General features: G+C 38.4%; 2 protein-coding genes across 2 annotated transcripts; both read right to left on the minus strand.

Moving 5' to 3' along the window:
• Positions 1-1,109: 1,109 nt before the first annotated feature.
• On the minus strand, positions 1,110-12,116 carry LOC127526611 (embryonic protein UVS.2-like). Its single transcript, XM_051922505.1, has 5 exons — positions 12,089-12,116; positions 10,496-10,611; positions 10,159-10,384; positions 9,804-9,922; positions 1,110-1,379 (listed from the first exon to the last, which is right to left on the minus strand). Exons 1-5 carry the CDS (start codon positions 12,114-12,116, stop codon positions 1,149-1,151), a joined length of 720 nt encoding a protein of 239 aa, XP_051778465.1. The 3' UTR covers positions 1,110-1,148.
• Positions 12,117-12,170: 54 nt separating this feature from the next.
• Positions 12,171-25,866, minus strand: LOC114645323 (hatching enzyme 1.2-like). The gene is made up of 9 exons (XM_051922506.1): positions 25,801-25,866; positions 25,698-25,716; positions 25,364-25,432; positions 23,726-23,866; positions 17,246-17,363; positions 16,978-17,156; positions 15,741-15,822; positions 15,422-15,549; positions 12,171-12,202 (listed from the first exon to the last, which is right to left on the minus strand). The coding sequence occupies exons 1-9, from the start codon at positions 25,864-25,866 to the stop codon at positions 12,171-12,173; spliced, it is 834 nt and encodes a 277-aa protein (XP_051778466.1).
• Between the last annotated feature and the right edge of the window lie 46,223 nt (positions 25,867-72,089).

Genomic DNA, 72,089 nt, shown 5'->3' on the forward strand with positions numbered 1-72,089 from the left:
CCCTCTTGCGTGTACCCAGAACACTCTGAAGGTACATTAGATTCTCCCTGTCCCACCAATCAAGTATATTTACAGATGGTGAATCGGTTTTAGGTTTAGTCCACTGTATGAACCAAGCAAGATAAAACTTGCCTTTAAAAAGATTAAAAAGGAGTTGCAACAACCAAACTGGCAAACGATTATATCATGTCAACAGCAAAAGTGAGGAGATCAGCAACTCTACATCCCATGAGATGCTCTAAAGAGACCTCTGATAAATTGGCCCATACAGGCGCTCTGTTGGCTCAGTTGTTTAGGAAAATCTTTTCCTCTGATCACCCCAAGTAGTGAAATGGATAAAATGTATCCCATTTTTTTGTGGCGTCAGCTTATTAAAACTGATATGAAGTGGAGCTTCATGTCCCAAATAATTCCTGTAAAAATTGAAAGTACTGGCATTGGCATATTTATATTTTTTGTCCCCATGATACACCAGATGTCTCTCTGCTGAAGGGCTTCTGATAGATGACAGGCCTGGGTTCAGATATTTTCCAACTCTTATTATAGTGGCCATCTTCTGCCAGCGTGTGTTGTTAACTGTGCTGTTCCGATTTCATTTTAGTCAAGCCAGGCTCCGGTTATTGTAACAGTGGTAAGAAATGAAGCCCAGAGTAGCACTGCTTGGGTTGCAGGAGGCAGCATTTTTCATCTCTTTCTTATATGGACAGTATTTCTGTACCTCACGAACAGGACAGTACTTCTATTGCAGTTGTGCAGTGGGTATAATGACGATGATACTGCTGCGAACGTATGCCAGGCTACTCTACAGTGCAGGAAACTCCTGAATCTGTTCCTTATGATGGTTGGAGATATCAGACTTTTTGAATTTTCTCACACTCTGCATTTTGCTTCCTTGCTTTGTAAAATGGAGCCCTCTGTCGGTGAGGTACATAAAGTAGATGGAGTAGGTGGGTTACAAGGTGTAAGTGGATAGTCATTGAGCTGCTAAAAATTAGATTAGCAAACATTTATTTAATAAAAAACATTTAGTTTACAAACACATTAAAAATATTTGTTTACAAAAAGCAATCAAAGCAATATACAAGTAAAACTTTTTTTAACAATTTCCAAAGGCATAAGTGTTCCGAATAAAGGGGTCAGAGTGCCACTTAGATGGCTGTGTATGTGGCATTAAAGCCAGGGAAGACATCAGAGGCATCGCTGTAGAACTGCACCACCACCACATTTTGAGAGGAGGTCAATTTCAGGCTTGAGTAGATGCCACAGTACTTGTTATTCAAGATAGGCGAGTTGAGGGAAGGCCCATCAAATACCACCAAATAGTCGTAAATACAGCCGGGTGCAAACTCAACATTGAATGGCGATATCTGTAACTGTATCTGAAATATATTAAAAAAAACATAATTCAATGCAAGTATTGTGCAGAACAACCCCCTGCCAAACACACGTCCTAACAAAGAGATTTTCTCTACCATGGCTCTTCTGCAGTTGTGTAAAGATGGCACCCCATGGGAAAAATATATATATATATATATTTATCATTCATTGTCAGTTCTCCCGTAACACATATTTTTGTGAATAATGTATCTCAGAGTAAATATTTAGATCCAAGTAGCTAGATAGAGTAATATATTTTTGATAATAACATTAATCATAACGTTGGTTTACACTTTGGAATTCTGTTCATTGTTGGGTTTGAAAAAGCCTGAGTTCTGCTAACCCGACAGGAGTTGCCACCCTGTGACTGATGAGAAGCAACCCACCGCTTTCAAATAGGAAAGGCAATTTTGTCAAGTTTTTTCAACAATGAGTGGATGCCAAAACATAAAAAATAAAAAGGTGCAATTCCTTACAAAATCAGTTTAGTTTTATCCTCAAGTCTGATATGTAGAGTATGTCCCCACTAAAACTTGTCTTATAAAGACATATATGACTCCTTTAGTTGAGGCTTCTCCTGATGGTTTTACGTTTCACCATCCATTACACATTAGAGGTTGTGGAGGGAGGCTGGAAATGGTTTTCAATGATGTTTCAAGTATCACCTCGAGGTGTACGTAGTATTTACAGTGGGGGGGAAACAAGTATTTGATCCCCTGCTGAATTTGTACGTTTGCTCTCTTACAAAGAAATGAACAGTCTCTAATTTTTATGGTAGATTCATTTTAATGGAGGGAGACAGAATATCAGCCAAAAATCCAGAAAAAAACACATTAAATAAAAGTTCTGAATTGATTTCCATGTCATTGAGTGATATACGTATTTGATCCCCTACAACCCAGCCAGAATGCTGGCTCCCATAGATTGGCAGGGTGCCCATGTGGCACACAGATTACAATCAATCAATCACAGATTCTCCTGATCTCAACTTGTTGCGTGTATACAGCACACCTGACCACAGAATCATTTTCTTCCATTCCAACCTCTCCACCACCATGTGCAACACCAAAGAGCTGTCAAAGGACATCGGGGTAGACCTGCGCAAGGCTGGAATGGGCTACAAGACCATCAGCAAGAAGCTTGGTGAGAAGGTGACAAATGTTGGTGCGATTATTCAGAAGTGGAAGAAATATAAAATGGCCATCAATCGCCCTCAGTCTGGAGCTCCATGCAAGATCTTACCTCATGGGGTGAGAATGATCATGAGAAAGGTGAGGGATCAGCCCAGAACTACACAGGAGGAGCTTGTTAATGATCTGAAGACAGTTGGGACCACAGTCACCAAGAACACCATTGGTTACACACCATGGCGTAATGGATTGACATCTTGCTGCGCCTGTAAGGTCCCCCTGCTCAAGAAGGCACCTGAACAGACCCGTCTTAAGTTAGCCAGTGAACATCCGACATTAAAAGCTGGACATTAAACCTCAACCAAACTGAGTTGTCTGCCTTCTCGTGTGCTACCATTTTTTGATTTCTTTTTCAGGTATGATGAGGACTATCCTCAACTCCAAAGGAGTGAACATTTTAGGGCTCTCGAAACATTTACCCTGTTAAGCTTTGAGCCAGGGCCCATTACAGCAATCACCATTACAGACTTCTAGGGTTCAGCAGCAATGCAGAGCCATAAGAGAGACGTAGAGATCTCGTGTATTTTTAGGCAGCTAGAACTGCATTCATGAGGAGATTACTGGCCTGAGGGAGCAGGTGGATACTTTGAATAATTTGGCACAAAAGCCGTCTACTGACCAGCCTGTTGCCAGTGCATCTAATCCCACTGTCCCATTACAGCAGTTGATATTTTATCTACCAAAACTAAACATGGCTTATCCTGTACACCATTTGATGACATCCAGTTTTTCTTTTTGACCCAGTGCATTCTGGTCCTTGATTTACTGAAGTCTGTTTCTCTTCCCATAGACCACGGGTGTCAAACTCCAGTCCTGGAGGGCCGCAGTGGCTGCAGGTTTTCATTCTAACCATCTTCTTCATTAGTGACCAGTTTTTGCTGCTAATTAACTTCTTTTGCCTTAGTTTTAAGTAACTCGATTCAGGCCCCTTAGTTCTCTCTTTTTCCTTAATTAGCAGCCAAACAATCATGAGACACAAAACAAGCCGTCACATGACCAGCTCACCCGTGCCCATCACACAATATCTGAAAATAAAGAAAGGTGATGATTGATCTCTCAGCTCACCAAAACACGTGTTCTTAGTAAAAACAGAAAAATCAACAGTTTGGGAAATGTGTGCTGTGTCCTAATAATAATAATAATTCTTTACATTTATATAGCGCTTTTCTCACTACTCAAAGCGCTCTCCACACAGGGAGGACCCGGGATGCGAACCCACAATCTCCTTACTGCAAAGCAGCAGCACTACCACTGCGCCACCTGTGAGAATGAGAGCAGCAACAAGCCATGAAATTAAATAACGGGTTTAATTAACAGCAAGAATCAGCTTCTCATTAAGAGACTGGTTGGAGTTTGAAATCCCAGTTTAGCTGGTCATCTGTTGGCTCGTTTCACGCCTCATTTCTGTTTGGCTGCCATTTAATGAATAAAGGAATCAATTCAGAGGACTGAATCCTTAAAAACAGGGCTATTACAATGAAGGGAAAAGAAGTTAATTAGCAGTGAAAACTGGTCACTGATTAGGAAAAGAGTTAGAATGAAAACGTGCGGCCCTCCCGGCCCAGAGTGCGACACCCCTGCCATAGACAAAGCACACATTGCATCTATTGTGTCTTTGTTAAGAAGTAAACAGCTGAACTGGGAAGCTGTACGCATTCTCTTGTGGCCGTTTCTTTATGTGTTTCATGCTGTGTTTGATATCCCTTAGAGACAATTCATGGCAACCTCTGCGATCTTAAAACTCTACACAGTAGACTACATAGTGCTGTTTAAAACATTTGCAATAAGGCTGCTGTCATTTCTATTTTAATGCGGTCCTCGAGGATGAACTGGCTAGCCACAATGGAGGCATTACACGTGAGGAGGTTATTCAGCTGGTTCTAGATACTTGCATACTCACAAGACATTAGGCTGTGGAAAGTGCATCTGACCCACTCACTTGTCTCGTTCTCCTGACTGGAACCCCATGCAATTACGAAAGCAGGTAATTATTGAGCAAGTCTCTAAATGCATAGCCCATACAATTTCTTCTGTGCTAACCGTGCCTGTCTCATTAATGTTCTGACGCCACGAAAGTGACAGAGAAATTTTCACATAGGACCAGAAGAAGAGACTTGAGCCAGAAAAACAAGCAAACATTCATAACCAAGATAGTTATAAATATTCTAAAAGAATCCAGTAACTACAGAATTGAATGTTGCAACCTTTAAAATGTATATTTACATTAAAAGGAAAGCAAAAATAGGTCTCAAACATGCACAAAACATAGAAAACAATACCAATCATAACAATTCATTTTGGAGCCAAGGCCAATCTATACCTAAACCTACTGTATATCTTACTGAGTTGGGGCAAAAAAACCAAAGGAATCCTGTGAAGAAACTCATACATGCAGGAAAGAATTATGAATCCTAGACATAGGGAACTGCTGACTGTTAGACTGGCATTAGAAGAAAACTCTTTTGGTCAGATCGATCATAACGCACACAGCTGCTCTTCAAAAAACAAAGGGAAGAAAAGTAAGAAAAAGAAAACCACGCTTGACGGCAAACGCCATCTTAAATGAAAACTCTATATATTAGAAATTAGAATATAAATAGCGAGATACTATTGGCACTTCAGTCTGAAAGTCTGCTTCACGCCTTATAATAATAATACATTTTATTTATTTAGCGCCTTTCCCATGCTCAAGATAGCACTGTATCATTTCACTCTTCCCTTTTATCAGCTCCTAGCACACAGTAAAAGACAAAGGTCATAGAATAATTTAAGAATATTTGCTTTCCCTTGCCCTATGGGTACACTTTAGCCCCTTTCCATTGCATTTTAATATGCACGAGTGCCTCTTCACTGGCGCGCCCTCGGACCTGTGCGTTCCTGTGAGGCCTGCTTCTCAGACTCTCTCACTATTTTGAGACACCTCTGCTGCCTTCTGCCCAGTTTGATCATTTCTGATTTTGAAGTTGGCTCTCTCTGCGTACCTCCTATGTCTTTACTTCTCATGTGTCCGCACTGACCAATCAGATTGCTCTGAGGAACCGGACCCACAGACCTTAGTGTTTTATTATATTGTAAACTTAAACTGACAACTGAACAAGAGAGTTTGCACCTGATTTCTAATATAAAGCCAGCTATGTGACCTTTATACCCAATTCCAGTTAATTTGTTAAAAAAACTCACTTGATGAAGTTGCACAACTAATATCACACACAAATAGTAAATCATTAGTAAATAACATTAATGTAAAATTCCTTTAAAGTAGCCATTGTTAGACTTCAATACCAGAGGTCACATTCAGATATATTTATAAGTATAGACCAATATTGTCTACCAGACAACTTGAATCTTTTCTTAAAAAACATATAGACTTTACAAATATTTATGTCTGCCGTTTGTCCCAGTGAAAGCACAAAAACAAATATTTGTTATAGCATATAATCCATGCTTTGTCTTGTGTTTTTCACTTGTATTGTTTATCAGAGACAGACTGAGAACATGGTCTTTCATTCACTAACCAAACTGAAGAGAACCTCTCTGAAGTTCTCCATCCTAACCCAGGTCTGTCTCACTGGTCACACTGCAGCTTAACAAAATATTTAATAGCACCACTGACACACAGGCGTATGGACATGCTGGTCTTTAGCTAGTGTCTATGAGGATGTATATTTCATTTGCAGGTAAAAGTAAAACCTTTTTCCACACCAAAAAGAAAAACGATTGAAAGCATGATATTTCAATTTGGAAATCATCTTTACCTATTTTTTCCTTTTGCAGATGCTACTTGATTTTAATCCTCTTTAAACTGCCCAAAGGTGATTTAAGTGATATGATTATGTAATTTTTGGACAGCAAGGTGGCACAGTAGTTAGAAATATTGCCTCACATTTCCAGGAGCCCAACTTTGAATCCTGCTGTGGTGATTGTTACCCCATGATGACGTGCTTTTTTTTCTTTAAAATATTTCGATTGTGTCCTAATATCCTAAAGACAGTCAACAAAGGTTTACTGACATGTCAAATCTGTTGTTCTTTTGGTCTTCAATTTTTAACTATTCCAGTGCAATGCTTTTGTCATCCACACGGTGGAGTAAAGAGCTGTGATCTAAAGCCAGCTTCAAGGAGATGGCCCCAATGGAAGCTACAGCACACTAGCAAAGTGTCTCAGAATTACAAGAGAGGATATAGGCTACTATTACTTTTGTGACATGACATTTTTGTTTCCAAATTCCAGCAACACTTTTATTTCTATCAACTCTGACAGATTTCTTTTTTTATTTTTGTTATTGCTGCATCAATTTATAAGTACCATTACATAAATACACTTCACAAAAGCAAACAAAAAAGAAGAAAATTCAAGTCAAATATTGGTCATAAGTTGACAAGAAAATACAATTTTGTTTTTACCTATTCTGTGTTGTTATAAAACATTAATTTAATATTAAGTTCTATGTATTTCTGATAGATGAAATACTACATGAGCTTTATATACAAAATTGCAAGTTAGTCGACTCAAATGCTATGTCGTTAAACATTATTAACTCATACACTCATGTGCTACTCTACATGAAAGGTGATACAGCAAGGTGGGACAACTATTGAACAATCAGTCTAATCTGTCACACTGGTAATGTTCTCCTGGAAATCATAAGAAAGCACATGAAGACATGCGTAGAAGAAGAACAAATGTCAGAAGAACATGCAGGTTTCCAAGCAGGATGGAGTACAGTCAAACAAATCTTTTCCTTACGGTTAATCATAGAGAAATGAGATAAAGAGTGAGCGTGACTGATGGATGGGTAGATCACGCAGTCTATCACATATTCATTGACTTCATGAAAGCCTTTCACAGAGTTTCACACGAAGCCTTGGCGAGTAGGCTACTGGAGCATTAAGGTTTACAACCAAACTTTATTCAGTTAACCAGCAGCCTGTACAACAACATCAAAAATGCAGTACTAGTCAGAAATGAGAGGACTGTGTGGTTCAGAAATATAGTTGGTGTTTGGCAAGGGTGCCTATTGCTGCTGGCAAATTCAACATTTATATTGAACATGTCATGAGAAAAGTTTTAGACAACAACCACATGCATAGTATTGGTGCAAATGTAGCCCACAGAAGAATCAACAACCTACAATTTCCAAGGTCAAGTCAAGTCAAGTTGGGGAGCATGCACTGGTATTGTGAGTTGCCGTACCCACTACACGACGAAACAACTCAGGATCCCAGTTTGCAACCCCGCCAGGCTGACATGCGGTCCAGTCCTACCCTCTGGAAATGACCCTCTATCTGCCGCAGCCAGGCGTTACATGGGCGACCCCTTGGTCTGGTCCAGCCACTCAGGTCCCCAACAATGAGGATCTTACAAGCCGGATCACCCTCAGTGAAACGCGCCACATGGCCGTAGTGCCATAACTGATGCTCCCTCACAATGCAGGTAATGTGCCTCATTCAGGACTCCATGAGCAACCGCTCATTTGACACAAAGTCAAACCAATTGTACCCAAGGATTCTCCAATCAGACACAGTATCAAAGGAGTCCAGTCTTTGTCTCAGGTCACTGGATAGTGTCCATGTCTCGCAACCATATAGCAAGACAGGAAGCACCAGGACTCTAAAGACTTGGACCTTCGTTCTTTTGCATAGATATGGGGAGCGCCACACACCCCTTTCCAGCAACCTCATGACCCCCCGTGCTCTCCCAATCTGTCTAAGGAGTTCATAGGAAGAGTCACCAAAGGCATGAATGTCACTGCCAAGGTAAGTAAACCTCTCGACAAGGTCGACACTCTCTCTGCCAACAGACACACTGCTGATGGCTGTGCCCAAGAGGTCATTAAAGGCCTGGATCTTGGTTTTTATCCAGGACACTCGCAAGCCCAGACACTCAGACTCCTCACTCAGTCTCTCGAGCCTCCATTGTCTCCGTGAAGATCACAGCATCGTCAGAAAAGTCAAGATCCGTGAATCTTTCTTCACCAATAGATGCCCCACAGGCAAGAAACACAACTCCTGCTTGACGACAACAACACTTCCACATACAGTCTGTAGCACAAAACTACTAAAACAGAACAGTTAAAATCCTGCAAGATTAGCAACAAAGATGCACACAATGAACAAAATCTGCTATTGAGAGGCAAGCCATTTAGATAAGTAGACAGGCACAAGTAACTGGGAGCACATCCTGTATACTGTAATGAGTAATGGCTGCAGTGAATTCAACATAAACCTAAGAACAATATTACAAGTGGTGAATAGACTTGACAAGATCTGGTACAGTAAAAGAATAAACTTCAATACAAAAGTCCATCTGTACGACATGCTAATTATACTGATTATCCTGTACGGCCATGAAGCATGAACACCCTCAGAAAATGGAAGTAACAGGCTATTTGTGTTTGAAATGGCTGCACTCTGAATGATTCTTGGTGTACAACAGACAGACGAAGTGCACAATGAAGAGATCAGAAATCACTCGGGAGTGAAGAGAACATTAACAGACATTGTACACGGGAGATAAAATAAGATGGCTTGGACATGTATTGAGGATAAGCAACTAATGCATTGCAAAAACAAGGTAAGGTGGAGGGCAGTACACCACAAGGTGGTCCGAAACCTATGTGGATCAACACCATATTGAAAAGAGCTGGACTCAAAATGTGCACGGCAGTCGATTGCACACCAGACAGACACGTGTGGAAGAATATGACGCACAATGTTGGAGCCAACATTGCAAAGATACAGCAATAAAGAAGAAAAGAACTCATAAAAAAGGCTGAAGGTGAAAAAGTGGTATACTATATATGACTACCTTAACATTATAGAGGCTGGGTGTGGACATTTTGTCTTTATGTGTGATTTGAGTCTTTTTTTCGTTTTTTTTTTTTCTTCTCACATGATTTGGTGGGCCTGCATTGGCCCACTGTATTTACATTTACTCATTTGGCTTTATGAAAAGCAACTTACAACATCTGAGATACAATTGGTAACATTATATGTCCTTTGCTTTTCCAGTTGGAACACAGGCAGTTCAAGTGATTTGCTTATGGTCACACATTTTAAACCCAAGACGTCAGAGTCTGAAGTCGAAAGTCCAAAGCTTTAACCACTATGCCACTATGAAAATATGTGAATGTGAATGAGAGTGCACCATGTGTTGGAATAATAATGCTTTTCTGTGCTGTTTTCACAAAGGTACAAGCCACTGTAGGTCAGCCAGACAATATTAATGACTATTTACCTTTTTCATTGCAGGAACAGTGATGATCCAGTCACAAATCACGTTAACAGGATACACATTTGGATAATTTGGTGTTGCAAATGTTCCACTTGTATTGTTCATATTGCCACCACATTGCACTGTGAAAGGAAAGGGATAACTGAAAAGGTCTATTGATCTGCTATGAGCTGCCACACCTTAAAATGTTCAAGAAATGGGGACTGAATGTTAGCTAGCCAACAGGAATTGTCAAACAGAGTCAACTGCATGCTTCCTGTGCATCACACAATGTGGAATGCCTACTCTACATACTAAACCATTGCATGAATCCCTTCAGACTCAACTCAGTAACACCCTAGAAAGAACTTGCACTCACCACTGGCATATGAAGCAGTAAAACCAGTTCCTTTGCCTTTGGCACTTGTGACAAACTCCACCAGCATTGCGCTGGTACTGCTAATAATGGGAATAACAGGACCACTTCCACAGGTGTTGTTCATTATGACTGGGGAGCTTCTACTGGAACCGTCATATACTCTGACATAATCTGTAGTGCATCCTAGAGATTTCTGCACACTGAAACTGTTGAACTGCAGCAGGACCTATGCAACATGGATAAGTAAAAAATTCGTTATACAAAAAAGACAATATTAGTATCTTTTTGGTAACAATGCTCAAGCTGCACATTCCCCACTAACCCCCAATCTACATACCCTGTCTGCTGGAAGCTGAATTGTAAAGTAACATCTGGAGTTGGCAGGATACTGACTTGGGTATTTAGCAGAACTAAAATTTCCTGATTTTTCAATCATAGAAGTGCTACAGGGATCTGTGAGACAGAAAGACAGAAACATTAAGAAACACAAAAATGGCCTCAGCTTGGCATGACTGCAGCATAGATAGCCATTTAGATATACGCTTCTTAAAATTCTTTCAACTCAAAAAATACTGCAGTAAATAAGATATACACTTTATTCTAAGACTAGATAAGAGATCTTAGGAGAAAGCTTTTTCTAATACATGAAGGACAGCAGCTATGTGGTCACCAAAGTCATAAGCCCTCTTACAATAACACCCCAACCTGGGTCCTAAAGTGAGTCAGGAGTGCATTTGTGCATTTTCAGAACGCAGGTCAGCCCCATGGAAGTATCAGTATGATCACATTGCTCCAAAACACGTGTAGCAATCATCCTAAATACACATATCCTACTTTCAATACCTTAGAATATTTTATATTCCTACTTATTAATCTGATGGTGGCACTGTGGTTAGTATTTCTGCCTTACTGCTTCAGGCAAATAGGTCTGATACCCCAAACTGGTCATTATACCCAATGCTAATTTGAACAGTATAAAAGTTATACTGATGAGCATGACACTCAGCATATGTCGCTGCTTTCCTATTACAGATTTTTTTGTCATGATCATTGATCAATAAATACAATATTTACACTTGATTATGAATTCAGAAGATGTATATAGCACGCCCTGGGGAATTATCAATAGATGGGCTTGTGTAGAGAGGACTTTTATTACAATAAACTTTTTTCTGTCCTCCCTGGCCATCGGACCTTACTCTTATTCTATGTTAACTAATTTTGTCTTATTTTAATTTCTTACTTTGTCTTTTATTTTTCTTTTCTTCATTATGTAAAGCACTTTGAGCTACTTTTTTGTATGAAAAACCTTGATGACTCAGGCGCCGCCGAGAGTGGCAGCCTTTTCAGCAGCACCGTGTACGACTTTATTTTTCTACCTTTTATTTTTCTTTTTTTTCTTTTTTTTTATTGATCACTCCTATCACTTTCTTTTATGTGGATTCGTTCCCTGGACACTCTTACTTTTACAACGTGGGCATGGATTTTTACACACCAAGACTCATCTATTCAAGTACTCAACTTTGAGTGCTGAGAACAAATGCCAGTGTTGGTGTGGTTCCCTATTTACCCAATTTGTGAATTTCCCCTTGGGATTAATAAAGTATCTATCTATCTATCTATCTATCTATCTATCTATCTATCTATCTATCTATCTATCTATCTATCTATCTATCTATCTATCTATCTATCTAAATAAATGTTGTTGTTGTTGTTGTTTTGCCTATTTTTTTCCAAACCCTACCAATTGAATGGACACACACCCAGACACTTGTCCTTTTATTAAGGTGGTTACTCCCTGTCAAACATATGCAGAGTTAACATTGCCAGTGCATCATCTATTGGACTGTATTTTGGTAGTGCATACTGTAATAAAATTCATTGCATTTTTCATTCCAACAGATCAGCGCATCACAATCACAAACATTACCATACCAAATAGCATATAACAGAGACATTGCAACCAGGCTGACACACAGATACTCAGACACACACAGACACCTGTCCTCTTGTTAAGGTGCATTGATCTCAGCATCAAGATTGTCTGAAATAACATGAAACATCATTAATGTTATTGGCCAGAATCTGGGTATCAGTCACACTAGCATTTTCTTCATTAATGGCTTGATTTCAAGGCACTCTTATTGAAGATACGTGTTTCCTGGTGTTTTTTACTATTTCTTTTTTCGTGTGTTGAAAAATATTTTGTTATTTTCATGGTACTTATAGTTGTTTATACTTGCAGCTTTAAAAGCATAAATGAAGTACACTATATGAATTTGAAAATAATACCCAGTCTTACATAACAATGCATCTGCTAAATGTAAAAACACTTCACCGTAATTTAGGGCTGCATTGAAACTGTAAATGTTGTATAACACAGACTACTATATCCTATACTGACAGGCTTGTGTTTTCAGGGATGACTGGATGATGAAGTACGAGTGGAAGGAGTTAGGGGTTCTCCTTTTTCAGAGTTCTTCAAACAAGGCTAACTTGAGTGTGAACATTTTGGGAAGTTTTTAGTTAGGTCTCTAGAATCAGATTTAGATTCCTTTCATGCTAATGTACCTAGCCACTTAAAAAAAATCACTTTAAGGGTATTTTGATCCCCTAAAATCATCCTCAACAAACACTACAGCACACTAATAAAATAAAAACAATATTGTTAAAATAGTAAAATAGATTAAAGAATCATTCAGCAAAGCCACTGTACTCCAAACAATAACAATGTTCTTAATTGTCTGTAGCTTTTGAGGTTAATCAGGTGAATAACTGTATTAAAATGAGAAAAAATTACATGAATTTATTATCATGCAGATACTGTAAAAGCCGTGCACATTGATAACAGGAAAATGGTTCTATGTATTTTGAAGTCTAAAAATTGTGTTGTATCCCTGCTCTCTTAAACTACTTTCCTAAATTGTACTGGGAAACTAAAAACTTTACCTGACCACACTGCATAAGAAGAAAAATAGATGTTTTATTTTTCAAAAAAGCAATGGACACATGTGAGAAAACCATGTACAATGAGAAATGTAATAGGAATATATGAAGCAGACATAATATCCTGCAGTAATCAGAATGCAGTAAACAAACTTTAGGTGACAAATCTAAAAAATACCCATCTGTGTCCATGGAATGAGGAATACTGTATATCCTGAAGGTAGATGTGACAGGAGCTGTGTAAGGACTATTGTACAAAAAGCACCTGAAAGTATGTGACATGTAGGCTCAAAAATGTAAAACACAGATATGGACATCTCTAAAGCAAAGAAACCAAAGGCAGAAGTGAGAAGCACTATCATGAAGAATACAAAGAGGTGGCATGAACAAGTGATTTTACCATGTGAAGAGAAGGCACGAGTGTGGGCATGTTTTACTGTTATTATTTAATTATGTATTTATTACAATCTATTTCAAATAATGCCTCTCTAGTCACTTACCTATTATTGATTTTTAATTATTTATTTATCTATTATACTGTAGTATAGTTCTTTACCTGTCTTGCACTTGTCCTGTGTTTATGTACACAGATGACACAATGTCTAACTTGTATCTCAGAATGGATGAATAGTAACTTTCTCAAATTAAATAAAGAAAAAAACGAAATCTTAGTGATTGGCAATAATGGATACAATGAGGCTATTAGAAATAAACTGGATGCATTAGGCTGTGGTGGGTTGGCACCCTGCCCAGGATTGGTTCCTGCCTTGTGCCCTGTGTTGGCTGGGATTGGCTCCAGCAGACCCCCGTGACCCTGTGTTCGGATTCAGCGGGTTGGAAAATGGATGGATGGATGGATGCATTAGGATTAAAAGTCAAATCGGAGGTAAAAAGCTTAGGGGTAACCGTTGATTGTAATCTGAATTTTAAATCGCATATTAATCAGATCACTAGGACAGCATTTTTTCACCTAAGAAACATAGCAAAAGTTAGACCTCTTATATCATCGAAAGATGCAGAGAAATTAGTTCATGCGTTTGTTTTCAGTCGGCTAGATTACTGTAACGCACTCCTCTCAGGACTACCCAAAAAAGACATCAATCGTTTGCAACTAGTGCAGAATGCAGCTGCTAGAATCCTTACCAGGAAAAGAAAATCCGAACACATTTCTCCAGTTTTGATGTCACTACACTGGTTACCTGTGTCATTCAGAATTGACTTTAAAATTCTGCTTATGGTTTATAAAGCTTTAAATAATCTCGCCCCGGCTTATATATCGGAATGTCTGACACCTTATATTCCAAATCGTAACCTCAGATCCTCAACTGAGTGTCTCCTTAGAATTCCAAGAGCAAAACTTAAAAGAAGTGGTGAGGCGGCCTTCTGCTGTTATGCATCTAAACTCTGGAATAGCCTGCCAGTAGGAATTCGCCAGGCTAATACAGTGGAGCACTTTAAAAAACTACTGAAAACACATTATTTTAACATGGCCTTCTCATAACTTCACTGTAATTTAATCCTGATACTCTGTATATCTAATTCATTATAATAACTATTCATTCAAAATCTGTACTAACCCCTACTCTCTCTTCTGTTTCCTTTTCCGGTGTCCTGTTGGTGGTGGCGTGCGCCACCACCATCTACCCAAAGCACCATGATGTTCCAACAATGATGGATGGATTACAAACCAGAAGTCTGTATGACCATCAGCATCAAGTGACTCCGTGAAAAACCCGAACTACAAAGAGGACTATTTCATTTATGTTAGGTAGAATGCCCAAAGGGGACTGGGCGGTCTCGTGGCCTGGAACCCCTACAGATTTTATTTTTTTCTCCAGCCTTCTGGAGTTTTTTTTTGTTTTTTCTGTCCACCCTGGCCATCGGACCTTACTCCTTTCTATGTTAATTAATGTTGTCTTATTTTAATTTCTTATTTTGTCTTTTATTTTTCTTCTCTTCATTATGTAAAGCACTTTGAGCTACTTTTTGTATGAAAATGTGCTATATAAATAAATGTTGTTGTTGTTGTTGTATGTATATTTTGTACTGCAGTCCTGGGAACGTTATTATTGTTGCAATACTGAGTATGAATGATATGACAATAAAGCCGCTTGACTTGACATCACGTAATGTCTCTAATGGTAAACACCATCCCAAAGCACTTGACTTGTACCAGAACATATACCTTCAGGAAAATGAACCGCCCAGGGTCACAGTGTTACAAACCGGTTTTAATCTATCAGATTCAAGTCCTACTCCAATGACAAGCGATGCATTAAAACAACACCCACCCACTCCATTACTTTTCATCACTTACTGCACTGGTACAGAAGGTTTATACGTTGGATATCTATAGAACTCAGGCCAATCCTCTGTCCAATTGTCACATTGGGATTTGGGATAGGAGTGATAGTGTATTCATTTGTTGTGTTTGAGAAAGCATCCCTGAAGAAAAAAAAAAAACAAAAACATTTTATTAAAGATCTGCACTGAAATCATAAGGTATATAAAATGTGAATATGTACACATGTCTCAGCAGGGTTCTATTTAGGCGTAGGCTGCAGCCACACCTAGGACAGACCAAAGTCACATTTGATAACCTTCTGTAGCAATTTTGTAAGCTTGTGTGTGCTCACCTAGGATAGTGCATGACTGATGTGTAGTCATAAGGGGTGCCCAGGTTGTTCGTGTTAATCTTTTGAAAGTTGTTGACATATTCTGTGGGTAAAAAAAAAAGCAACTACAATTTTTATCAGTTTTTTTGAATGCCTACATTGATTTCTATAAAAGGCGTCTCTGCACAAGAGTTATTTACTGCCTGTCACATGTCACCATACAACATTTTCTTTCCAAGTAGGCAACTTCAATAACTAAGCCTCCCAGTTACTGAATTTTACAAAATGAGCACATTATGGTAAAACTGAACAGAGTACCTTTAAAAATATAAAGTCAGAAAAAATATAGGAAGGAATGAAACAGGCTTGGTGGCACAGTGTTTAGCACTGCGAAGTCAAATGTATAGTGCATTAAAAACAATTATAAATTGAGGTAAATTCATCAATGGTTGTGTAGAATGATAAAGGACCGGACTGCATTATTGACTGTAGATACTGTAATAGCATTATTCTCTTTTTAAATGTTATGACACCCAGTACATAACATCTCTATATCAGCTTAACAATGGTGTGAAACTCTCCTAAACTATATCAACTGTACATATAATATTCTCAGTGTACATTTAATCTAGAGTGTGCATAAAGAAATAACTGCCTTTTGCCAATGTGCCTGTTATAATTAAGTGAAGACAGGCATTACAGGAAGAGACATCATATATATATATATATATATATATATATATATATATATATATATATATATATATATATATATATATATATACTGTATATATATATATATCCCTACCTCTTGCTTTTCTATCACACAGTTTAGTTAACACTCTAAAATAGTGACTATTTAATTAGGCTTTTATTATGAACTTATTTCTATGGCATTGTTACCTAAAACATAAAGTATTAGCACCAAAAATCACCTTGTAATGTCTTTCTTGTAAATAAATTCTTTAAAAATCAACTTTTCAGAATAGTGACCACATAATTATGCTTTGATTTTGTGCTTATTGTGCTTTTATTTTGTGCATTATCACTGCCTAAAACATAACAGCACAAAAGCCCATAACTATTTGCTTGTGACATTTATATAAAATGCTCCCAAAATATCCATACAGACAATCAAGAATGATGATGATGTGTACCTATGCCCAGCACTGCGGGCTACAGTAGCAGTCAGTGTTCTTCTTCATGTAACAACACAGAGACTTGACATGCTACACTGGTGCTGCCTTATTTCACATACCAGGACTGATGTACTGCCAGTCAATACGGACATGCTGATCTCGATCACTGCGACTCTGCTCATGTAAGAAGCCCAGTACATGATTAAGTTCATGTTGAATAACTCCGTTAAAAAGACAGGTGTCACGTTGCAGTGAGACCACTTGCTTCCCTCCGACCTTTCCCACAGAAGACCAACACCTGTAAGAAAAAAAGAAAAAAGAAACATCTTTGGAGAGGGGAATGCAGCAAACCACTTTCTATAATCATGTATAACAGCTCTCACATACCCATTTTGTGGTTCAATACTGACGTAATCTTTTTGATTAGTCCATGGAATAAATTGAATGCAGGCTTTAGAATAAAAGTCAGTCATTGCACCAGTGATGGTGATTTTGTCCAGTGGGCCTGAAAGAAACAGAAATAGTTGAAACTAGAGTATATAATGAGATTGCCAAAAAACTACCATTTCTTTATTTGCCTAAAATGGTTATATAAATGTGGGTGAATATTCAGTACAGCAATCTCGTTTTCGGTGTTTCTAACTCCTAAGCTTTTCCATTACGAAGTATAATGAGAGCTACAGCCTACCTGGGCAGTGGCAGGTACAGTACATCAGAGGGAGCACTCACTCATATTGGTCCAATTTAAAAATGCCCATAAACATAACTAACATGTTTTAGGGATATGAAAGGAGGCTATAGCATTCTGAAAAACCCAAATGTACATAGAGAAAGTGTAAAACTCCACATGGGCACACACTCATCCATAATTTATTATTTTTAATACCCCTTTCAAGATAAATACTTTTTTGTTTGCAGTTGATTCTTAAATGTTATTTTAAAAATGCATTTTCTTTAATCTATTCTTAATTCAGTATAATTGAATCTGTTAATAGGTAGTAAAATTACCAATAAGCTTTTTTCACAAAAAGGGATCTATCTATCTATCTATCTATCTATCTATCTATCTATCTATCTAAATACAATAAAAAATATTTAAGCAAAATATTTGGAACGTCTTTTAGTAAACAGCACATGCACACTATGGGAGACTGTGGGAGGCTCAGCTTATGTAGTAAGTTGGGGACAAACAGGGGTGAGACATACCTACTAATGTTTTTTCCTCCTTCAGCCCTTGAGTGGAGGAGAAGCCCTTTAGAAGACTGATGGTCTCCCCCAAAAGCCCTATCCCCTATCAGTCGCCCAGCTACTAAACAAATGTCTTAATGGCATGCCCAGAGACATATATATATATAAATATATATATATATATATAATTTTTCGTTAGATACATCTGATTAGCAGTTTTAGGCAACATAAAGTGGCTTGTCAATCACTTGAAGCCATTGAAGTTCTAGCTTGATTGATTGTTTATTTGAATACTCTCCTGACATTTATCCAACACTTAGTTTTGGAATCACCGCGAAGGTCTCAGGTCTAACCATTGCTCTCATGTTTTCTGGAGTTTTTGATCTCTGCCTTTGACCTTTAAATTTTATGCTTTTTGCTCTGCCATTTAGCTGCAGTCTGTTCTGCACTGCATTAGTAAGATTGTGTCTAGCAAACTATGTTCTTCTTTTCTCTCTCCAACTCTAACATTCTTAATTGCCTTCATCTGTGTTTTTTATGACACAGCTATGACTGACTCATAGCTTTTGAATGCTCAATGTAAAATGGGTTATTTCACTGTACCAGCACCTTCATTATGTTCGGGTGAAATTGCAGCTTGCGGTATTGGCATTTTCTTGACATAGCCCAATGCCACTTGGAAAGAAAAGTAACAGATCGCAATGATGAAAAGTAACAGAAGTGGATGATACATAAAACCATGACACAATTATAAAGTGTCCTGATAGTTTAAAAATATGAATAACATAACATTTTCAAACCCGATAAATCCAATTCAGGGTCACTTAATAAAAAGGCATATACAAACTTAGTCTAAGGGTTTGAAGTCCAGAGTCTTAACTACTATATTACACTATCACTTTACAAGAGTAGACATCACAGTCCAAATTCTGGGTCGGGTAACTGTTTGGAGTTTGCATGTTCTCATTTCTTTGGATCCCAAAGAAGTGCACTTTAGATAAACAGGCAGCTCCAAACTAACTTGGTGTGTGTGTTTGCATGCTTTTCGATGGGCTAGTGTTCTAACCATGGTTGTTTCTTACCTTGAGCCTAATGCCATTGGGGCAGAGTCTGGCTCCCCATGACACGGTTTAGGATTAGACAGGTTTTAAAAAGAGTTAGGGGGAATTCATATTATTTTTGTTAACCGATTCATTTCTTGTTAGATCTTCACACCAACTGTTGACAGCTTATTCCATTTTCACTAGAGTTTTATTATGCACTCAAGACACTGTCTTTGCAGTTTTTTGCAGCACCAGCAGCAAAACATTTTCACCTTTGTTTTTCTTGCCTGTAAATGTAGTGAACCACAGACTGCTGGGAAAGATGGGAATGTGGGAAATTATTATTGATTTATTTTGGATGAATACTTGACCGAATAACAAAGGCCGAGGGATTTTGCGTACAAAACATAAATAGGCTCAAGATTAAAAAATGATACAAGCAGCACTCAAACCACAATGCCTCTGATCTACAGCTAGACATGATGCCATCTGTGTTATTCTGCTTTCTCCATAAATTGGAACTAAAATGCCCATTTCTGACTACTAAAAGAGAACTTTCACCATGGTTGTCTCTGATTTTTAACCATTAAATTAACTTTTCAGTGAGGTACCTGAGAGTAATGAGCTTGACCCATTAGTGAAAAGTATTTCCCTGATGTGGCGTGCAAATAGGTAAGTGGTAAACTGCAAGAGGCAGGAAAATAAAGTTTAGGTTGCCAAAGGCTAAGTGTTTGGGCTTGAACTGCTTAAATTTCAATAAAATTTGGAAAAATGGGGATGTTCTAAAACTTTTGACTTTAATAGTGTTTGTATAATTTCTTAAAGTGTGATTTAATAGATGAATGGATCGAATTGACTGCAACTCTATGCTTGTAAAAAAAAATAAGCTTCTATGTATGTGTTGTTAATAGATTGCAAAAGTGGGTTTATTTGCCATAAACCAGTGTTTCTCAACCCATTGTTGGGCCCACTAGATGGACTGTTAGCATAAGTTAAAAATAAATAATCAACATACAATTTAATGTTTTAGGGAGCTACTGATTGCAGATTTCACTTTTGCATCCAGCCAAAGGGACATTTTGCTCCTGCATATTGAGGAACTAAAACGACTGACATAGGTCCAGTTACGAGCAGATAACCTGTTATACCTCACTCGCCTTATTATTTATAATAATAATAATATTTGATTTATATAGCACCTTTCCCATGCTCAGGGCTTTAAGAAAACCAACAAACATAGGTAAGGTCCTTGAATGCCCCTTAGCATCATCTACTCCAAACTCTTCCAACTCCATACCAATCTCACAAGATTCACCCAAAAACCCTGAACCAAACAAGAATGTTAAAAGAACATATAATCTAGATTTTTGGAAATATTGATTTACTTTTACTGTGAAGTGTGACAAACACATGAGGCCTTCAGGTATAAATACATTAGGAAACGAATCATTCTATTTATAGAAGTAAATCATTTTAGGTTATTTAATGAAAAAAATGGAAATCTTGAGGCTTTACAAAAAAAAAACACATTCTGGAAAATATGAAAATTCTGTGGCTTCACTACGACACATTCTAGTGTGTTTGTACAAGAAGCAAACAGGCACTCTGGCATTGTCTCGTTCCACAACAAATTGCCATATACTGTATAAGAAAACGGACACAATTGCAGCAGTGCTCTTCTTGTGCCCTGCAATATACAGTAAGTGTGCACTTAAATACTAGACAAGGCAAGCTGCCAGGAAAATAAAACACGCTCTGCACTCTCTTCAATTATCGCTGATTTTGACAAACTTGTAAAAAAAAAATCACACAAGCCTATATTACCAAGTAAAAGGCAAATTAATACTAAATTTGATTCAGGATTAAACACCAGTGTGTCCAGTTATTTCTGTACGAGTCCTGCGTGTATTTCATCTATTAATGCACACTTTATTTAAATATACTGTAATTTCTTAACGTGTGTTATTCAGGTAAAAATGTTAGTTAGTTTACATTAAAAAGTATGCTAATAAACTGTTATTTCTAAACAAAAATAGACTGAACCTCATCCCATGGCCACTAACGTTGGCGGGAATAGTGGGGAAACACATAAAAGCCATTGATATTAAAGGTAAACTGGTTGTCTGCCGTCGTTTTTTCTCCCATCTCCTCCAGCCTTCCTCGCTATCCCCGGAAAGCCACTAATAACCTGGACCTGGCTTGAAATCTGGAAAACGTCAAGTGATCCGCTCTAGAATGACACGCGGCCTACTCCCCGTGACCTGGCGCGCGGGGACAGCACGTGATTTCCGATGAACGCAACCACTTACTCCGCGACTGCACCTGCAGCTTTGACGTCAGAACGCGGCTGGACTGATTGGCACAACCTGCTGCTTCAGCGTAGCCAGAGAACCTTGGCGATTTTGTGCTTCCAGATCGGCCATTTCCAGAACAGTTGTACGTGTCCAGACACTGTCAGGTTGAGTCCAATACATTGTAACTGACTTTCACAGTTCAATAGACTCTTAAATTGATGTGTGACTTTGAAAATTGAAAGAGAATATTTTCATTACTTCTATAATATTGCGATACTTATTTATCCCCAAGGGTTCGGGTGCCTTTTGTGATATTTGTACATTTTTAACTTTTGATTCCGTCACAGATATTTTGGTGTACCACAGTGTGCTTTCGTTCACTTGTCCTATACACAAAAACACTGGGAAAACGGCACGCGTCATGTGGCTCCGCTATAGAAATGGTACGCGCTAGAAAATATCTTTGATTAGTGAGCCACAGGCAAGCCAGGAGGTTCACTCGGGGTCTCCTATAAGTAACTAAGTGAGACTTTTTATTATAATCTTAAGCACCTACTTGACCATGCACAGTATTTCTCTTAAGAGCCAGCTCTCCGCAGCAAGTCATCGTTACCAATAACTTGAGCATGTTAGCTCTCTTATTGGCAACGGACTTAACTCTGGCAAACTTTAAGCATCGCTTCGTTCTCTCTCGTTCGTTCGTTGCAGCCATCGGCGAAGGGAAGATAGTTGCTTTTCACACTGTCAAGAGATTTTGCATTTGCTCTCAGTAGAAGCCATAATAATAAAAAATGTAAAATTCATAACAACCGACACCACCGGAAATAAAATCACCATTTTGGCTATACTGTAGATACATAGTATACTCGGATCATTGACTATAAGGGCCTGCACGGTTTATTTGGAATTAAAGGAAATAACCATCCAAGTCACAGACTATATGCCTATATATAGTGTGTGAGCGTGTAAAGGCGACGGTTAAATTAAAAATGTTCACAAAATAATAACTCCCATTATAAATGTGTAAAAGCCGGGCAATGTTTGATCCAGATGACAGCTCGCGTTGTTTTACTCAAGTTCAGAATTTCTTTTGAATTTATATGAAATCGCAAGTATGTTATTACAACGCGCTAAACGCTTGTATTAGTACCACCAGCCTCTTCCGTGTTGACCGATGTCTATAATAACGCCGAAAAAAATATTCCTTAGTTTTACACCTTTGCCTTGTACTACGTTCAGAGGGCTATTAATCCAAGCTTACCAGTTGGGTGTTTCACGTGAAAGACCTACGAAGTCGGAGCTCTGAGTCGGGACAATTCAGAGAGAACAAAGCTATAAGAATTAACTGAGTTGACACGCAACGCTGTCTTTTTACTTAAGTCAATAACAGACAGACAAAAATATATAATCCAGCTAGACATAAATTACATTATTGTGGTCGAATGCTATTTGGTGGGAGGCGATGCGTATAGTTTTCACGTTATTTACAAGAAATAATAATGCAGTAATATCCTTAACTTTTCGTTGACCAAGTAACAAATCAAAAAGGACTTTGCGCCATGATGCGAGAATCCAAAAACTCAGGGATGACCCGAAAGCAGCATTAAACTAAAGACTTCATCAGTAACGGCTTGTTACTACAGAATCATCCTGGGACGTTCAAATCGAAAAATGGGCAATTAAAAAATCTATCTCATGCTTGGAAGATCATTATGTAATGATAGGCGTTAACGAAAGAATTTTTCGAAGTAAACGTATTTTATTATCAAATCTGTGCCTTGCACTTTTATCTCATACTCTATATCGGACGCTTTTGTTTCGCAACATTTTTCTGTTGCGGTGGATGTGTGTGTATCAATTTTCTAGGTAACCCTTAAGCAAAAACAAGCCAAACTCAAACTCCGACACTGTTTAGGTTTGACTGTTTAGATAGTCAAAATAGTCATTTAGTTAAGAACAAGACAAATCGTGTCTGATATTACCCCATTCCTGTGGAATAGTAGTAGGAGGTGCCCACCTTTTTACAATCGGATATTATTGTTTCTATTTTATTGCTACGTACAACACCAGGAACAAAAGTCGAATCAGTTTACTGAACCCGGAGTAATAGGCAGCTTACAGTCCTCATTTGTTGAAAAAAAAAAATGGTACCGCACTTGTTGTTGCACCATTTAAGGGTGTTGTTAACTACACTGTTCCCTTCATAGAATAACTTCACACCTGTCACCCCAACATCAGAATTTTAGAGTTAAACTGACAGCCTCTATTGTTCATTCTATACTACATCAAAATAATCGAACTAATAGTAGCCCTTAAGTGAAAATGGCATACAAAATACTTACTGTATGACCTGTCTAATGTAAATGGAATATAGACAACACCATTGGATGACATCGGCCAGAAGCAGCTGGCATTCTTGCAAATAATAGCATTTCTGGTGTTTTTTGTCCAAATGTCTCCCTCAATCAACAGGTTCAGAATATCTGCAAAAGAATCATAGCCGGTTCAGGTAGTGACAGAGTTAAAGTATCCTATTGATGAAAATAGCATTAGCTGAGGTAAAGCAAACATTTTTCACTGTGCTGAAGTGCACATACCTAAATGAGGTACAAGCCACAAATCATTCATTAGACCCAAACAAGAAGGCATATTTAGGGGCCCTGTAAAATGCCCTCAATCAAGCTGGTTGTTGCAGCATTGCTTATCTCGAGTATTCTAACATTTTTGAACAATGTGGGCATGATAGTGACATGACTGTAGTGTAATTCATGAGTGAAAGCTGAATTATGAATTTAAACAAATGTTTTGCTTTGTCTGCAAGTAAGTTTTAAAAAAAAAAAAGAGTGAGAAAAATTCAAACACACTGTGTACTTTTTTGTTCTAAAACCAGCGTGGCTCACAGACCTATAAAATACCCATATTCTGAAAATCAGAATTAACTGGAAAGAATGCAAAGACCCATAAGCTATCCAGAAGCCATCTGAGGGGCAAGGGAAGCCAGAGCCTATCTTGGCTTGATCAGGAATTAGACAGGAATCAATGTATGAAGTACCAGGCCGTGAAGGACATAATCACATACATAGCCACACTCGCTCAACAGAGTAAAATTAATTTCACAAGTTAAAACATCAGTTTAAGCTGCTCCTGCCAATGGTCTAGGCACTCTTGTATATGATACTGTTAGAAGGAAAAACAAATTAGGAAAACTCCTGCATCCTTTCCCTGTATGGGACCATTACATTAAAGATGATAGCAGGCTGCACAAGTGTTTGGTGTTGTACGTCAAGTAGTTGAAAGAAATGCCCTGATGATTTTACAAGAAATGTATCGATATGGTATTTGGATAATATATCATTCCTAAACAAGCAACTTTTATTTTATACATCAGTTCTTTGTAGTAAGAACCATCTCAAAGTGTTTGCTTTGCCAGTGCAGTATAGAGCTACATCTAAACACATCAGCAACAGGCGTAATAACTTTACCATACATTTCTGTGGCCAGGAAACTAGAAAGCCTTATTGTACTGTTTATAGTTTCTCTAGTATGTGTTGTCTTAAAGTATTTGAGTATTTCTCTATTATGTGCTGTCTTAAGGTATTTGTTTTGCAATTAAAAAGCGTTAGTACAAAGTATTTTGAGCACGCATCAAAACGCACAATAACATTGATATATTTTTATGGTCAGGAAGCAAAATTTATTTTTGTGTAGCACTTTTGTGTCCTAAAAAATTCCAAGACAATGAACAAATACAGAGCAGTAGTACAACTGTTCACAAATATTTTTCCCAACTAGAGCACCTTGTTAACCACCAGATTAAGTGTGGTATGCAGGGTCACACAATGGTCAGCATTCAACCAAAAACTTCAGTTTAAATTCTAATGCCTTAGACACCAGTCCTTACTGCTTGCTTGATTAGCACAGTGTTTTCAATTTGTTTTTTAAATTTCTTATGTTAACTCTTTCAACTTTAGATTTCTCACCTTTGTTGGAATCAATAATTCTGGTAAATACATCTGGAGAATCTGGTACACTCCGAATCTCTCTATTCCCTGCAGAAATATAAATGAAATACAACAATATTGTCACCATACAGAGTTGTAACAACAATTGTGGGTTTTGAGAGTATATTTAATTAAAGTCAAGTTTCATCTCTGTAGTCACCTAACACAGCAGCTGAAGTAAAACCATTTCAGGAGGCGAGGAGACAATGGTGTTCTGGATGATTGCGATTTAACCCACCTTTTTAATCTATTTAGTGAGCCCCTGACTTTACTTACGGCTGTAATCGCATTGATTGAACATAGATATACCCACCTTTCTCCAGCAAGGAGTCCTGTAATGGAAATAAAGAGAAAAAAAACAGTTAGTCTGTCAATAAAATGACAGGATTGCATATTTTAACCAACCAGGAGCCTACCTGGATTATTGGCATTCCATGTAGAAAACCTAGAAGGAGTAGAAAAGGAACTGCAAAGTAGTTCATGTTTGGAGGGAAACAACTTTTCCCAATATGCTTAAAGAACAGGAGTGGTTATCAAAGTAGCCACATGAGGTGTTTTTATAGTGTTGGGATATCTTGATATTCCATATCCTTTGTAATTCAGATTAATTGGGAGGAGCTTCATGTAAACTCTGTAATAAGAACCACTGCTCAGGATCTGTCATTTTATTTCTGAGCTTCATTTGTTGCTTCCCCAATATCCTCCACTCCTACCACAAGCAGCCCAACCCCTTTCCTGGAAAGGCAAAACCGGTGGGATAGTGCCTTGTCTATGTTCAAAAGCTGGTCCTCCTGTTTTCACTGGAACACATTGGGACACTTCAATGGAGCTTTGAAAATGTCATGTTTACAAGCACATGACAAGCAAAAACTGGAAAGTCTATCTATGGAGGAGTGGATAAGCATTTTATGTAAATTCAGTATGTTGCATATTTAAGATGATTCCAGCTAAGACACATAGTATCTCTCAAGGTTACTGTTCACAAAAGTCTCTGTCCACACTCAGTATATCAATGACTAACTCCCTGTAAAACTGTAGCTACTCTGAAAATCTTGCAGTATGCAGTATTTATTACTAAGCCTGGGTAAAAATATCGATTTTCTGATTAATCATTATTTTTCATTTAAATGATTCAGTGTCGATTCTTACAGGCTCGAGATCGATCTTGTGAATCTTTGGCCTGTCTAATTATTATATATGTAGATTTTTGCTCATCTTCGCTTTTGGTGTCCAATCCAGTAGTTGCTAATATGCCTGTTAATGCTTTCTACAGAAAAAGCACTTTACTACCGCATGTAAAATGATGTGTCCTCCTCAACTGAAATTAGCACCTACACTTAAATCAGATGTGTAGACTTACTACGGATTCAAACAGTGCGTCGATAATGAGCAACTGGATTAAAGCAAAACTATATGTAAGCTGTGCAACTCAGAAGTTAAGTATTGTTGTAACACAACAAATTTGAGAAATAATTTCTCCAGAAGTTACCCATAAACATAATCTCAGTCGACATCCAAACAAGTAGAGCCTAAACAATCTGCACTAGAGAAAGCATTTAGCTCCATGCTTCCATTTAATTTACCTTGTGCCCAAAAAATAACAGCATCTATAGCAGTTTTTACCTGTAAAGATATGAGACCCTATGCCATTGTTGAAGACGAGGCCTTTCAACAAATGATTCAGGTTTTGGTATGCTATACCAATAAAGCAAATGAGTGAAGTTATAGTATCTAGGCTTTATGAAGATCTTAAGTAAAGCATCACCACGTTTCTCATGTCACTACTTTAAAATCGACTGGGCACCTGTGACGGATGTGTTGCAGACAAGAGTGCTGAATGCCAGTCACACCAGGAGAAGCCTCACTGCTGAGAAAGCTGGCTGTTGTTCCAGAAACCTTTCTAGCATTTCCAGTGCACTGTTCCATTGTTGGAACAATCTCAAGTTTGTATGTTGGCAAGTCCAATAAATGTTGCTTCTCTTTAATTAAGTGGCTAGGTGTACCACTATGGTGGAAAAGTTTGCAACGTGCATCACCTAGACAAGCAATTTGGCTTTTGTTGGAATTATCATAGCAGCCAACATGAAGTAGTTCACCTGTACCATTAGATCATAATAGCGGCATTGTCAGTCACGATGGCGGTTTCTTTTTCTTTATGTTCCATTCTTCCAATGCTGCTGTCAACATGCACCAGACCTAGATACTCTTTTTAAAATGCTTCCTTTTTGTCTGAGGAATAACGGTGAGGACACATTTTCAAGACTGATTAATGTGACTGCTACATGTGAGCAACTGAAGATATCTGTAACCTGTAGGATTATAGAAAAATATGAGTCTTCCCTCTGTATCTTTAATTTCAGCTAACTTATTTTAAATGTCCAATAGGGGAATAAATTTGGCTAACAGTTTAGCTGAAGGGTGTCTACATAGAGATTCAGAACACACAAACAGGTTACTGAATAACATTTATTATTTTAGAAGCAATATTTGACTATTTTATAATAATATCACTCGTAAGATGTTATAGATGTTTTATAAAGTAGATGTCTTTGAATTGTATTAAAACAAGGATCTCCCCATAATTTGTGTGGACTATGATGTTTTGATACATGTTACTTAAATTATGGTGAATGAGTGCAGTGCTGTGATTTTTTTTTAAAAAGCAATAATATTTTGTTCCCAATCTTGCAAATACTGCTAATAACTGTTCATTATTATTGGTGCTTGTAATTCCGTGCTTATGTTATGAAATCACTATGTAGATACCCTTCAAATAAAATGTTACAGAAATTTGTTACATTATAATAATGATCTCTGTGAATGTTTAAGTGATCTCTAAAAAAAAAGGTAGCATTTCAAATTTCAGTGCACGCTAATTCAATTAAGATAAAATCGATATCGAATCAAATTGGGACACTGTGAATCGAAATCAATTCGAATCAGGCCATCAGCGCTTATATCCAGGCTAGTTTAATACAGACTAAATAAAAACTCAACCAAAATATACGCATAATAGTTAAAATCTTCAGTCACAGACAATAGGGAGATCACAACATACCAGAGAATAATAAAGAATTTGTGACTGAATTTTTGAAAAAAAAATGTTGGAGCTAATTTACAACCCAACTGAAAATCTCAGAATAGGGCTAATGGAGGACTGCATCAGAAATATTCTGACATATTTGGACAACCTGGGATGTTAAGTTTTTGACTTAAATGAAACCTCAAAATTAAAGTTTGAAAATTTTAAGACAATAATGATCTAGGTTTTTAACTAGTAAAACAAAAAAAAATTCTTCATATAATGTCTTATAAAGCAAGCACCATCACAATATTCTTTAGTAAGTAAGTTACGTAATGAGTGGAAAATATTAAGACTGGGACCATTTATACAGAGCTTGTAAGCAATGGATTTAATTAAAGCAATTACCAGTCACTCCTGCCTTAAGTTCATTATTCTCTACGTACAGATAATTGGGCATTACTTTTTGCAGTTCTGTGACTGTTTAAAAACAGACTGTAAACTACCGCTTCTCCTAGTTACACTGTACAATGTGGAATTTACCATACTTGTAACCTCCATACATGTACCAATTTGTCTTTTAAAGTATCACCTTTTGTATTTTTTTAAGTATCCACTAAAAAAAGAGCATTTTGATAGCCCATTTTGCACAGTGCAGTTGTTACCAAACATGGAGCCCATGAAGCAGCCTGCAGCGTTGCACCAGTCTGTTGCCAGCCCAATTAAGAGTTGCTAATGAACCTAACACACATATATATCTTTGGCATATGGCAGGAAAACCCAAGCAGATATGGTAAGACTCCACATAGACAGTGCCCTGGTCAGGCTGCGAATACAGGACTGTTTGTTGCTTTGAGGCAGCAGTGTTAATCACTGTTGCCACTATTAGGAAAAGTACTGTGTAACATTAACATCAATTTTCTTCAACCTTTGTGTGTTATCTCAGTGGTTCCCAAACTATGTCCTGGGGATCCACTATGGCTGCAGGTTTTTGTTCCAACGAACTTCCATTTTTTATTGGGCTCTTAGCCTAATTAAATGAGTCATTATTTCCCTGTTTCCGTGTTTTGGAGTCAATGTACAAATTACAAACTAAGTTTGGTAGATTTTTATTAAAATGTAATAAGTAGTTATATGGGGAATATGTAGTTTTTTTTTAATTGTTAACAGTATTTGAAACCTAATTCTCAGTGTGCTTTTCCAGGTGTTCTGGTTATTTAATTGATTATTTACTAATTAGCAGCTCTGACATTGAAATCGTTGCTGTTTTCATCTTCCTGGTGTCTGCTATGCTGGTTGTTAATTGTTAGTATTAAGGTTAAATGAAGAAAGCAAACTACACAGGAAAAGGAGAAAATAATAGAAAAACACATTAAGAGAGTTAAGCATTTATAGCTTTAGAAAAAAATAGAAATAAATGTCTTATAAATGTAAAAACCATGCTGTTGTGTTTTTCTGAATGAAGAATAAGAGTGGAGTAAAAAAAAACAGCTAATTAAATGAGATCAGTTGTTATCGATTATTATCACCGATTGTGAATCTGGTTGAAACAAACACCTGCGGCCACAGTGGGTCCCCAGGACAGAGTTTGGGAACCACTGTGTTATCTCATTATTTCTCATTCCTAGTCCTGGGGGGATAATGACAACTTAAGGCTTTACTTCCGAAGTTTGTTTCCTAAGTAACACAGTGGTGTAGTGGATACTGTACCAACGCTATCTCACAAGACTTATATCTTGGTGTACTTCCCATATATAGTGCCTGTTTTTTTTCCCCGAAGTTTTTTCCAACAGTTTAAAGATGTGCAAGCTAGCTCAGTTGGTAAATGAGTGCACCATTCAATGAACTGGTGAATTGTTTAGTTCTAGGTCTCGCCTGGGATCATAGATTAAATAACCAAACATAAACATCTACAGTAAAGTTTTTGAACCCACTATTTTCAAACTTATGGAGTCAATGCTTATCTCCAAAGCACTGGGTGTATTGTATTAACCAGCCCACTATAGGATGCAAGTCTTTTATAGTAAACTTGTTCCAACCAGACCAATTCAGGATCACTGATTAACTTAACACATAGATGTTTAACATGGTACTTGATAACCAGGGGAAAAACAATGTGGTATTTACAAAATCCGAAAAGATGCAGAAGACGCCCAAGAGTGAAACCCAAGGTTTAATGAGGAAGTTGCTCCAACTAGTGTGCCATTTTGCTGCCATTGTTAGTAACATCTTTGTCACCATTTCCATACTGCTTTGTCTGGTGATGGTCACAGTAAAAACATGCTGAGCAGGCTATTATTATTATATATGTATATTTTTGGCAATTGATCAGTCACCTCTTTGTGATACATGAGAAAATGAACATACACAAAGAAAGCCCGCCCAGGCATTAGTGAGGTAGTAAGTCAACCTAAAGGATTCTAATTAACATTTGAAGCTGCTCTGAATACAATTAGAGTGAAGCACTTGGGTGGGGAGGACTTGAGTGCTTCTGGGAAGCCACGCCATTGTAATACAGCCTACCTAATAAGGGTGTAGTATGTAACTAACCTCAACTGAATTGGGAGACACTGATCAAAGCATTTCATTTTAGTACATAACAAGTATCAGTATACCAGAGAAACTATGCAAATTTTGCTTCATTTTGAACTTTTATTCTAAAAAATATATACACAATAAGAAATTTAAAAAAAATCTAAGTAGCTGTAAATTTGATATCTAGCAAATAATAAAATTAACTTTGTAAAGGGTATTTTTAAAATAATACACATATCACAGCATATTATTTCAAAGTGTTCATATTCTTTTTTCTGAACTAAGCCTTAGTGTATACTACATTTTACAGTTTGTTTTTATATAAGTACAGTACATGTTAATAATTTCGATGATTAAAACGCACAATGTTGCGTCTCACTTCCAGGTATCAAGATACATCAGCAGTGCTAACCATTCTGCCATCACTAGGAAAAGTACTGCATTATGTGAGCATTATTTTGAATATTAGTATTTTACCTCTTCTGTTTTTGAATCGCCTTCCTTTCCAATTTTAAATACAGTATTATATTTTATTTACTTTATTTTATTTTTGTTAGCATATATTTTTTGGCTTTTTTTCCTAGTAAATTCTCCTAACATCTCAATAGGCTTACCTTTTATAATATCTGCAACATTTCAATTAGAAGTTTCAAAGAAGGAATCAAGGAATTCTTGCTTCATTCTAGTTGTGTTGCATTCAGTATGTCTTAGGAATTTATAGTTTTAAAGATTTAGGTCTATGGTAATAACATTTTTTTTTGTCACAAAACTACAGGATTCCATTCTTAAAACTCATATACAGCCCAGACCTGTTACAGATTAACTATGAGGTAGCAGTAGAGCAAAAATCAGAGAAAAATTCAAAATTGTAACTAATACAAATGTTTATCATTCAAGTATATTTTTCAGTCTCATTTTGGAGTTTACAAAACTACCTATATCTGGTACAGTCAATACATGCATTTTACTGTTATTATCTTATACTTTTAACCTACAGTGCATCCGGAAAGTATACACAGCGCATCACTTTTTCCACATTTTCTTATGTTACAGCCTTATTCCAAAATGGATTAAATTCATTTTTTCATTCTACACACAACACCCCATAATGACAACATGAAAAAAGTTTACATGAGGTTTTTGCAAATTTATTAAAAATAAAAAAATTGAGAAAGCACATGTACAGAAGTATTCACAGCCTTTGCCGTGAAGCTCGAAATTGAGCTCAGGTGCATCCTGTTTCCCCTGATCATCCTTGAGATGTTTCTGCACCTTAATTGGAGTCCACCTGTGGTAAATTCAGTTGACTGGACATGATTTGGAAAGGCACACACCTGTCTATATAAGGTCCCACAGTTGACAGTTCATGCTTGGTTTGTGCTCTGACATGAAGTCAAAGGAATTGTCTGTAGACCTCCGAGACAGGATTGTCTCGAGGCACAAATCTGGGGAAGGTTACAGAAAAATTTCTGCTGCTTTGAAGGTCCCAATGAGCACAGTGGCCTCCATAATCCGTAAGTGGAAGAAGTTCAAAACCACCAGGACTCTTCCTAGAGCTGGCCTGCCATGTAAACTGAGTGATAGGGGGAGAAGGGCCTTAGTCAGGGAGGTGACCAAGAACCCGATGGTCACTCTGTCAGAGATCCAGAGGTCCTCTGTGGAGAGAGGAGAACCTTCCAGAAGGACAACCATCTCTGCAGCAATCCACCAATCAGGCCTGTATGGTAGAGTGGCCAGAAGGAAGCCACTCCTTAGTAAAAGGCACATGGCAGCCCGCCTGGAGTTTGCCAAAATGCACCTGAAGGACTCTCAGACCATGAGAAAGAAACTTCTTTGGTGTGAATGCCAGGTGTCATGTTTGGAGGAAACCTGGCACCATCCCTACAGTGAAGCATGGTGGTGGCAGCATCATGCTGTGGGGATGTTTTTCGGCGGCAGGAACTGGGAGACTAGTCAGGATAAAGGGAAAGATGACTGCAGCAATGTACAGAGACATCCTGGATGAAAACCTGCTCCAGAGCGCTCTTGACCTCAGACTGGGACGACAGTTCATCTTTCAGCAGGACAACGACCCTAAGCACACAGCCAAGATATCAAAGTAGTGGCTTCAGGACAACTCTGTGAATGTCCTTGAGTGGCCCAGCCAGAGCCCAGACTTGAATCCGATTGAACATCTCTGGAGAGATCTTAAAATGGCTGTGCACCGACGCTTTCCATCCAACCTGATGGAGCTTGAGAGGTGCTGCAAAGGAGGAATGGGCGAAACTGGCCAAGGATAGGTGTGCCAAGCTTGTGGCATCATATTCAACAAGATTTGAGGCTGTAATTACTGCCAAAGGTGCATCGACAAAAGTATTGAGTAAAGGCTGTGAATACTTATGTACATGTGATTTCTCGATTTTTTTATTTTTAATAAATTTGCAAAAACCTCAAGTAAACTTTTTCATGTTGTCATTTATGGGGTGTTGTGTGCAGAATCTGAGGAAAAAAAAGAAATTTAATCCATTTTGGAATAAGGCTGTAACATAACAAAAGGTGGAAAAAGTGATGCACTGTGAATATTTTCTGGATACACTGTATGCATATACTCTTGGCCTGTCTACTAAGAGTAGTGGTGTATAAGAATAAGTTACGTTGAACTGAATTTTTATCATGAATTCTCTTTTTTACATTTTGTCCAAAGAAACTGGAGGGAAGGGCTGAGGTGATTTAACTCTGAAAGACACTGGGGTCCAGCTATTGTGGTGGGTCCTATCCACAATGTATTGATACACAACATTTAAAATTATGTTTTTTGCTGTAATACAGAGTACCACTACACTGACTTATTGTAGCTGCATGTATTATGTTCAAATCTTTAAAGCGTGTCCATAGAGTAATCAGTGGGTCAACACCTATATATGGAGACACGAGTGAGATCCTAAGCTCCTTCTCTCCCACTCATGTCTGCTGTTAAATTGTGTCCAGAGATGCCAGCACTATGTGGTATAAAAGCTCAATCCATGTTTTCATGTGTAGTTACTGGCTGGTGGAACAAGCTTCCCAACTCCATTCGAAACTGTGACTTCCTCAAGGTGTTTAAGAAGTGTTTGATGATTCTCTTGTTTACTGAAAGTCTGCCTGATATTAACTGTTATGTTTTGTAACCTAGGAATTGTAAGCAGGTTGTATTTTGTTCTGAGTTCCTTACTTGAAATGATCAGTTATTGTAACTTTGTCCTATAACACTTCTTCCGAAATAGTCCTCCAGACTATGTTTGCCCCATTACATCAACCTCTTTTGTTAGTCACTTTGGATAAAAGTGTCTGTTAACCTAATAAATGTAAATGTATGGGAACTACTTTAACCTTTGCAGCTAACAGAGTTCAAGTGATAGGTCTTAAGTGTGAAAGTCTTGTTAAGCTAAATAGCAGTGCAGTGTATTCTGAGTGAAATAATCTTGACATTATGATAATGATTTAATAACATTTTATGTGTGTTTTGAGACACATATGAGCTCTCTACCAATGGAGAAGCCAGGTTTTTATGTTCATTGTAATAAATAAGGGAAGGACAGTAGCTGGTTTTTATTAGACTTTTTTCTAAAATAGTTTTCATTTCAGTTGCTGCTTGTTGTAAATTGTGCTCTCAGTTCAGTTGCTATTTTTCTGACATATTTGTAAAGAGCTCAGCTCAGTTTTTGTTTTAGGGTAAAAACACGAGACACTTTCATGGAGTTTGCTTTCTGCTTCTTTTTAGCTGTTGGACACTTTTCAATGAAATCTGTCTGATGTCTTGTGTTTTACCTTCCACAACAGAATGAAAAGAATAAAAAAATGACACAGATTGTGACTGAACTCTTTGTATCTTTCACCACTTTGTACAGCCCTGACTTCGTTAGACAGCATGCTATTCATTGTCAGAAAAAATATAATTTAATTAACAAAATTAATCAAATTATAAAATATGAATAATCTAATAACATTATAGTACACCTCAATAAATATAAAATGTAAAAGAGAACATAAATGCATGCAATATTTTCAACCCTGGAAAAGTATATACTGAACTTATCTAATCCATTATACAGGCAATGCTGCACAATGCTCCATATAATAAAGATTACATGCAAAGTTAAATAGAAAGCCTAAGCACTCTAGGTCAGGGGTGGGCAAAGTCAGCCCTGGAGGGCCACAGAGGCTGCAGGTTTTTGTTCCAACCCAATTTCTTTTTAATTCCAACAGTGCAACAAAAACAGCTAAGAACTATACATCTGTATATTCAAAATGGAGTTATAATTTAAGATGTACCAGTGGTGCAGTAGTTAGCATTACTGGCTCATGGAATGTTTTCCCTGTGTCTGTGTGGCTCTAAACGTCTGGCTTTTTTCACTGGCATTATATACTATGGTTGGTGATAATTTGCATTCTTTGCCACATATGCAGCAAACTGGTGTCTGCAAAATTAACGACATTTTATTCCCTTTTAGTCTGCTCAATTTTCATATCTAGATTTTTCAGTCAGGCAAAATAGAAAGCAGGAGAATGCTTAGGTCTGGAGTAAATGCCATTAATTATCATTTTGATCTGAACATGTTCAGCACTTTCTAGTAGCAGCAAAACTATTTTAAAAATTATTTAAAACAAGATGTGTCTAATTTTGTGTACTGTATTTGGTAAAAACAATAGAAAAACTTACAATAGACTCCTGTCAACCATTTCAAAGTTACTAATCAGATTTCAAAGTAGATATGTTCATCTTTAGCTTTTGTTTTTGAAAAGAAAGAAGGAATGGTCAGACTTTTCAAGCTAATTTTGAAAGGTATACTTTGGGGTGTGGATTGAACAAGCAACTTTTCAGTTTAATGCCTTTAGCGATACAACACACTACCTAAAAAGTAATTTATCATGAGGTGTTTTGTATTACAATAACTGAAGACTGATATACTGTATGTCCATATCCCTTCAGACTGGGATATCCTGCAGGGATCACATAGTGAGAACATTGAGGAGGTTGTTGACTGCACTACTGACTACATCAACTTCTGTATGGACATTGTAGTTCCAGTAAGAACTGTACGCTGCTATGCTAACAACAAGCCATGGATTACAAGTGACATCAAGGGCCTTTTGAACCAGAAGAAAAGAGCCTTTAAAGACGGTGATCAGCATGAGCTCAAGCGCGTGCAGAAGGAACTCCGAGTCCAGCTCAGGGCGGCGAAGGAGCAGTACAGGAGAAAGCTGGAGCAGAAGTTGCAGAACAACAGCATGAAGGAAGTGTGGGATGGGATGAAGATCATCACTGGCTGCAGCTCGAAGCGGGGTACCACCATTGAGAGAGACGTGAAGAGAGTAAACCAAATGAACATCCTCTTTAACAGGTTTGACCACCCTAACCCACTCTCACCTCGGAGTATTGCACTCTCTACACATCCTTCTGCTGATACCAATATAGGAGAGACATCCCCACCCACAATTACAGCAGCGCAAGTGAGCAGAGAGCTGAGGAAACTTCGTGCCAGCAAAGCAGCAGGTCCAGATGGAGTATCGCCACGACTGCTGAAGGTCTGTGCATCAGAGCTAGGGGGTCCTCTACAGCGCATCTTCAACCTGAGCCTGGAACAGGGGAAAGTCCCGAGGCTTTGGAAAACATCTTGCATCACCCCAGTCCCAAACGTATCACATCCTGGTGAGCTGAATGACTTCCGGCCTGTCGCTCTAACATCACATGTGATGAAGACCATGGAGCGGCTGCTGCTTCACCACCTGAGGCCACAGGTCCAACATGCCCTCGACCCTCTGCAGTTCGCATACCAGGAGAAGGTGGGAGCGGAAGATGCCATCATCTATATGCTACATCGATCCCTCTCCCACTTGGACAAAGGCAGTGGCGCTGTAAGAATTATGTTTCTAGACTTCTCTAGCGCCTTCAACACCATCCAACCTCTGCTCCTTAGGGACAAGCTGACCGAGATGGGAGTAGATTCATACCTGGTGGCATGGATCGTGGACTATCTTACAAACAGACCTCAGTATGTGCGTCTCGGGAATTGCAGATCTGACATTGTGGTCAGCAACACAGGAGCGCCACAGGGGACTGTACTTTCTCCGGTCCTATTCAGCCTATATACATCGACTTCCAATATAACTCGGAGTCCTGCCACGTGCAAAAGTTTGCTGATGACACTGCTATAGTGGGCTGCATCAGGAGTGGGCAGGAGGAGGAGTATAGAAACCTCATCAAGGACTTTGTTAAATGGTGCGACTTAAACCACCTACAACTGAACACCAGCAAAACCAAGGAACTGGTGGTGGATTTTAGGAGACCCAGGCCTCTCATGGACCCCGTGATCATCAGAGGTGACTGTGTGCAGAGGGTACAGACCTATAAATACCTGGGAGTGCAGCTGGACGATAAATTGGACTGGACTGCCAATACTGATTCTCTGTGTAAGAAAGGACAGAGCCGCCTGTACTTCCTTAGAAGACTGGCATCCTTCAACATCTGCAGTAAGATGCTGCAGATGTTCTATCAGATGGTTGTGGCGAGTGCCCTCTTCTACGCAGTGGTGTGCTGGGGAGGCAGCATTAAGAAGAAGGATGCCTCACGCCTGGACAAACTGGTGAGGAAGGCAGGCTCTATTGTTGGCATAGAGCTGGACGGTTTGACATCCGTAGCAGAGCAACGGGCACTCAGCAGGCTCCTATCAATTATGGAGAATCCACTACATCCATTAAACAGTGTCATCTCCAGACAGAGGAGCAGTTTCAGCGACAGACTGCTGTCACTGTCCTGCTCCACTGACAGACTGAGAAGATCATTCCTCCCCCAAACTATGCGACTCTTCAATTCCACCAGAGGGGGTAAACGTTGAACATTATTCAAGTTATTGTCTGTTTTTTACCTGCATTTTTTATTACTCTTTAATTTAATATTTTTTTGCTGCTGGAGTATGTGAATTTCCCCCTGGGATTAATAAAGTATCTATCTATCTATCTATCTATCTATCTATCTATCTATCTATCTATCTATCTATCTATCTATCTATCTATCTATCTATCTATCTATCTATCTATCTATCTATCTATCTATCTATCTATCTATCTATCTAGTAACAGTGGTGGAAATAGTATAAAATATGCTACTTAAGAACCTATATATAAAACATGCTTTAAAATGTAGCTATCACTCCTAATATACATTGCAGTATAATTATTTTTGTACATACAAGTATAGCCAATGAGAAGCCATTGGAACAGTGTAATTGTCTTTTAGTTCTTTAGTGAGGTCTTTGACGATTACAGCTCCATCTTTCAGTGGAGTGGAAGCATTGTTCTTAGCACAGAGTTACATCTGTGCCAGTGGGGCTTCTGACTTTGAGACCTCCCGAATAAGCCTTATACAGCTACACTTCCACCAGTTTAGCTCATTCAGTGACAGAAATTCTACACCCTCGGCTCCCAATCTCATATCAGATACTATGAAAGACAACTCCAGTCGAGTGAAATAGATAAACAAATGGTGTAAGAACTGGCATTTTCAACGGATGAATGAAGATTTTTCTTCACTTTTAGAATATACTGAGCAAAATATATACAGTACTTTAGTTGTTCAGCACATCTTTTTTAAACTATTAAAAGGGTTACATATTTATTTCTTATCTGTGCCAACAATTTTAATTAACCAGTGCGTGTATTCATTTTATTCCTCCCAAACATAATCTCTTACATTTCCTTAAGATTTAACAAAAATGCAGTTTCAATGTTTTTGATCTCTAATACTTTATACTTGCTACCCCACAGAATTTTATAGATCAATTTTAACATCAGAATTATCCTCATATAGTGCACATAGTCCCAATTGTAGTCCCTTTGCCTGTGATCATTGGCAACTGACTTGATTAACTACCCATATAAGTGTATTATCACTGAAGAATAATTTTATAATGCATTGATGTATTGACATAAATCTTAAAACTTTTTACTTACAATTTGACCACTTCATATTTAAAATGGATACATATTAATATGTACTTATTCATTTTTATAGTACATTTCATTATCACTGATGTGTGCTGTTAATCATTTTTTTAAGTTCACTTTCTTTTAAATAAAAATTGTAAACATTTCTCTTAACTTAATTGTACATGAAGGATGGTATAAGAAATCAGTATAGCATAGTATGGCAGCATTCAGAGCCTTTTTGCATGTTTCAGACCTTTCACTGAAACTCAAACTGTTTAAGAGACTGGTCCATTTTTTTAGAAACATTGTCTTATACAGGACTTCAGACCACTTAAACTTGCAAGGAAAATACTCCTGATAATCAGTGCTCTTCTTTCTATGTTTAATAAGCAAACATTCATCACTCATTGGTCTGATTTAATTCTAATTTCTTTACCCATAACTTCTTTTAGACAAAAGTCATGTAAATTGTATTTTAAATATCTAGCTAGTTCCACCCATCTGGCTTAGAGTGTGTGCTAAATCTGAGGACAAAGTATAATTTATGCTTTTTTTTAGAATTTGTGCATACAATTCTTTTATTAAAATACAATTATTATTCTCCCTAACCAGTGCTTTTGCAAGCTCTTTATAAAGAGTGCCTTACTTTTTTCTTCAGTTTTGTCAGCTGTTTGCTGTCCTGTGAGTGCTTAATTCACTGCTGAGAATCAGCAGAGCTGTAAAAGTCATTACCTTATTTAAATCTAAACCTGTTTGTAAACTTTACCAAGTGATATATGCAATTGCATTTTTTCTTTAGAAAATTCTACTTTTCTTTTTTAACCACATACCCAATGATTGGCATACATTTTTAAAACGTTTTTTCAGTACAGGACATCCTTTATTATGAATCAGTGTTTAAGAATTGATTGCTATATTTAAATTTATTTGCTCAAGCATTTCTTTGAAAAAAAAAAAAAGAAATATATTATTATTCACCTGCAGACATTATATTTTAAATTCCCTTGTAGATGTTTGGGGTATACTCCACTTTTTTGATCTACTTAAAATTACTAACGTGGAGTTTATGACAATTAAATGCAGACCCATATACCTCCCCCGTGAATTCAATGCCATACTACTAACTGCTGTGTACATAGTACCAGATGCTAATGCTAGCTTGGCTCTGGGGCTTTTGCATGACACCATCAGCAGTAAACAGAGCAAGTATCCTGAGGCTGTTCACATCATTTCTGGGGACTTTAATCATGCAGATCTGAAAGCAGTTCTCCCCAAATTCCATCAACATATAAAGTGTGCAACCAGGGGCGTAAAAACACTGGACAAGCTGTACACAGACATCAGACAGGCCTATAGGGCTAAACCCCTAGCACACCTTGGCCAGTCTGATCATTCATCCCTGCTTCTGATCCCTGCATATATGCCCACAAGCTCCCACTATGACCAGGACTGTTACCATATAGCCCGAGGAGGCCTCCCAACAGTTGCAGGACTGCTTCCAGAGAACCGACTGGGAGGTTTTTGATCACCAAGACCTGGAGAACCACACTATGGCAGTCCTGGATTACATCAGGTTCTGCACGAATAACGTCACCATGGACAGACACATAAGGATTTATCCCAACAGGAAGCCCTGGATGATGAGGGAGGTCCAGAGTCTGCTGAAAGCCAGGAATACTGCTTTCAGGTCTGGGGATGGGGCACTTTACAGTGTAGCCAGAGTGAACCTGAAGAGAGGCATCCAAGAGGGCAAGGCAGCATACAGAAGGAGGATAGAGGACCATCTGAGGAGCAACAACACCAGGCAGATGTGGCAGGGTGTCCACACATCACCGGCTACAGATTCAGCAACTCCTCGACCGCTGAGGGAGACGCTTCTCTGGCAGAGGAGCTGAACATCTTCTTTGCCCGCTTTGAGGTGACACCAACAGCAGCTCCATCACAGCCTCCTATTCACAACTGCAACATACTCACGGTGGAAGAGTGTGAGGTGAGGTGGGTGATGAGGAAGGTGAACCCGAGGAAGGCTGCAGGACCCGACGGTGTGGCTGAACAGGTGCTGAAAGACTCTGCGGATCAACTGGCCAGAATCTTCACTAGGATTTTCAACCAGTCCCTGTCCCAGGCCACTGTCCCATCCTGCCTCAAGTCCTCCATCATTTTTCCGCTGCCGAAAAAATCCATCACGAACAGTCTGAATGATTTCCGCCCAGTGGCACTCACATCTGTCATCATGAAGTGCTTTGAGAAACTGGTGCGGAGTCATATCATCACCTGCCTGCCAGCAGACCTGGACCCATTTCAATTTGCTTACAAAGCAAAGAGATCCACGGAGGACACTGTGGCCACAGCCCTTCATGCTGCCCTGACCCACCTGGAGCAGCAGGGGAGTTACAAAAGATTGCTCTTTGTAGACTTCAGCTTGGCGTTTAACACCATCCTCCCACAACGACTGGTGTCCAAACTGGAAGATCTAGGATTTCCATCACTCACCTGCAGTTGGATACTGTTCTTCCTATCTGGTTGCTCCCAGAGGGTCAGGCTGGGTCCCCACACCTCCACTGCTGTCAGCCTCAACACCGGGACGCCACAGGGTTGTGTGCTCAGCCCGCTGCTCTACACATATGACTGTCTTCTCGCTCACCATAGCAACAAGATCATAAAGTTCGCGGATGACACGAACAAAGGCAAGGAAGGTGAGTTGGCATACAGGGACGAGGTGGAGTGGCTGTCAGAGTGGTGCAGAGTCAATAACCTGCTCCTCAACACCACAAAAACGAACGAGCTTGTTATTGACTTTAGAAAAAACAAAACTGACATCCAGCCACTCATCATTGGTGGAGCCTGTGTGGAGAGGGTCCCGGTGTTCAGGTTTCTGAGCATTGAGCCGAAGGAAGACCTGACCTGGAGCACCAACACCAAGGAGCTGCTGAAAAAGGCGCAGCAGAGGCTGTATTTTCTGAGAATCCTCAGAAAGAACCATCTCCCCAAAAATCTGCTCCTTTCCTTTTATCACTGTTCCATCGAGAGTGTGCTTACGTATGGAGTTTGTGTGTGGTACGGCAGCTGCACTTCCTCAGAAAAGAAAGCGCTCCACAGGGTCGTCAGGACAGCGGAGAGAACAATTGGTTGTACCCTCCCAACTCTGGAACAAATCTATACCTCCTGATGCTGCAAAAAAGCAATAGACATTTCACAGGATTCATCACATCCTGATCATTGCCTCTTCCAGCTTTTGCCATCGGGCAAGAGATACAGAGCAATGGAAACCAGGACAAACCGCCTTAAAAACAGCTTTTATCCAAAAGCAATCATAGCCCTGAACTTAGAATAAAACTGCTCCATATTATTCTCCCAAAGTGCAATATAGACCTTACATCAACCAGTGTAATTTGTATATATAACAAGTGCAGTTTGTATATTTTGTAAAGTACTTTTATTACTATTCGGTTTGTTATTATTTTCTCTCTTCTTGTCTTTTTAACTCTTATGCCTCACACTGAGTCAACTGCACCTTCAATTTCGTTGTTCCTTTGTAAAAGTGACAATGACAATAAAGATCCATCATCTATCTAATTAGTCAACTGATACACATTAATAATAGTTCTGCATAAGATAGATATAGATAAAGATATAGATATATCTCTTTATTATAAAATAAATCCTGCGACGAGACGTGATCTTGAAGAGAGACAGAGAGACACTTCGGAAAGGCAGAGACACTTTCACTTCCTGCGACACGGTCAAGGCACTTCGTACTAACATCCATTGGAAGCATGTTCCCGTGAGACGGTGACTTGTCAAACAAGATGACGGTCATGTAACCTCTCAGTTGTTGCCCCGCCCTACTTACAACCATTTTCAAACAAGATCACGGTCATCTAAAAAGCGAAGAAGAAAGAGCATCTCTAAAACAATTGATAATTTGAAGATGACACGACCACGAAGCGAAGAAGAAAGAGCAGCGCATCGAAAAAAGACCCAAAAGCGCTGGAGACACAGTAGAACTTCATAAAGACTTTCAAAAACGTTGGCGTCATACACACACAGAGCAAGTTAAAAAATATGACAGTACTAAAATTCGAAAGTGTAAAAAAAAAGAAAAGTGTCATTCGCGCTAACAAAAACGGAAATTATTACTCGGTGAAATAATGGAACAGCAAACACTAATCGAAAATATGGACATAGGTGATATGTCGGAAGTATGTAGATATTGTAAGGCTTTAAAGTTTAAGTCAGAGACTTGTAGATTGGCAAATTCGTGTTGCCATCAGGGAAAAGTATTGCTGCTTCCCAATGAAGAGGCGTTTCCGCAAGAATTAAAAGATTTGTTGTTTGGGGAATGGGAAATCCACAAACACTACAGGCAAAATATATGCGTCTACAATAATCTTTTCGCATTAGCATCGTTCAATACACAAAACGTTGATTTACACAATAATGGACCATACACTATGAGAATCTGTGGTTCATACTCACATTTTAAATTTACAACACAGGAAAACATTAAATCCCAACATTGTAACTTTTAATATGAATGTGCAAAACATGTGCAAATGTTCCAATGCTTTTGTTTTTTATCTACATTCCAATTCTTTTTATTAACATAACAAAGATTAGCTGTCTTAATTCACTCTCTTCAGAGTTCTCAAAATTTATTTATTTTTTTTTTTTGATGTTGTCCATAGCGTAGTTAGAAAATATGCGCGGACAAAAAGAACCATGCACTGCACCTCATGCAGGGATCTCCTGCACAGTGAAACTTGTTGCCAAAAAGTGATTGACAGAAAATATCAAATATATGATTAGCTGAAGAAGTGATCGACAGCAAAAATGACCTTGTGCTCCCTTGTGTGCTCGACTTATATCAAAAATGTTTGACAGATGTTCCCATCCATCTAACATGTCCTTTTTTCTCCGCATGCAGAAATATAGGGCAACACTTGGGACCTGGGTACTAGGGATGGGAAATACCACTATTTTTGAAATTGATTGAAAGTACAGTATTTAGTGTTAGAATCTCCAATACTGATACTGAGTATTTTTCAAATAGCATAGGAATTTGTTTTCAAATGATGGTAGTGGGGCAGCACGGTGGCACAGTGGTAGCGCTGCTGCCTCGCAGTTAGAAAACCTGGGTTCACTTCCCGGGTCCTCCCTGTGTGAAGTTTGCATGTTCTCCCCGTGGCAGCGTGGGTTTCCTCCGGGTACTCTGGTTTCCTCCCACAGTCCAAAGACATGCAGGTTAGGTGCATTGGTGATTCTAAATTGTCCCTAGTGTGTGCTTGATGTGTGGGTGTGTGTGTGTGTGTGTGTCCTGCGGTGGGCTGGCACCCTGCCTGGGATTTGTTTCCTGCCTTGCACCCTGTGTTGGCTGGGATTGGCTCCAGCAGACCCCCGTGACCCTGTAGTTAGGATATAGCGGGTTGTTAATTTATAGATAGATAGATAGATAGATAGATAGATAGATAGATAGATAGATAGATAGATACTTTATTAATCCCGATGGGAAATTCACATTCTTCAGCAGCAGCATACTGATACAATAAATAATATTAAATTAAAGAATGATAATAATACAGGTGAAAAAAACAGACAATAACTATGTATAATGTTAAATATTAATGTTTACCCCCCCCCTGGTGGAATTAAAGAGTCGCATAGTTTGGGGGAGGAACGATCTCCTCAATCTGTCTGTGGAGCAGGACAGTGACAGCAGTCTGTCGCTGAAGCTGCTCTTCTGTCTGGAGATGACATTATTTAGTTAAATGGATGGATGGATGATGGTAGTGTTTTAGAATGGCAGATATTAATTGGGCAGTTTATATTTAAATTAACTAATATCAAGACACAGCATCAAGATCACCATAATAGATTTACTACAAAATATGCATTAATAGAGTGAACATGCGATGACATTTTCTAACCCACTTAATCCAGACTAGGGATGTCGGGGTGGGGAGGAGGGGCTTAACCTGTCTAAACTAACACAAGGCATAAGGCAGGAACAAACCCAGTACAAGGCACCCATCCACCGCAGGGTGAACACACACAAAGACACATCAAACACACTATGGGCAATTTAGCCTCGCCAGTTCACCTAAACTGCATATCTTTCGACTGTGGGAGGAAACCCATGCAAACACGGTGAGAAAATGCAATCTCCACACAAGGAGGACCCAGGTCTCTTTACTTCAAGGCAACAGCACTACCGCTGTTCCACCATGTCGTCCAGAATGAATATACAAACATAATAAAGATAATATGAATTTTTATGTTTTCATAAAAATTTGATTATTTAATACATGTAAAACGGGCAATAAATTTCATGAATGTGATCGCCATTGAACATTAACATTTACAAAAAAATAATGTTCCAAAATTTGCATTTTATATTATACTTTGCCCTTCTGTTTTATCGAGAAAGATTTTGTTTAATTAGGGAAAAAAAAACCTCAAACAGAACCTCTGACAGTGATGCTTTACACTTTTATGTCTTCTCCATTATGTTAATAAACAGGCTTTACGTTTCATAAGTATTAAAGAGTGGTAAACATCTAACATCATTTAAACACTTAAACTCAACAAAGAAGTCTTTAGTAAACCATTGTCTACATAACCCTGCTAGCAGCAGAGTCACCTGGATAATGTTTTGTACCTCTGTGAAAACTATCCTGCACTGTCCCTTATCTGGCACTAGTTGCAGCTAAATCACCATGCTTCAGATTTGCATCTTCTTTGTTTTTCCACGCATTACTATTGGTCAGCATGTGTGCTTTTTAAATATTTAAATAGTCTGCTTGTTTTGTTACTGTACTACTCCTTCATCTCACAAGCATTGCATTGGATGGTTGTATTCTTGTCCATCTGTGAAAAGTAGTAGCATATAACACTATGCATTTGGTCAGCCACTGTTGTACACAGTCTGCACTTGTGCAAAGAGCATGAGTTTAGATAGATAGATAGATAGATAGATAGATACTTTATTAATCCCAGGGGGAAATTCACATACTCCAGCAGCAAAAAATATTAAATTAAAGAGTAATAAAAAATGCAGGTAAAAAACAGACAATAACTTGAATAATGTTCAACGTTTACCCCCTCTGGTGGAATTGAAGAGTCGCATAGTTTGGGGGGAGGAATGATCTTCTCAGTCTGTCAGTGGAGCAGGACAGTGACAGCAGTCTGTTGCTGAAACTGCTCCTCTGTCTGGAGATGACACTGTTTAATGGATGTAGTGGATTCTCCATAATTGATAGGAGCCTGCTGAGTGCCCATTGCTCTGCTACGGATGTCAAACCGTCCAGCTCTATGCCAACAATAGAGCCTGCCTTCCTCACCAGTTTGTCAGGCGTGAGGCATCCTTCTTCTTAATGCTGCCTCCCCAGCACCACCACTGCGTAGAAGAGGGCACTCGCCACAACCATCTGCTAGAACATCTGCAGCATCTTACTGCAGATGTTGAAGGATGCCAGTCTTCTAAGGAAGTACAGGCGGCTCTGTCCTTTCTTGCACAGAGAATCAGTATTGGCAGTCCAGTCCAATTTATCGTCCAGCTGCACTCCCAGGTATTTATAGGTCTGCACCCTCTGCACACAGTCACCTCTGATGATCACGGGGTCCATGAGGGTCCTGGGTCTCCTAAAATCCACCACCAGTTCCTTGGTTTTGCTGGTGTTCAGTTGTAGGTGGTTTAAGTCGCACCATTTAACAAAGTCCTTGATGAGGTTTCTATACTCCTCCTCCTGCCCACTCCTGATGCAGCCCACGATAGCAGTGTCGTCAGCAAACTTTTGCACGTGGCAGGACTCCGAGTTATATTGGAAGTCCGATGTATATAGGCTGAATAGGACCGGAGAAAGTACAGTCCCCTGCGGCGCTCCTATGTTGCTGACCACAATGTCAGATCTGCAATTCCCGAGACGCACATACTGAGGTCTGTTTGTAAGATAGTCCACGATCCATGCCACCAGGTATGAATCTACTCCCATCTCTGTCAGCTTGTCCCTAAGGAGCAGAGGTTGGATGGTGTTGAAGGCGCTAGAGAAGTCTAGAAACATAATTCTTACAGCGCCACTGCCTCTGTCCAAGTGGGAGAGGGATCGATGTAGCATATAGATGATGGCATCTTCCGCTCCCACCTTCTCCTGGTATGCGAACTGCAGAGGGTCGAGGGCGTGTTGGACCTGTGGCCTCAGGTGGTGAAGCAGCAGCCGCTCCATGGTCTTCATCACATGTGATGTTAGATCGACAGGCCGGAAGTCATTCAGCTCACCAGGACGTGATACCTTTGGGACTGGGGTGATGCAAGATGTTTTCCAAAGCCTCGGGACTTTCCCCTGTTCCAGGCTCAGGTTGAAGATGCGCTGTAGAGGACCCCCTAGCTCTGATGCACAGACCTTCAGCAGTCGTGGCGATACTCCATCTGGACCTGCTGCTTTGCTGGCACGAAGTTTCCTCAGCTCTCTGCTCACTTGCGCTGCTGTAATTGTGGGTGGGGATGTCTCTCCTATGTTGGTATCAGCAGAAGGATGTGTAGAGAGTGCAATACTCCGAGGTGAGAGTGGGTTAGGGTGGTCAAACCTGTTAAAGAAGATGTTCATTTGGTTTGCTCTCTTCACGTCTCTCTCAATGGTGGTACCCCGCTTCGAGCTGCAGCCAGTGATGATCTTCATCCCATCCCACACTTCCTTCATGCTGTTGTTCTGCAACTTCTGCTCCAGCTTTCTCCTGTACTGCTCCTTCGCCGCCCTGAGCTGGACTCGGAGTTCCTTCTGCACGCGCTTGAGCTCATGCTGATCACCGTCTTTAAAGGCTCTTTTCTTCTGGTTCAAAAGGCCCTTGATGTCACTTGTAATCCATGGCTTGTTGTTAGCATAGCAGCGTACAGTTCTTACTGGAACTACAATGTCCATACAGAAGTTGATGTAGTCAGTAGTGCAGTCAACAACCTCCTCAATGTTCTCACTATGTGATCCCTGCAGGATATCCCAGTCTGGAGTTCCAAAACATTGTCTCAGAGCATTCTCAGCCTCCGTGGTCCACTTCCTGAATGATCGTGTGGTTACAGGTAGGATTCTCACTTTTGGTTTGTAGTGAGGCTGAAGCAGAACCAGGTTATGATCTCCTTTCCCAAGCGCAGGCAGCGGGGTGGCACTGTATGCATCTTTAACGTTTGCATACAGTAAATCAATAGTCATATTTCCCCGGGTGTTGCAGTCCACGTACTGGGAGAATGCAGGTAATGTTTTGTCCAGCGTCACATGGTTAAAGTCTCCAACGATTAGCACAAGTGCCTCGGGGTGCTGCGTTTGTAACTTAGCAACAGCAGAATGGATGATGTCACTCGCTAGCTCCACATCCGCCCGAGGAGGAATATACACAATGACAACAATGACATGTCCAAACTCTCTGGGCATGTAATAGGGACGCAGACTTATGGCCAACAGTTCGATGTCCCTGCAGCAAGTGGAGATTTTGACTTTAACATGTCCAGAGTTACACCACCGTGTATTAACATAGAGAGCGAGTCCTCCTCCTTTGTGCTTCCCACAGGTACTTGCATCTCTGTCCGCTCTAACTGTGCTAAACCCGGGTAGCTCCACATTAGCATCTGGGATGGTGTTAGTTAGCCACGTTTCGCAGAAACACAACAAACTGCATTCTCTGTAGGTTCTGACATTTTTCACCAGCGCAGCCAGTTCGTCGATCTTATTTGAGATTGAGTTCACATTCCCCAGAATAACAGAAGGCACCGAAGGCTTAAAACGCCACTTTCTCGCAAGCCGCTTCATTTTTAGCTTAGTGCTGCCACGATACCGCCTTCTTACCTCGTCAGGTAAATAGGGAACCACACCGGCACTGGCATTTGTTCTCAGCGCTCGAAGTTGAGTACGTGAATAGGCGAGTCTCGGCGTGTAAAAATCCATGCCCATGTTGTAAAAGTAAGTGTGTCCAGGGAACAAATCCACATAAAATAAAGTAATAGGAGTGATCAATAAATAAAAATAGAAAAATAAAAGTAGAAAAATGCACATACATATACAGTCATACACGGAGCTGCTGAAAAGGCTGCCACTCTCGGCGGCGCCGGATGTTTAGGCATTCTTGCATCACAGCACATCTGTATGACAAGCCGTTTTAACATTTAATTTTTTAAATTTGATATCTGCCTTCAAAACATTGATATCATTAGTTTTAAATTTGATATCGGCTTTTTACAATTTAATATCAACCCATGGAAATTTGATATTGAGCTTTTGAAATTTGATGTTGACTGTTATACCTTTGATGACTGTATTTGATTTGATATCAAAAGAGAGTGATCAAATGCTAAAACGGCTTGCCTCATATGTGACATTTATTGATTTTAATATAAAATGCTGTACCTTTGACATCAGTGTTTTTAAATTAGATATCAAGCTTATGGTATTTGATAGCAAGTTTTTAAACTTTGATATGAAACATTTGGAATTTGATATCACGATTTTGAAATCTGATAGCATTGTTCCTAAATTTGATATCAAGTTTTTAAAATGGATATAAACTATTAACCCACTTCAGTTCCTTTCCCCAGAGAGTCATTCTTCTTGGCAATTTCAACATCCATATTGACATTGCTGTCCTTGCCATCCTTGGGGCAACATGTTGATTTTCCGATCCACTCTGGTGGTCCTATAGTAGACCTGATCTGCACATCTGGCTTATCTGTCAGCACCACTTATATCAGTGATTTGGGCCTCTCTGATCATAAAGCAGTACTTTTCACTGTCTCCTTACCTTTCCCTCCTCTTACCTGTAAATGTCAAATTTCTTTCAGAAACCTTAAATATATCTGCCCCTCAATCCTTGCTGGATCCATTTCTGATCTTTTTCTGTCTTCCCCTATTCCATCAACACTTGATAGTCTTGTTGACTACTATAACTCAGCCCTTCATTAGATAGAACAGCTCCTTTAAAACACAGGGAGGTCTTCTTTAAGTGTTTGTTTATAAATGGCCAAGAGAGTACAGGTCAGTCACTGTTGCCTGGCAAAGATTAAATCACTACCTGTACCTGAGAGCATACCTTTGGCACAGTCTAAACATGAATTGCCAATGAGGTGCTGGGTATCTTTCAGTATGACACCATGCCTTGAAATCAGCAAAACACTTAAAGAATGGAATCAACAGTTTTTCTCAGTGTAGGAAAAAAATTTTACTTCAACAAGTAGGAAAACATACAAATGTTTTCATACACTGGTGGTTCCAAGATAAAATGTAGATAGTTCAGAGGTCATGTCTGTTCTATCTGTCTTGGAGATGCACGGACGCAGGACGCACCGAGGCACATGCGCACAGCGCGTCAGCACCCCAGAGTCAAACCCAGCGGCTTCCCAGCGTCAGTAGGTGGCGCCCAAACAACACAACACGACAGTTGTACAATATATGCACTTTTAGTAATGTTTACGGTAATTCAGTATTAAAAGTAAGTTGAATTATGATTCCTAACAGTAAACGACTTCTACCTAACGACACAGCCACAGAAAAACAAAAACGAGACCGCATGGATAAAAACAATAAACGAAGGCTCCTACAACGCGCTTCAGAAACACCAGAAGCAAAGAAGTCACGGCTATAAAAAGAAAGAACTCAACTAACGGAAATACAATAACGAGCCCGTATGGATAAAAACGATGAACGAAGGCGCCTACAACACGCTTCTGAAACACCAGATGCAAAAGAGGCACAGCTCCAAAAAGAAAGAGCTCAGGTATCATATAGGCATGCAAATAAGACAACAGAAGCGTTTACAAGGATTGCGCAATTGTTCATCACAAAGAATATCAGAGGAAACTGCAGAAAGGCTAGAAAGTCATTTAAAAGGTTTCAGACGTTCAGTATTCCAAGAAAGAAAAAGCCAAAGAGAGGAACGATGGACAGCCACTGAACAATTCCGCCAGTTAGCTGAGAACACATTCTATAATGAGTCCACTGTACCAGGACGCTCCCACCCTCCATCGTTTTTCATTCCTCCAAAGATCGGAGGGAATAGAAAGTGATTGCCATTCTTGCATTTGTGATTCTTTAGAGAATCGGGGGTTTACTGGTAATCACATAAAAGGCAGAAACCCTCTTTAGGGAGCAGCTTCCAGTAAATGCTAGAGAAACATTTACAAACTGCTGATGAAACAATGGATGTAGCAATTCCTCTTTATAACAAAGGGCCTATTTTTACATACCTGTAGCAGTCAGTTACAGGACAAACAAGTGCAGCGATTTCATATGTAATGAGATCAAAGAGGAGTGTATTGCATCTGTATGATGTTAGACAGGGCTTCCACAATAAAAGAAAAATCTTGAAAGAGAATCATGGTTGGACCAAACTGGATTATGTCCATTGGGCCCATATAAACAGGCTACTAAATTATCTTGCAGTGCCTGAAAAGTCATCAACATTTCTTAGTTCTTTACTATTTTATTCTCATTTTCTTTATTATAAATAGCTGTTTAACTAATATTTTATGCATATTGAGAGCCATCTTGTCACATGTATAATAATGGATGATACCTTATTACTTTAGCATACAATAATGATAAATATTTGGAGGTTAGTGGTGCACAGAAATCAAAGCTAGCCCTGATCAATGCCTCTGCCATTTCAGTTGTCCCTGTTGATAATGTCATGTACTAGAAAAGTGTCAATACAGTACAAATAGAACACCTGATGAGGTTTCGGTCATCTGAGCAATTTTGGTAAAGTGCAGGCTGAGCCACTATTTTTTCTGATTGCACACTAACACCCTGAGACGAGGGTGGCTTTGGATCTGGCAGAAACATTTAACTGCACCTAAACTGAGGCACTGCAAATGACTCTGCTTTTCTACTTTGGCCAGATATAAGATCTTTTTCAAGTCTTTATTTTGCAAACTCACTTGCTAAAGGAGAAAACATTTAGAGAGTGGAAAAATATATTTTAGTCTCATTTGAATTCCAGTAATATTTGAAAATCTTTAAAAGCTCTTGTCTAAACTGGGTTTTCCTCCAAATGCTGAGATATTCCTCCCTTATTCCAAAGAGTTTTGGCAATTGGTCAATCTACACTAACACCATGTGGGTGGGTGCGCAAGTGAGCTCTTTGAAGGACCAGTGCTGTTCTTCCTGCCTTATGATGTTTTAATAGGTTAACCCAGAGAATGTTATGTTCTGGTATTGTATATTATGTTTTTACTCTCCAAAATTTATTACAGCCCACTGTAAGCCTCCAGCATAAAAATGATGTTTAGTCATCATTGCATGTCAACTATCCATAATTGCATATCAATCAATCAATCAATTAATAAATCAACTTTATTTAAAGTGCAAAATCACTTTACAAAAACACTGTACAAATTAGAAGAATACATGAGACAAGATATAAAATAAGTAAATAAAAACAGAAATTAAAATGAAACATCAATATTAAAGGAATAATAACTAATAAGATTGAAATAAAATAACATTAAAACTTTAAAAGTTAAGGAATGTCAACAAAGGAGTAAAATAATAGTTTATATTTCAAGAATGATAGACCTGACTGAATTCTAAGGTACTTTGTAATGAAGGGAGTAAAGGTAGGATTTTGGTCTTAATTTAAAAGTCTCAATTGAGTGTGCTTCTCTTACACATAATGGCAGGACATTCCAAAGAATAGGTGCAGGATAGGCAAATGCTCTTTGACCAACTGATTTTTTTTTTTAACTGAGGGAATTACCAAAAGACCAGCATTAAGAAAGCAAAGAGGATGTGCCAGAGTGTATGGTGTAATTGGCTCAGCTAAGTAAGGAAGTGCAACTCCATGCAAGACCTTATATGTTAAAAGAACAACTTTAAAATTAGCTCTTGCTTGTACTGGTAACCAGTGAAAGGAAGCTAGAATGGGTGTTATGTGCTCAAATGTTTTTGTTTTTGTCAAGATTCTAGCTGCAGCATTCTGAACACGCTGAAGACTTCTAGTGGCACAACTAGGAAGACCAGAGAAAAGGGCATTACAATAATCAAGTCTAGAAAAAACAAATGCATGTATTAATGTTTCAGCATCACGCAGAGATAGAATAAATCATATTCTTGCAATATTACTAAGATGAACGATGCTGTCTTGGTAATAGCCTTGATATGAGACTGGAGTGTAAGGCGATTATTGAAAACTATTCCAAGATTTTTAATGGTTGAACTTTCACAGATAGAACAGCCATCAATGTTAACACTCAAGCTCTTAGACAGGTGTTAATATTTGGCTCATCCAACAACCAATAATTCTGTTTTATCACAATTTACGAGCAGAAAGTTCACATTCATCCATTTTTTAATTTCTGACAGACATACCTCTAAATTTAGCAGTTGGGAAAGGTCATTTGACTTTACAGGTAAATATAGTTGCCTGTCGTCAGCATAATAATGAAAATGAACACCATATTAACTAGCGGTGAAAAAAAATGTTGATATACTTGAGTATTGCAATATTATTTTTTTTGCTGGTGCATCGATTCTCAAAATCATAGTATCGTTTTTTTAATTACTAGTTTACATTTAAAGATTCAAGGCACACAGTTAATTTTGTGTTGTGTTTAAACCCCCATTGCAAGATAGCAGCTAATGTAACAGCATAAGTTGAGACAGGAAATAGCATAGGGTTGATGTATGTAGGCTTTCAATCCTAAGGAGAATGCCGTCTGCAAATTGTGCCATGCCAAAATCAAATATTCGGGGAACTCAACGAATCTGAGAGCACACTTAGCAAGACACCATTCTGATGTACAGATAAAGGAGCAGCAAACGGCAAGCGTTAAAAAAGTGGGTGCCTCTCAACTTACTTCAGGTTCAAACACTGAAGTTAGCACAGACCTCAGCTTGGGCAAACAAAATATCTTGCTCAATACTCTGTTTCATTTGCAAAGATATGCGCCCTCTGAGTTTTGTAGAGAGTGAAGGCTTCCGAAATATGGTGAATGCAATGGAGCCTCATTATACCATACCCTCCAGACAACATCGCTGTGCCCAAGTTGTACAAGGAGGTAAAAATAAAGGTATTGGAATCTCTCATCTTCTCTGCGGTAACACTGTCTCCTGCGGTGAAAGTGTTCTGAAAGCTGGACATGTTGATATTTTCTTACATTTGTTTAATATTTTCTTTAGGAATCCTGCAAGCAGTTTTAATTTTCACTGATATAGGCAGATGTAGTTCCTTTTTCCAGATTGCATAAAATATAGTGTTATGATTTTGGATGTTACAGGGACAATGCGTTTTCTTTTATTAACCACTTCAGTTTGAAAAAATTAAAAATGGCCTACATACTACAATAGAATGTGAACCTTTAAAGCAGAATTTAATATATGTACTGTCTGAATTTATATGTAACACTGTTTGATTTTTTAAAATTTTCTCCATTTGTTTACCTAACGAATCCTGCAAGCACTTTAATTTTTATTGATATACTGTAAACAAATGTTAATTTCTTTGTTCAGATTACAGTGCTATGCTGTTATGCATTTTCTTATAAACTACTTGAAACATAGTGTGGCATACTGTGAACCTTTAAAGCAGGATCAAAAAGTACAGCAATTTTTTAGTGATATAGGAACATGTTAATTCCTTTCCTCAGATTGCACAAAAGGTATTGCTATGATATCTGAAGTTATAGGGACTGTAATAAATGCTGTTGCAGATCCCACTGTTATGATTGCATAAAAAAGTAAAAAAAAATTTTTTACACAGATTGTATTCATATGGTGGTGTGTTCTTTACACTATGATAGTTTTCGTAAAATTAGATTTAAAAAAATTGCAATATATCACCTTGCTTACAGTATTGTAATATATAACAATATATTAAATCATAACCCCTGTATTATGATACGTATCATATCGCAAAATTCTTGCCAATACACAGCCCTAATATTTACAGATGATGTCACCAAGGGGAAGCATATAGATGGAAAAAAGCATGGAGCCAATAGCTGATCCCTGGTGTTCACCAAACTTTACTTCAGAAAATTCATAGATTGTATTGTTGTAACTTACACGTTGAGTTCTGTTTGTTAAATAAGATTGAAACCATGAAAGTACCATCCCCTGGATGCCCGTATGTTACTCCAAGTGGCTTAAAAGTATGCCATGGTCTATGGTGTCAAAAGCAGCACTTTTAGTCAAGAAACAGCAACGCTAGTATCAAGTACGAATCAACAATGATCATTGATTATTCTGGTCAAAGCAGTTTCTGTAGAAAGATGGGGCCGAAAGCCAGAACGAAATTTGTCAAAAACATTATTGTCAGACAAGCAGGCATTAAGTTGATCAGCAACAGCCCTTCCAGGTAATCTAGACATAAAAGAAAGATTGGAAATTGGTTGATAGTTATTCAAAATCTTTGGATCCAAGCTAGTTTTTTTAAGCAGAGGCTTAGTAATGGCAGTTTTAAAAGCTGAGGGTACAGAGCCAATGGATAGAGACTTTTTGATAATAGTCAAACTAGGACCAGTTAAAACAAGAGACAGTTCCTTAAAAAGATAAGATGGTATTGGGACTACTATGCAGGTTGTAGGTATGGAAGCAGTTATCTGGCTTTTTTCAGCAGGAGAGCGATCCAGTTATGAGACATGTTGGATTCAATGTGGATCTTTATCCCTGAGCCTCACTTTTCAGTTTGTCAAACCTTCATCCCAATGAATTTAGAAGGCACCTTTAAAAGGCTACCTGTCAATAAAAGTAGCCATCCAGTGCAGTGTTAGTATTAGTTTGGTCAATAATTTTGTTGCCTTTTTTAAAGGTTATGCTGTCTGTATTACCTAGTATTATGCATAGGTCAGATGAACAACAAAGAAGTGTAAACTGAATGGAAAATATATGAGGATATTGTATCATATTGTTTGTGGTTGTGCATTTTTATTGTCATTATAAATTTGATGTTTTTTTGTTTATTGAAGATTTTGCTACCGTTTTCACCTAATGAATTACAGATAACATCTTGATCTTTAATATGCTTTTATGCATTTGTCTTAATGGCCTTCCCCGCATTGTAAGATCTCGTTATCAAGTAGATGTGTCCAGAAAAAAGTTAGTAATTGTATAAGTCATTAGCTCCTTTTATCTAAAGCTGTCTAATCAGCATTTGAGCTTTTTTAGTCTATCTGACCTATCTGTTTTATTTAGCATACATTTACACTTGACTTAATAGAAGCAGTTTTAACATTAAGAGTTTTCTAAAACACATCATTATTTCAAAGCCTGAAGGTTTCCCATACTTGCAAGGATCCATTCAGAAAAGTATAAGAGCTGTAAAACCTGAAGTTATTTATTGTAAGTTAAGCCATTGTCAAAGGAAAGGAAGTGGAACAAAACATCCTCTCTTATGCATATAAAAAGAATCCTCTAGTGTATATTTAAACATGCATTTAGTGACTCCCATTCACAATAATCACTTCTAAAATTTAATTAGAGAAGGAAAAATTTCAGTACCTGAATATTTTTGGTAACCTGAAAGACTAGTAGCTATAACGCTGGCAAGTCTGTAGCAGTTGTTTCTGTCAAAGGTATCAGACAAATTCCAAGAAGTAAATTTCTATTTCATTTTTAGCATCACATCTATTGTTGCTTTTTATTATTATATTATTAAAGCAGTCCATCAATATCATCTTGACCAATTTATTAGACTGGATCAAAAGAAGCTTCATACCGGGTAAGCTGTTCTGAAATTTAATGTCTTGTGCAAATTCCTATTTTTTTGTGCTCTTTATTTCAATATCTACTGTACATTTATACTTTAAAGAGTCAAAATTTGCTATATTCTCAGGTCACAATCTTAATGCCAAAACAGAAAAAATAGTAAGTTGTATTAAGAGAGGAGCTGAAATATAACTTACTCAACAATAATTTAGTTAAAATAAACACCTGAGTTATTTATCCATCTTTTTCCACACATAAGGAATAAATTGAGTTTCCGTAAACTATGACCAACAGAATTTATTTCATATAAACTATATTTGCTTGCCAGTTAGGAATTGAAATATTTATGTATATAGTGTCTTGTTGAAGTTTGTTTTCTGCCTTCCACCTAAAGCTGCTCAACTCAGTAGGAATAAAGTAGGTTCAGAAAATGGATGGGTGAATGAATGAATACATGGATGAATGTGTGAACATTCTGCATTTCCCTAACATGAATTAGTTGCTGTTCGATGAGAATTCTTTAATGGAAGGCCACTTCATCAAAGGTTAGTTCTTGTCTTTACTCAGTAATGCTAAGACCTGGTAATAAATAATGCAGGTTCCAAAAATGGATGTGAAGGCCAACCTACTTATCATGTCCAGATTAAATGTTTAAATAAAAAAAGATAAAACTTAGAATGAAAAACATAATATAGGAAATAATAAAATTAAAATAAAGCATTAGTAATCATTGAAACATTAAGAAAAAGAAATAAAAATACAGAAACAAAAAACTTAAAAATCATTCTAAAAAGTAAACTGGATTAAAGAAAAGTCGTGGTTTGGTAAAGTTGTATGAAGACATTTATTATATGGTTTCACTAAAGTAGTTTTCTTAGATTAGAGGTTTTGGTAGATTGAATGACTTAAAGGACACAGGATACAATAATCATCATCGTCATCAAGTTAGCTAGTCGCTTCCCAAATCTTTTTTCTCCACTCTGAAAGTAACATCTTTTGGTGGTGAATCTTATTCTTTTTATAATATCTGATGCCAATTTCAGCCATGTTTTCTTTATCCCTCCTCTGGGTCTCATCCTGTCTCATCTCTTCAGCCAGTCATTTTCTGCCTTTCTCTCCACATTCCCAAAGAACCGTAGTCTTTCTCCCTGCCACAAAACACCTATCATCTGCACAAGACTTGCTATCAACTCTGTATTCATCTTTCTCTCACTTCATGACACTCCACACACCTGCCTGATCCTTTATGACTCTGGCTTTGCTTCATGTTCTGCCTTTCTTAGCCACATGTCACTCCCACAGGGCAAACTGATTCTAACATGGTGCCTTCTGAAATCATAATTGGGAATAACTCCCCGAATTTCACAGAGGATACAAGATGAATAAAGTAATATAGTTTTTAATAAATTTGCCTAGTTTAAATGAATATTTTATTGCTCCATAATCAGGTAACCAAAAAGATTCAATTGTATTAATAATATTATTATTCTTTTGTTTAGCAGATACTTAATTAAAGGTGACTTGCAGGTAATACTTTAAAATAATTTGCATTATTTTCAACAATGAATTGTTACAAAATTTTGCAATGGATGAATAGCTTCAACTTTAGATTTAGCACTACAAAAAGATCAAGAGCTAATGAACAAATGTATTTATAAAGATGTCAAGAAGTATTATAGAATGTTTGTTAATGACTTTATATTTTGAAGTGTTATCAATATATGACTTGCCGTTTAATGACATTTATAAATCTTTTGAATGTACATGAAATAAATATCTATTAGGCATGATATAATAATTGTTAATGACCTATTGCAAGTTATTATAAAGTGCTACCAACTTATTAAAAACAAGCCATAATACATAAAATTTGAGTGATTTGACAGTGTAAGAATATATGTTAAAAATACGAACAACAACTAAAGTACAAAACCAACCAAAACACAAGCAAAAGTTAAATAGATTGTAACAATTGAAAAGTGCATGAGGAGAACAGGGGGTAGAAATTCCACACCGTAACAAAATCCTAAGTAACAAGGTGAGTCTTCAAGACACACGGAGAAAAGTTGGGAAGGTCATGGGACATCCTTTCAGAGCTTGAGAGAGAAAACTGAGAAGCATTCTGGTAGGAGGATTTATGATCAATGTGATATGGCCTTTCACAGTCCCAAGATCAGGGTGTGTTCTATACTCTTGGACAAGCAATATATTCTGATTCACATACTTGGCTACTTTAGCTTGAAATCTTACATTGGCATTGTGTACAAGTGTGATCAGCGGTGATTTTTTAGTGCACCTTCAACAGTTTTATATATATTTAAACTTTAGACTCTATACAAAGCATAAGATAAAAATGATTTTAGCTGGGGTTTTATAAATAATGGTGTGTTCAAGAAATGTTGGACTGTTCAAAAATACAACCTAGTAACATTGAAAAACTATTAAAAACACTTTCTAAAAAATGATATCAAGTTGGTGACTGGGAATCTCAGAGTGAGCACTGTAACTCTGCACCAAAATCCACAACCTGAAATGGAGATTATCAGGTTAAACCTGGTAGTCACTCTTAGGCCCACATCTACACTAGCATGTTTTTTTTTTTAAATGCAGTCATTAGTCTCAGTTTTTGGATTTCGACTACACTACCCTGATGTTTTCAACCTCCAAAAACGATGACTTTTAAAAACTCTCCGCAGAGATGGATACTTCTGAAAACACAGCCTCCTCATTTCAGAGTGGACGCGTAAAAATACAGACAAATCGTGCTCTTGATTTGCTTATGTTTATTACACTGTTCTTCTCTGACTGGATTCTGCTTATTACAACATCTCATTCCCTAATTGGCCACCCTTCACGGAAGAAAACAATATTCCAGAATAGCTGGTACAGACAAGTTGCTTTCCATGGTGCTTGTTGTGTTACTTACCTGTATGCGACTAAATTGTGTTTTGTACAGTTTGAATGCAGCATATGTGTGCAAAAATGCAAACAATTTACAGGTTTGCTATAGTTTTGTGATACATCCTGTGGTGAGGTGCTCATGGTCAGTATAGGCGAGCATGTGTTTTATAAATTATGTGAAAATGCTAGTATGAATGGAGATTGTTTTCAATTAAAAACATCATTTTTAAATGAAAATGTAGTAGTATAGACCTAGCCTAAAATGACAAACACTGGATATCCTTTGAAAAAAAAAGAACAAATTAATGAGAATGAGATTCTGTTTATCTGTTTGTTGTTAAGAACTTCAAGAAGGTGAAAGAATATGTGAAGGTGTTTGTTTAGTTGTAAACCTAAATATGTTACAATGTGATTTAAGATCTTGAATACTTGAGATACCATTTATATAAAACAAAAAACTAATAAACATTTACGGAGTGTGTGCTTTAATGATTCTGTTCCTACTTCTAAAGTGCTATCAATTTTTTTTATATTTTCTATTGTATAATAAAATACAATGAAAGCAGCGACGTCTTATAAAACTAGCAGCTGATTACATTTAAAGTTGCACATAATGTACATTATCTTTTCTTCTTTGCTCTCTATTCCTTTGATGTGTTTCTAAATTGTTTGACTTTTTTGTTATGTCCATTCCTCATTTTCACAAAATTTCTCAGCTTCCATATCTCTTTCTTTTTATCTCTGCAATACATTATATAGTTTGATCTTTGCCCCCCCCCCCCACCTTGGATGAGGTGATGGACAATGTACTTAAGGGACAGAAAGTGGTGATTGGAGCGGATTTCAATGGACATATTGGTTAAGGGAACACAGGAGATGAGGAGGTGATGGGTAGGTATAGTGTCAAGGAGAGGAATGAAGAAGGTCAGGGGATAGTGGATTTTGCAAAAAGGATGGGCATGGCTGTGGTGAACACGTATTTTAAGAAGAGGGAGGAACATAGGGTGACGTATAAGAGTGGAGGAAGATGCACACACGTAGATTACAGGTGCTGGTCATAAAATTAGAATATCATGACAAAGTTGATTTATTTCAGTAATTCCATTCAAAAAGTGAAACTTGTATATTAGATTCATTCATTACACACAGACTGATGTTTAATCAAATGTTTATTTCTTTTAATGTTGATGATTATAACTGACAACTAATGAAAGTCCCAAATTCAGTATCTCGGAAAATTAGAATATCAATTAAGACCAATGCAAAAAAAAGGATTTTTAGAAATGTTGGCCAACTGAAACGTATGAACATGAAAAGTATGAGCATGTACAGCACTCAATATTTAGTTGGGGCTCCTTTGGCCTGGATTACTGCAGCAATGCAGCGTGGCATGGAGTCGATCAGTCTGTGGCACTGCTCAGGTGTTATGAGAGCCCATGTTGCTCTGATAGTGGCCTTCAGCTCTTCTGAATTGTTGGGTCTGGCGTATTGCATCTTCCTCTTCACAATACCCCATAGATTTTCCCCATAGATTTTCTATGGGGTTAAGGTCAGGAGAGTTTGCTGGCCAATCAAGAACAGGGATACCATGGTCCTTAAACCAGGTACTGGTAGCTTTGGCACTGTGTACAGGTGCCAGGTCCTGTTGGAAAATGAAATCTACATCTCCATAATGTTCGTCAGCAGCAGGAAGCATGAAGTGCTCTAAAACTTCCTGGTAGACGGCTGTGTTGACCTTGGACGTCAGAAAACACAATGGACCAACACCAGCAGATGACATGGCACCCCAAACCATCACTGACTGGATACTTTACACTGGACTTCAAGCAACGTGGATTCTGTGCCTCTCCTCTCTTCCTCCAGACTCTGGGACCTTGATTTCCAAAGGAAATGCAAAATTTACTTTCATCAGAGAACATAACTTTGGACCACTCACCAGCAGTCCAAAGGCGAGACGCTTCTGACGCTGTCTCTTGTTGAGTGGCTTGACACAAGGAATGCGACAGCTGAAACCCATGTCTTGCATACGTCTGTACGTGGTGGTTCTTGAAGCACTGACTCCAGCTGCAGTCCACTCTTTGTGAATCTCCCCCATATTTTTGAAAGGGGGTTTTGTTTCACAATCCTCTCCAGGGTGCGGTTATCCCTATTGCTTGTACACTTTTTTCTACGACATCTTGTCCTTCCCTTTGCCTCTCTATTAATGTGCTTGGACACAGAGCTCTGTGAACAGCCAGCCTCTTTAGCAGTGACATTTTGTGTCTTGCCCTCTTTGTGCAAGGTGTCAGTGGTCGTCTTTTGGACAACTGTCAAGTCAGCAGTCTTCCCCATGATTGTGTAGCCTACAGAACTAGACTGAGAGACCATTTAAAGGCTTTTGCAGCTGTTTTGAGTTAATTAGCTGATTAGAGTGTGGCACCAGGTGTCTTCAATATTGAACCTTTTCACAATATTCTAATTTTCCGAGATACTGAATTTGGGACTTTCATTAGTTGTCAGTTATAATCATCAACATTAAAAGAAATATACATATGAAATACATCAGTCTGTGTGTAATGAATTAATCTAATATACAAGTTTCACTTTTTGAATGGAATTACTGAAATAAATCAACTTTGTCATGTTATTCTAATTTTATGACCAGCACCTGTATATCCTATGCAGAAGAGTCAATTTGAAGGAGATTAAAGACTGCAAAATGGTGGCAGGGGAAAGTGTAGTTAGGCAGCATAGGATGGCGGTCTGTAAGATGATGTTGGCAATCAAGAAGAAGTGGAGGAGAAGAAGGGCAAAGCAAAGGATCAAAAGGCAGAAGTTGAAAAGGGAAGACTGCAAGGTTGAGTTTAGGGAGGGGGTAAGACAGGCACTGGGTGGCAGTGAAGAGTTGCCAGACAGCTGGGCAACTGCAGCAGATGTAGTAAGAGTGACAGCAAGAAGGGTACTTGGTGTAACATCTGGACAGAGGAAGGAGGAAAAGGAAACCTGGTGGTGGAATGGGGAAGTACAGTAGAGTATACAGAGGAAGAGGATGGTGAAGAACAAGTGGGATAGTCAGAGAGATGCAGAAAGTAGACAAGAGTACAAGGAGATAAGGTGCAAGGTGAAGAGAAGGCTAAAGAAAAGGCATATGATGAGTTGTATGAGAGGCTGGACACTAAGGAGGGAGAAAAGGACCTGTACCGATTGGCTAGACAGAGGGACAGAGCTGGAAAAGATGTGCAGCAGGTTAGGGTTATAAAGGATAAAGATGGAAACGTACTCACAAGCGAGGAGAGTGTGTTGAGCAGATGGAAAGAGTACTTTGAGAGGCTGATGAATGAAGAGAATGAGAGAGAGAGAATGTTGGATGATGGGGCAGTAGTGAATCAGGAAGTGCAACGAATTAGCAAGGAGGAAGTAAGGACAATTATGGAAAGGATGAAGAATGGGAAAGCCGTTGGTCCAGATGATATACCTGTGGAAGCATGGAGGTGATTAGGAGAGATGGCAGGGGAGTTTTTGACCAGATTGTTTAATGGAATCTTGGAAAGTGAGAGGATGCCTGAGGAGTGGAGAACAAGTGTACTGGTGCCGATATTTAACAATAAGGGGGATATGCAGAGCTGTACTAACTACAGGGGGATTAAATTGATGAGCCACAGCATGAAGTTATGGGAAAGAGTAGTGGAAGCTAGGTTAAGAAGGGAGGTGATGATTAATGAGCAGCAGTATGGTTTCATGCCAGGAAAGAGCACCACAGATGCAATGTTTGCTCTGAGGGTGTTGATGGAGAAGTGCAGAGAATCCCAGAAGGAGTCGCATTGCGTCTTTGTGGACCTGGAGAAAGCATATGACAGGGTGCCTCGAGAGGAATTATGTTACTGTATGAGGAAGTCAGGAGTGGCAGAAAAGAATGTAAGAGTTGTACAGGATATGTACAAGGGAAGTGTGACAGTGTTGAGAACTGCAGAAGGAGTGACGGGTGCATTCAACGTTAAGGTGGGATTACATCAGGGATTGGCTCTGAGCCCTTTCTTATTTGCAATGATGATGGATAGGTTGACAGACGAGATTAGACAGAAGTCCCCATGGACTGTGATGTTTGCTGATGACATTGTAATCTGTAGCAAGAGTAGGGAGCAGGTCGAGGAGATCCTGGAGAGTTGGAGGTTTGCTTTAGAGAGGAGAGGAATGAAGGTCGGTAAGAACAAGACAGAATACATGTGTGTGAGAGAGGTCAGAGGAATGGTGAGGATGCAGGGAGTAGAGTTGGTGAAGGTAAATGAGTTTAATTACTTGGGATCAACAATTCAGAGTAACAGGGATTGTGGAAGAGAGGTGAAAAAGAGAGTGCAGGCAGGATGGAATGGGTAGAGAAGTGTGTCAGGAGTGATTTGTGACAGACAGGTATCTGCAAGAGTGAAACGGTAAGTCTACAGGACAGTACTGAGACCAGCTACGTTATATGGGTTGGAGACGGTGGCACTGACCAGAAAGCAGTATACAGAGCTGGAGGAGGCAGAGTTAAAGATGTTAAGATTTGCATTGGGTGTGACAAGGATGGACAGGATTAGAAATGAGTACGTTAGAGGGTTAGCTCAAGTTGGATGGTTGGGAGAGAAAGTCAGAGAGGCGAGATTGCGTTGGTTTGGACATGTGCAGAGGAGAGATGCTGGGTATATTGGGAAAAGGATGTTAACGATAGAGCTGCCAGGCAAGAGGAAAAAAAGAAGGCCTAAGAGAAGGTTTATGGATGTGGTAAGAGAGGACATGCAGGTGGTGGGTGTAACCTTCGCAAGATTCCGAAGACATGACGATATGGAAGAAGATGATCCGCTGTGGCAAACCCTAACAGAAGCAGCCAATAGAAGAAGAAGACGATTCTACAAAAACACTACAAGATAAAATAAATTTCATTACAACACAAGAAAGGGTATACAAAATAGATTTTTTCACTGTGTTTTAAAAATGATGTCTTCAAGGTGGCGGTCATCATTAGTCATGCACTCTTTGAGACAATTTCTGAACGCTTGCATGACTCCATTACAAGAAGAACAGCGGCGATTTTCTGGCAACCAGCATCCTTGAGGGCTGCAAGGTTTTGAGGTTGGTGTATGTGTACCTTCAACTTGAGATAGCACAAAAAGAAACGGCAGAAGAAATCAGGCAAACGTGAAGGCCACCCAACATCGCTGGGCAGGTAAAACCTGCGTGGATCTCTGAACCATATGAGCTTTTGCTCCATCCTGTTGAAACCAGGCATCCACCACATCCATTTCTTCCAGTTGGGGCCTCAAAAAGTTCTCTAGCATTTCAATGTAACATTCTAAAGTGACGGTGGTCGTTGCTCCCCCTCCTCAAAAAAGAATAACACCTCCTTCCAGCAGTTTCAAAACTTAAAGGTGGCGGACCAAAAGGACTGGGTTTGCTGGCCTCACTGGGCATCTTCTTGGCATTGTTGAAGAAATTGAATATTACATGATTAGTGCCAGCACCCCCTGTCGTTCCACAGTGGTATTATGTATCTTAGCTGAGTACAGAGGGTATATACAGTATAATAATGCACTGTATAAAATTCATAATGATCTTTAAGACAGTATAACATATGTCATTCTCAGACACAGTTAAATCAAATTCATACTCATTGAATGTTGGCGAAAATCAAAAAAATCAGTGTTAGAATACCGTCCATCACAAGACCCACTCTTGCAAATATCCATACAGGACCAGTTTAGAATCAAAAATTTGCCAAACTCCTGTGTTTTTGAGTAACTGGGGGGAAAGCCCAAAAATAAATAGATGTAGACACAGACAAAACGTGGAAAGTCCACACAGACAACAACTTGGCATGAAACATTTTTTGACCCAGAACCTTTTTATCTGTGAGGTAGCAGTGCCACCTGCTTTCTATATAATTTAAATGTTAACTATAGCAGTGTTGTTTGTGGGCATTTGTTTTTATGTTTCAGAGTTTACAAGTTTAGCAAAGGCAAAAATCTGACTTTATAGCTATAGTGTTTTGTGTTTAAGAAAGTAATGTTATAAATAACATCACAACATCACAAACCTTCCGGCAGTGAAGCATCTCCACATCATAATGCTGCCACTTCTATGCTTCATGTTGTGAATTGTGTGTTTTTTGTTAATGTGCAGTGTTTGGCTTACACCAAACAGGGTATTTAGTCTAATAGCCAAAAAGCTAAATTTTGGTCTAATCAGGCCATATAATCTTCTTTCAACTGACTTCAGAGTGTTCTATGTGACTTCTGGCAAATTCTAGCTGAGATACTTTGTGTGTGTTTTTTTATATAAGTAGCTTCCTCTTTGCTACTCTCCCATAAAACTGTGGTTGATGAAGCATCTGAGCAAATTTTGCTGAATGCATAGTCTCTCCCATCTCATCCCATCTCACTAGTCTTCTTCTTGCACGGTCAGTCAGTTTTTGCAGACAGCCTGCTCAAGGCAGAATTACAGCTATCCTGTACTATACTCTTTCCATTTCTTAATGGTTGATTTTACTGAACTTCAAGAGATGTTTAGTGACGTGTATATTTTGTTTATCCATCCACTGACTTGTGCTTTTAGTCCCATAGGGTTGCTGGTGAGTTCTTTTGTCTTCATTGTGTAGGTTAGCCTACAATACATACTCACCCTATGGTAGACCTTCCAGGATAGTGTGCTTTTGTCCTAGAATCAATTGAAACCCCATGGCGATAGACATGTGATCTCCGTTTAGCTAATTATGTGACTTCTAAAGCAAATCGGCTGCACCAGTGATGATACAGGTGTGTCATATTAAAGGGGGGTGTATACTTATGCAATCATTTATTTTGTGTTTATACTTGTCTCCTATTTAGATTACTTTGCAGAGATCTATTGTAACTTTGACATTAAATAGTCTTTTTATATTGACCAGTGTCAAAAATGCTACGTTTAATCCACTGCAATTAAATGTTCTCATTCATTGAAAGTGCTGTGCCAGAATTCTGACATAGGCAGCAGCTATGGCTTCGTTCCCGTTTCTGTATTTGAGATTCATTCATATGTCGAGTGCCTTCATTCCAGTTACTCGTTGTGGTTATCCAAGAAACATTAATCGTTGACTCTGTGTAAGACCTCTGTAATCTTTTTAGTCCATGATATTTTCATCATCCTTCTGAGCATTTCCACTGCTTCTAATCGTGCCTCAGTAGCTTTGCTGATCGTCCAGAAGAGTTGACTAAACATAACATTTCAATATTCGCTGTTGAGTAATTAGTGACACACTTTTTGATAACCTGTTCCATCTTTTTGAATACGCTCTTAGCTATGGCAATTTGGCACTTCATCTCCTGGTCTGTTCTTGCATCAGCTGTCAACATGTTTCCCAGATATATAAGCTGATCCACCTGTTCCAGGGTTTCCCCTTTCACCAAACTTATCTTATAGGTAGGACTAGTTGCTTTCTTCGAAAATACCAATATATAAGATTTCTTTCTGTTGATTTCCAGACCTTTCTTATGACTTTCTTCTACTACCACATCCACGAGTTTTTGCAGTTTTTGTTCGTCATTGGCTAACAACAGCACTGTATGATCTGTGTACCATAAATTGTTTATATTCAGCCACCAACCTTTATCCTTTTAAGCTCTCTGATATACCAGATGATCATTTCTGTATATAATGAGAAAAGCACAATCTTGTCTTGTTCCTCTCATCACTTCTATATACTCACTAATAAGTCAGTTTAATCTAATAACAGCTTAATGATCCCAATATAAATTCTTTAACAATTCTAAGTCTTGTCCATCCACATCAATAGATTCAAGCATTTCAATTAATGGCTCATTCCTCACACGATCAAATGCTTTCACATAAACTATCAAACATACATAAATATCTTTTTGCATTTCAACAGCTGTTTCTGCTAACTGGTAACTTTCTTCTAACTCTTTCAGGGTTTTACAGCTATAAAATATAAAAACTTCCAAGGGGGTGTACAAAGGAACAAACTCAACACATGTAAAATTGTTTGGGGCAGCCACCTGTATAATATTTCTGGCTGCAAAATGTTTTTTTGTAATAACACAGAGCTGTTGACAATACTGAGTCCAAAACAAAACTGACTAGGGTTGGAAAAGATGGCAGCTTTAAGGGATCAGACCGGAAGTGATGTAGGGGAACTGGAAGTGATGCCCTTCTGACGTCAGCCTGGGCACCGGAAGTGACTTTCTTCTGGGCACCAGAACCGGAAGTGACATTCTCCTGGGTGCCGGAACCAGCATCATCAGCACTGAATCAGATAGGTTTTCCCGCGGCTGGTCTGTAGAGATAACAGGAGAAGGTTTAGTGCACCCCGCCACCCCCTGGCTTGGTGTGGAATTACCTTTGCTTGGTCCATACAACATCCCCCTACTTGCACGTGTGTGACAAGGGTTAATGCTTTTTATATTTGCTGTATAATAATCAACTATCTTAACCTGTAGTACTGATTATCACATGTTTAAGCAAAGATGACATTTAGAATGTTTTTATGGGTTGTAAAAAAGCAAAGTACCGTAATTGAGAGTAAAACCTACTAAAGAGAGTATATAGTGGGTCAAAATTGACCCAAGGTAATGACAATTAAGCCAGCTGTGCAGAAATGTGACATTTGGAAATTTTTGCTTTTTATAAAGTTATGGAACTTTACTAAAATTCTGAGATGAAAACAAAACAAATGTTAAATCGTTTATCAAAAGAACTCATTTATTATTTTGTATTGGAACATCCATGTTACATACTTTTTGCCATATGAGTTTTGTATCTGTTATACCTACGTTTATTAGTTTCTTAGTCACTCAACCTTTTGTTTGACCTTTTATTACACTTTTCTATCATTGCTTTTGAATGATCTTTTTGTGCACTTGGTATGGCATCCTATGTCACTAAAATGACAAACTGACTGGTTGAGATCTGAGTCTGGAAACCTCTTCATTAATTATTAATGATCTAATAGTTACTTTGACAATCTTTCTGCTGTTACACAAAAGCACATCTGTTATGAGCTTTGCACAAATGCATTTTGTTGAAAAGAATAATCCACTTCTTTATGATTTTATGGTTTAATGCATTATATGGGATTGCCAATTTCCCAGGAGTGCTGGAGGACTAAAAAGGGCTCAACAGAGGACAAGATACGAGAGAGAAAGAGAGGCCATAAATTTACAAGCATACTAATATTCTTGCCATGGGTGCCTTGGAAGGAGATTCAAGAAGAACACCATGAAGTGGCAGAGTTACTAGCAGACAGTGAGAACACCAGGATGATTCCTTCAGACCACTAGAGGGTCTCTGGCCAGTCCCATAGAGGAACCAAGTGATTGTGAGGATAGCAGGTATCAAATCACTGATGCTGTTACAAAATTCTAGCACAGTGACTGTACAGCCCAATGCTTTCAGTACTTTCACCCCTGTATACTGTAGGGCAGGGTTGAAGTCACAATGTGGTTTCAATTTTATCTGCCATTGATTGCAAAACAAAGTAAACAAAAAAGAATACGTTTTTTTTTTATTAACATTCTTGCAGCAGCACCTAGCGTTGCCCGTGTAAGTAATTTTAAAGCAGAACTATTTAACTTGTATTTGGCAGCAGAAGACACCTTGACCAGATCCAATTCACTTCTTAGGAAGCATAGTTTTGACAAAAATGAATAAATACTGATAAAATTCAAAAATAATTTTTTTTTTTATCAGACAATAATTATGTGTGATACATCATTTTGCTAAAAATACGTAACGGTGATATTTTCTGGATTTTTCCAGCCCAGAAATAAATTAAATTAATTTCAGGGGGTCCAAATCTGGGAAAAGGCACTGTCCTTAAAACTTATTTTACTAAAAAGGACCCCCCAAAGCCATCCTCAGGGTCAGAATTTTGGGTTCAAAAGTAGCCCAGTGTCTCTACCTGACAAAATAGGATATGTGTTCAAAATTTTGTTAAGATTGGACCGAGGGTGTAGAATTATATAAGGACAAATACACACACATACATTGAGCTTTATATATGTGATTATGTTGTTCTTCTGTGAAGGTAAAGCTATGTTGTTTTTAAGGATGATGTTGGTGTCACTTTCTAAGTTGTGATTATTTGGCAACTTTTTTACAAGTGAATGATGAGTGGCATTTTGAAAATACTGATGAAAATAACACTTGAGGAACATACCAGACTATGTTCAATTTCATTCATTTATTTTCTGAAAGCACTTCATAAAAATGTTAAATTACTTAAACATATTCAGGAACACTCCTTGGTTGGTGTGGTTTGCTAATACTTCTGGCTCACTGCTTTCCGAACCTTAATCTCATAGTCAGCCCCTGAATTTATGACTTCTTATATGTCATAGTTACATTTGTAAGAAGAATTGTAAGACACAAAAGTGAATCAAAAACTGAAGAATCAGAAAGTTCTTCTAATGCAAGAAATCTTGGAGTCATTTTTGATTTCTCCCTTTTTTATTCCACTCGCATAAACTACATTAAGAAACTTTCTTACTTTCACCTCCATAACATATCCCGTGTTCACTCATTCCTCTACTTTTATAATGCTGAGAAACTTGTCGATGCTTTTATGACATCCCGCGTTGGTTATTGTAACTCGCTACTGGCAGGTGCCCCTTCAAATCTTATATCACAGCTCCAGTAACTCTGCTGCAAGTATCCTTAACACGAACCAGCAACAGCGAGCACATAACACCTATCCTAGTTTGCCTTCACTGGCTCCCCGTGTCTACAAGATTGAATTTAAAATTATATTAATAACCTACAAAGATTTAAATGGCCTTTGATTAGAGTACATCAGTGACCTTCTCCATCACTATTCTCCTGTTCGCCTATTAAGGTCCTCTGATTCTGGCAATCTTGTTGTGCCCCACACTAACCTGCACTTTATTGGTGACAGGGCTTTCAACTGTATAGCACACAGAATTTGGAAGAACCTCCCAAAATTAATGAGATAAGTTTACACAATTAATTCTTTTTAAAAACAACTTAAAACTCATCTGTTCAGGAAGGCTTTTAACTTGACCTAACTTTCTGCCCCTTCTTTCCAGGTGTTCAGGGTACTGTGTGTGTGTGTTACAGTATATCACAAAAGATGTTATTTGTTCAGGCTTTTCATTTAGTATTGAATTTAATATTTACTCTGGTTTATTGTCTTTTATTCTGTTTAATGCTTTGTATATCCATCCATCCATCCATATTCCGAACACAGGGTCACGAACACAGGGTCACGGGGGTCTGCTGGAGTCAATCCTAGCCAACACAGGGCACAAGGCAGGAACCAATCCCGGGCAGGGTGCCAGCCCACCGCAGGACACACACAAACACACCCACACACCAAGCACACACTAGGGCCAATTTAGAATCGCCAATCCACCTAACCTGCATGTCTTTGGACTGTGGGAGGAAACCGGAGCGCCCGGAGGAAACCCACACAGACACTGGGAGAACATGCCAACTCCACGCAGGGAGGACCCGGGAAGCGAACCCAGGTCCCCAGATGTCCCAACTACGAGACAGCAGCGCCACCGTGCCGCCGTTTGTATATCCTATATTACTTTTCTATCAGTTTACCTCTCTGTCCAGATACTCATGATAATTTATGAGAATGTTATATCACAAATTATGTTATTTGTTCAGGCTTTCTTTTAGTATTGAATTTAGCATTTTACTCTGGTTTATATTTTTTCCCACTTTATTCTGTTTATTTCTTTGTATATCTTATATTTATCTGTTCTAATGTTCTATGGAGAAAATATTTGTATATAATGTTATATACCCTACTGTTCTTTTTGAGATGTGCCCTGAGCATGGGAAAGGAACTATATAAATAAAATGTATTATTACTAGTTAAAATACCCGGCATTTCCCAGGAGGAAAATAAAGTTTTTTTTTTTTTTTAATTGTTTCAGAAAAATATAATAAAAAAAAATACAACTATAAAAATAAATTAACAAACAATCAAGAGTCACTAATGTGGTTGTATTGTTTACTGAAGTGTCTTGTTATATACAATGTTTTAGTTTTTCCATCTTTAGGTAATATATAAAAGGTTCTTAGGACTTCCTACCATTGAGCATGCCACATAAAGTTGTCTATATGAGAAATAGGGTGTGTCCAAATTGATTCCAGCAATTTTCAATGATTGTCCAAACGTTCAGAGCGTCAAGTGGATGATTACATACATACAAGACAGAATCTCCAATTAGTCTGTTCCAATTGAAATTCTTTTTCAGTCAATTAAAGGTTAAATATTTTACCTATATAAATAAATATTATAAGTTGAATATCATAGCTATATTTGGTCTATGCTTTACCTTCGATTTTGATAACTTAATTAAATTAGTTTTTTGATTATGAACATATAAAAAAAATTCCTATTTCTTTTTTACTTAAAAATTGTAACACCAACATGTTAGCTACAATGTTGCGAAACAAATGACATTTAGTTCATTAATGAATAAATAAAAATCGCAACGAAATCCATTGAATCCACAAAATAAATATAGGATGTTTATGTAGATAAAAATAAAATTGCTTACTTATCAATAACAGCCTTATTTAATCAAAATATAATCGTGGAATAAATTCAAAGTAGTGTAAAAACGATGGGAAAGCAAAGCCTTTT

The sequence above is a fragment of the Erpetoichthys calabaricus genome, chromosome 2 (assembly GCF_900747795.2).
Source record: "Erpetoichthys calabaricus chromosome 2, fErpCal1.3, whole genome shotgun sequence".
Taxonomy (NCBI): Eukaryota; Metazoa; Chordata; class Cladistia; order Polypteriformes; family Polypteridae; genus Erpetoichthys; species Erpetoichthys calabaricus.

What these genes read in the sequence shown, in the direction of transcription:
- LOC114645323 (XM_051922506.1), bottom strand. Translation starts at nt 25,866, where the DNA reads ATGAACTACTTTGCAGTTCCTTTTCTACTCCTTCTAGGTTTTCTACAT. An exon ending in CTGGCAGTACATCAGTCCTG is followed by an intron (nt 15,823 to 16,977) that starts GTATGTGAAATA and finishes TTTTACCCACAG; the next exon opens with AATATGTCAACAACTTTCAA. An exon ending in TCAGTCATGCACTATCCTAG is followed by an intron (nt 15,550 to 15,740) that starts GTGAGCACACAC and finishes TTTTTTCTTCAG; the next exon opens with GGATGCTTTCTCAAACACAA.
- LOC127526611 (XM_051922505.1), bottom strand. Translation starts at nt 12,116, where the DNA reads ATGTCTCTGTTATATGCTATTTGGTATG. An exon ending in GTTATATGCTATTTGGTATG is followed by an intron (nt 10,612 to 12,088) that starts GTAATGTTTGTG and finishes TCTGTCTCACAG; the next exon opens with ATCCCTGTAGCACTTCTATG. An exon ending in CTGTTCCTGCAATGAAAAAG is followed by an intron (nt 1,380 to 9,803) that starts GTAAATAGTCAT and finishes AATATATTTCAG; the next exon opens with ATACAGTTACAGATATCGCC.